Source organism: Coregonus lavaretus (genome assembly GCF_964263955.1).
Source record: "Coregonus lavaretus genome assembly, contig: HAP1_SCAFFOLD_1965, whole genome shotgun sequence".
Classification (NCBI taxonomy): Eukaryota; Metazoa; Chordata; class Actinopteri; order Salmoniformes; family Salmonidae; genus Coregonus; species Coregonus lavaretus.
This window is the reverse complement of record NW_028165388.1, coordinates 1-72089: the sequence shown is the minus strand read 5'-3', so window position 1 is coordinate 72089 and position 72089 is coordinate 1. Positions and strand designations below refer to the sequence as shown.

Genomic DNA, 72089 nt, shown 5'->3' with positions numbered 1-72089 from the left:
GACAGCAGCTGATATTTTTACCGCACTCGTCGGCGCGCTGGACAGGGTCGGAGTGGACTGGTCCCGCGCTGTCAGCCTGGCTACAGATGGTGCGCCCTCAATGATCGGGAAAAAAGCAGGCGTTGTGACAAAGTTCAGAGAGAAAGTGCAATCTGCAAATGGAGGACGTGATTTTTTGACTTTTCACTGTATTTTGCACCAGGAGGCTTTGTGTTGCAAGTCATTAAAGATGGATAACGTCATGAAGGTGGTCATCCAAACTGTTAATTTCATCCGATCCAGAAGCCTGAATCACCGTCAGTTTGACAGCCTTCTCAGAGAGAAAGACCACATCTATGGCCTGCCATACCACACTGAGGTAAGATGGTTAAGCCGAGGTGCTGTGCTGAGGCGTTTCTTTGATTTACGAGAAGAAATTGAACAGTTCATGGAAGAAAAGGGCAAACCAGTGTTAGAATTTCATTCCGCAGAATGGATGCAGGACCTTGCATTTATGGTGGATGTTACAGAGCACCTGAATAACTTGAACAAACAGCTGCAAGGGCGCAACAAAGTTGTCACGCAGTATTATGACAGCATACGTTCTTTCAAGTTGAAGCTGTCATTGTGGGAGACGCAACTTGCCGGTGGTGATGCAGCTCACTTCCACTGTCTGAAAAATGTGTGCGCGACCCAACATGTGGCAGACATGAAGCGGTTCAAAGATAAAATAACGGGACTGTTAAGGGAGTTTGAGCAACGCTTTCAGATTTATGTTTATGTTTTTATGTTGATGTGCTATTGTTTTTAATTGATTTTATTTGTATATTTAACCTATTCTTGACTCTGTGGTTCTTGCACTTGTTTGGGGAACAGGATTTCATTATTTTTATCTACATTTCTGCCTGAGAAATGACACCCTGATATAGTTCTGTGATCTGTGATATACTTCTGTGAATCACTGAGGCATTGTGTGTTTGTGTGTTCTTTTTCTTTAGAATTTTCAAATAAACTTGACGTGTTTTATTAATAATAGTGATGTTGTGCTTGTACTATTTTGGACACACTGTCCTCAGGCTCCAGCTTTATGTTGTATGTTGATCGTATTAAAACAAAGAAAACAATCTGAAGTTGTTGTTTTTAAGTTATATATACCATGATTTCTCCGGTCCGGCCCACTTGGGAATAGATTTTCCTCCATGTGGCCCCTGAGCTAAAATGAGTTTGACACCCCTGCTTTACACGGATCAGTCGTCCTGGTCCCTTTGCAGAAAAACAGCCCCAAAGCATGATGTTTCCACCCCCATGCTTCACAGTAGGTATGGTGTTCTTTGGATGCAACTCAGCATTCTTTGTCCTCCAAACACGACAAGTTGAGTTTTTACCAAAAAGTTATATTTTGGTTTCATCTGACCATATGACATTCTCCCAATCCTCTTCTGGATCATCCAAATGCACTCCATCAAACTTCAGACGGGCCTGGACATGTACTGGCTTAAGCAGGGGGACACGTCTGGCACTGCAGGATTTGAGTCCCTGGCGGCGTAGTGTGTTACTGATGGTAGGCTTTGATACTTTGGTCCCAGCTCTCTGCAGGTCATTCACTAGGTCCCCCCGTGTGGTTCTGGGATTTTTGCTCACCGTTCTTGTGATCATTTTGACCCCACGGGGTGAGATCTTGCGTGGAGCCCCAGATCGAGGGAGATTATCAGTGGTCTTGTATGTCTTCCATTTCCTAATAATTGCTCCCACAGTTGATTTCCTCAAACCAAGCTGCTTACCTATTGCAGATTCAGTCTTCCCAGCCTGGTGCAGGTCTACAATTTTGTTTCTGGTGTCCTTTGACAGCTCTTTGGTCTTGGCCATAGTTGAGTTTGGAGTGTGACTGTTTGAGGTTGTGGACAGGTGTCTTTTATACTGATAACAAGTTCAAACAGGTGCCATTAATACAGGTAACGAGTGGAGGACAGAGGAGCCTCATAATGAAGAAGTTACAGGTCTGTGAGAGACAGAAATCTTGCTTGTTTGTAGGTGACCAAATACTTATTTTCCACCATCATTTGCAAAGAAATTCATTAAAAATCCTACAATGTGATTTTCAGGATTTTTTCCCCTCAATTTGTCTGTCATAGTCATAGTTGTCATCTTTTTAAGTGGGAGAACTTGCTCAATTGGTGGCTGACTAAATAATTTTTTCCCCCACATATATATATATATATATATATATATATATATATATATATATATATATATATATATATATATATATATATATATATATATATATATATACACACACACACACACACACACACACTACCGTTCAAAAGTTTGGGGTCACTTAGAAATGTCCTTGACCATTAAAAGCAATTTTGTTGTCCATTAAAATAACATCAAATTGATCAGAAATACAGTGTAGACATTGTTAATGTTGTAAATGGCTATTGTAGCTGGAAACGGCTGATCTTTAATGGAATATCTACATAGGCGTACAGAGGCCCATTATCAGCAACCATCAGTCCTGTGTTCCAATGGCACGTTGTGTTTACTAATCCAAGTTCATCATTTTAAACGGCTAATTGATCATTAGAAAACCCTTTTGCAATTATGTTAGCACAGCTGAAAACAGTTGTTGACTAGTTGAGTATCTGGGTTCGATTACAGGCTCAAAATGGCCATAAACAAATAACTTTCTTCTGAAACTCGTCAGTCTATTCTTGTTCTGAGAAATGAAGGCTATGCCATGCGAGAAATTGCCAAGAAACTGAAGCTCTCAAACAACGCTGTGTACTACTCCCTTCACTATTTAATGAAACTGCCAGTTGAGGACCTGTTAGGCGTCTGTTTCTCAAACTAGACACTAATGTATTTGTCCTCTGCTCAGTTGTGCACCGGGGCCTCCCACTCTTCTTTCTATTCTGGTTAGAGCCAGTTTGCGCTGTTCTGTGAAGGGAGTAGTACACAGCATTGTACGAGACCTTCAGTTTCTTGGCAATTTCTCGCATGGAATATCCTTCATTTCTCAGAACAAGAATAGACTGACGAGTTTCAGAAGAAAGTTATTTGTTTCTGGCCATCTTGATCCTGTAATCGAACCCACAATTGCTGATGCTCCAGATACTCAACTAGTCTCAAGATGTCAGTTTTATTGCTTCTTTAATCAGCACAACAGTTTTCAGCTGTGCTTACATAATTGCAAAGGGGTTTTCTAATGATCAATTAGCCGTTTAAAATGATAAACTTGGATTAGCAAACACAACGTGCCATTGGAACACAGGACTGATGGTTGCTGATAATGGGGCTCTCTACACCTATGTAGATATTTCATAAAAAATCAGCCATTTCCAGCTACAGTAGCCATTTACAAAGTTAACAATGTCTACACTGTATTTCTGATCAATTTGATGTTATTTTAATGGACAACAAAATTGCTTTTCTTTCGAAAACAAGGACATTTCTAAGTGACCCCAAACTTTTGAATGGTAGTGTGTGTGTGTGTGTGTGTGTGTGTGTGTGTGTACACACACTCACTCACTCTACCGGTCAAAAGTTTTAGAACACCTACTCATTCAAGGGTTTTTCTTTATTTTTACTATTTTTTACATTGTAGAATAGTAGTGAAGACATCAAAACTGTGAAATAACACATGGAATCATGTAGTAACCAAAAAAGTGTTAAACAAATCAAAATATATTTGATATTCTTCAAATAGCCACCCTTTGCCTTGATAACTGCTTTGCACACTCTTTGCATTCTCTCAACCAGCTTTTTTATATTTTTTTTATTTAACCTTTATTTAACCAGGTAAGCGAGTTGAGAACAAGTTCTCATTTACAACTGCGACCTGGCCAAGATAAAGCAAAGCAGTGCGATTTAAAAACAACAACACAGAGTTACATATGGAATAAACAAAATGTACAATCAATAACACAATAGAAAATCTATATACATTGTGTGCAAATGTAGTAGGTTATGGAGGTAAGGCAATAAATAGGCCATAGTGCAAAATAATTACAATTTAGTATTAACACTGGAGTGATAGATGTGCAGAAGATGATGTGCAAATAGAGATACTGGGGTGCAAATGAGCAAAATAAATAACAATGTAAATAACAACATTTACATTTTAGTCATTTAGCAGACGCTCTTATCCAGAGCGACTTACAGTTAGTGAGTGCATACATTATTTTTTATATATATTTTTTAGTTATATATATATATATATATATATATATATATATATTTTTATATATATATATATATATATATATATATTTTTTTATACTGGCCCCCCGTGGGAATCGAACCCACAACCCTGGCGTTGCAAACGCCATGCTCTAACTGAGTTACATCCCTGTATGGGATCCCAATATGGGGATGAGGTAGTTGGGTGGGCTAATTACAGATGGGCTATGTACAGGTGCAGTGATCGGTAAGCTGCTCTGACAACTGTTGCTTAAAGTTAGTGAGGGAGAAAAGTGTCTCCAGCTTCAGAGATTTTTGCAGTTTGTTCCAGTCATTTGCAGCAGAGAACTTGAAGGAATGGCGGCCAAAGGAGGTGTTGGCTTTGGGGATGACCAGTGAGATATACCTGCTGGAACGCATACTACGGGGTGGGTGTTGCTATGGTGACCAATGAGCTAAGATAAGGTGGGGATTTGCCTAGAAGTGATTTATAGATGACCTGGAGCCAGTGGGTTTGGCAACAAATATGTAGTGAAGGCCAGCCAACGAGAGCGTACATGTCACAATGGTGGGTAGTATATGGGGCTTTGGTGACAAAACGGATGGCACTGTGATAGACTACATCCAATTTGCTGAGTAGAGTGTTGGAAGCTATTTTGTAAATGACATCGCCGAAGTCAAGGATCAGTAGGATAGTCAGTTTTACGAGGGCATGTTTAGCAGCATGAGTGAAGGAGGCTTTGTTGCGAAATAGGATGCCGGTTCTAGATTTCACTTTGGATTGGAGATGCTTAATGTGATTCTGGAAGGAGAGTTTACGGTCTAACCAGACACGTAGGTATTTGTAGTTGTCCACATATTCTAAATCAGATCCGCCGAGAGTGCAAGCAGCGTTCGATTGAAGAGCATGCATTTAGTTTTACTAGCGTTTAAGAGTAGTTGGAGGTCACGGAAGGAGTGTTGTATGGCATTGAAGCTCGTTTGGAGGTTTGTTAACAGTGTCCAATGAAGGGCCAGATGTAATACAAAATGGTGTCGTCTGCATAGAGGGGGATCTGAGAGTCAACAGCAGCAAGAGCGACATCATTGATATACACAGAGAATAGAGTCGGCCCGAGAATTGAACCCTGTGGAACCCCCATAGAGACTGCCAGAGGTCCAGACAACAGGCCCTCCGATTTGACACATTGAACTCCATCTGAGAAGTAGTTGGTGAACCAGGCGAGGCAGTCATTTGAGAAACCAAGGCTATTTAGTCTGCCAATAAGAATGCGGTGATTGACAGAGTCAAAAGCCTTGGCCAGGTCGATGAAGACGGCTGTGCAGTACTGTCTTTTATCGATCGCGGTTATTATATCGTTTAGGACATTGAGCGTGGCTGAGGTGCACCCATGACCAGCTCGGAAACCGGATTGCATAGCGGAGAAGGTACGGTGGGATTCGAAATGGTCGGTGATCTGTTTATTAACTTGGCTTTCAAATACTTTCGAAAGGCAGGGCAGGATGGATATAGGTCTGTAACAGTTTGGATCTAGAGTGTCACCCCCTTTGAAGAGGGGGATGACCGCGGCAGCTTTCCAATCTCCGGGGATCTCAGACGTTACGAAAGAGAGATTGAACAGGCTAGTAATAGGGGTTGCGACAATTCCGGCTGCTAATTTTAGAAAGAAAGGGTCCAGATTGTCTAGCCCAGCTGATTTGTAGGGGTCCAGATTTAGCAGCTCTTTCAGGACATCAGCTATCTGAATTTGGGTGAAGGAGAAGCGGGGGGGAGGGCATGGGCAAGTTGCAGCGGAGGGTGCCGAGCTGGTGGCCGGGGTAGGGTTAGCCAGGTGGAAAGCATGGCCAGTCATGGCAAAATGCTTATTGAAATTCTCGATTATCATAGATTTATCATAAATTTATCGGTGGTGACAGTGTTTCCTAGCCTCAGTGCAGTTGGTAGCTGGGAGGAGGTGCTCTTATTCTCCATGGACGGTATAGTGTCCCAAAACGTTTTGGAGTTAGTGCTACAGGATGCACATTTCTGTTTAAAAAGCTAGCCTTTGCTTTCCTAACTGATTGTGTATATTGGTTCCTGACTTCCCTGAAAAATTGCATATCGCGGGGGCTGTTCGATGCTAATGCAGTACGCCACGGGATGTTTTTGTGCTGGTCAAGGGCAGTCAAGTCTAGGGTGAACCAGGGGCTATATCTGTTCTTAGTTCTGCATTTTTTGAATGGGGAATGCTTATTTAAGATGGAGAGGAAAGCACTTTTGAAGAAAATCCAGGCATCCTCTACTGACGGAATGTGGTCAATATCCATCCAGGATACCCGGGCCAGGTCAATTAGAAAGGCCTGCTCGCTGAAGTGTTTTAGGGAGCGTTTGACAGTGATGAGGGGTGTTCGTTTGACTGTGGACCAATTACGGACGCAGGCAATGAGGCAGTGATCGCTGAGATCCTGGTTGAAGACAGCGGAGGTGTATTTAGAGGGTAAATTAGTCAGGATGATATCTATGAGGGTGCCCATGTTTACGGATTTAGGGTTGTACCTGGTAGGTTCCTTGATAATTTGTGGGAGATTGAGGGCATCTAGTTTAGATTTTTGGACGGCCGGGGAGTTAAGCATATCCCAGTTTAAGTCACCAAGCAGTACGAACTCTGAGGATAGATGGGGGGCAAGCAATTCACATATGGTGTCCAGGGCGTAACTGGGGGCTGAGGGGGGTCTGTAGCAAGCGGCAACAGTGAGAGACTTATTTCTGGAAGGTGGATTTTTAGAAGTAGAAGCTCAAACTGTTTGGGCACAGACCTGGATAGTATGATAGAGCTCTGCAGGCTAGCTGTACAGTAGATTGCAACTCCGCCCCCTTTGGCAGTTCTATCTAGACGGAAAATGTTTTAGTTCGGGATGGACATTTCTGAATTTTTGGTGGCCTTCCTAAGCCAGGATTCAGACACTGCTAGAACATCAGGGATGGCAGAGTGTGCTAACGCAGTGAATAACTCAAACTTGGGGAGGAGGCTTCTGATGTTAACATGCAAGAAACCAAGGCTTTTATGGTTACAGAAGTCAACAAATGATAGCGCCTGGGGAGTAGGAGTGATACTGGGGGCTACAGGGCCTGGGTTAACCTCTACATCACCAGAGGAACAGAGGATGACTAGAATAAGGATACGGCTAAAGGCTTTAAGAACTGGTCTTCTAGTGTTTTGGGTACAGAGAATAAACAGGGCAGATTTCCGGTTATTGTAGAATAGATTCAGGGCATTATGTACAGACAAGGATATGAGTACAGTGGAGGTACACCTAAGCATTGGGTAACGATGAAAGAGATGGCATCACTGGAAGTACCGATTGAGCCGGTCTCCGCGTGTATGGGGGGTGGGACAAAGAAGCTATAATAATATAATAATATAATAATATGCCATTTAGCAGACGCTTTTATCCAAAGCGACTTACAGTCGTGCGTGCATACATTTTTGTGTATGGGTGGTCCCGGGGATCGAACCCACTACCTTGGCGTTACAAGCGCCGTGCTCTACCAGCTGAGCTACAGAGGACCACTATCTGAGGCAGGTTGAGCGGGACTAGGGGCTCTACAGTGAAATAGTACAATAAGAACTAACCCAAACAGCAATAGGCTAGGCATATTGACATGGGAGAGAGGCATAACGCAATCACAGGAGTTATTCGAGAGGGCTAAGACAACAACTGGTAATGGCGACGGAAGTTTGGGCTGAGGCTAAACAGATAAACAGGATGGGGTACCGTGGAAAGGAACAGTCCAGCAGGCATCAGCTATGTAGCTGAGTGATCATAAGGTCCAGTGAACAGCAATAGGTAAGTCCGGGAGCAGTTCGTAGGCTGCTACAGCACAGGCGAGCAGGAGGCACGGCTGTTGATTGCGCGTGCTAGCGGGCCGGGGCTAGCAGATGGATATTCGTGGTCGTCGCAACGGGAAGCCTGTTGAAACCACATCAGACGATTACGTCGGCAGACCAGTCGCAATGAATCGGCGGGGCTCCGTGTCGACACTAGGAGGTCCCGTCCAGTTGACAGAGAGGTAGATAGCCGGGAGATGGGCCTGGCTCGAGGCTAACTGGTGCGTCTGGACAGTGGTGATTAGCCAACAACAGCCATTCGGTTGCAGCTAGCTAGTTGCGATGATCCGGTATTAAGGTCCAGTGATTCCGTCAGAAAATCCTATATGCTCTGGGTCGATAGCACGCTGTTCAGACTGGCCGATAATTGTCCAGGCTAGAGCTGGCTGGTAGGTAGTGCAGGCCACGGACAGTGGTGAAGAACGCTAACGGTGGCTAATAGCAAGTAGCTAGTTAGCTGGCTAGTTTCAGCCGTAGGTTCTTGATAAAAATAAATAAATAATAGAATCCATTCCACATTGGGTGAGGCGGGTTGCAGGAAAGTATATTTAGTTAAAGGATGGAAAGTGATGGAGAAATATATACGAAAAAAGACAAAAAAAACAGGCTATTTACCAAATTGAGATGGTTCGGGATGAGTCGGACCGCAGAGTGAAGGAAAAGCAGCCAACAAGTGCTCAGCATATGTGGGAACTCCTTCAAGACTGTTGGAAAATCATTCCAGGGAAGCTGGTTGAGACAATGCCAAGAGTGTACAAAGCTTTCATCAAGACAAAGGGTGGCTACTTCGAAGAATCTCAAATATAAAATACACTGCTCAAAAAAATAAAGGGAACACTAAAATAACACATCCTAGATCTGAATGAATGAAATAATCTTATTAAATACTTTTTTCTTTACATAGTTGAATGTGCTGACAACAAAATCACACAAAAATGATCAATGGAAATCAAATGTATCATCCCATGGAGGTCTGGATTTGGAGTCACCCTCAAAATTAAAGTGGAAAACCACACTATAGGCTGATCCAACTTTGATGTAATGTCCTTAAAACAAGTCAAAATGAGGCTCAGTAGTGTGTGTGGCCTCCACATGCCTGTATGACATCCCTACAACGCCTGGGCATACTCCTGATGAGGTGGCGGATGGTCTCCTGAGGGATCTCCTCCCAGACCTGGACTAAAGCATCCGCCAACTCCTGGACAGTCTGTGGTACAACGTGGCGTTGGTGGATGGAGCGAGACATGATGTCCCAGATGTGCTCAATTGGATTCAGGTCTGGGGAACGGGCGGGCCAGTCCATAGCATCAATGCCTTCCTCTTGCAGGAACTGCTGACACACTTCGGCCACATGAGGTCTAGCATTGTCTTGCATTAGAGGAACCCAGGTTCAACCGCACCAGCATATGGTCTCAAGGGGTCTGAGGATCTCATCTCGGTACCTAATGGCAATCAAGCTATCTCTGGCGAGCACATGGAGGTGCGGCCCCCCAAAGAAATGCCACCCCACACCATGACTGACCCACCGCCAAACCGGTCATGCTGGAGGATGTTGCAGGCAGCAGAACGTTCTCCACGGCGTCTCCAGACTCTGTCACGTCTGTCACATGTGCTCAGTGTGAACCTGCTTTCATCTGTGAAGAGCACAGGGCGCCAGTGGTGAATTTGCCAATCTTGGTGTTCTCTGGCAAATGCCAAACGTCCTGCACGGTGTTGGGCTGTAATCACAACCCCCACCTGTGGACGTCGGGCCCTCATACCACCCTCATGGAGTCTGTTTCTGACCGTTTGAGCAGACACATGCACATTTGTGGCCTGCTGGAGGTCATTTTGCAGGGCTCTGGCAGTGCTCCTCCTGCTCCTCCTTGCACAAAGGCAGAGGTAGCAGTCCTGCTGCTGGGTTGTTGCCCTCCTACGGCCTCCTCCACGTCTCCTGATGTACTGGCCTGTCTCCTGGTAGCGCCTCCATGCTCTGGACACTACGCTGACAGACACAGCAAACCTTCTTGCCACAGCTCGCATTGATGTGCCATCCTGGATGAGCTGCACTACCTGAGCCACTTGTGTGGGTTGTAGACTCCGTCTCATGCTACCACTAAAGTGAAAGCACCGCCAGCATTCAAAAGTGACCAAAACATCAGCCAGGAAGCATAGGAACTGAGAAGTGGTCTGTGGTCACCACCTGCAAAACCAGTCCTTTATTGGGGGTGTCTTGCAAATTGCCTATAATTTCCACCTGTTGTCTATTCCATTTGCACAACAGCATGTGAAATTTGTCAATCAGTGTTGCTTCCTAAGTGGACAGTTTGATTTCACAGAAGTGTGATTGACTTGGAGTTACATTGTGTTATTTAAGTGTTCCCCTTTATTTTTAAGAGCAGTGTATATTTTGATTTGTTTAACACTTTTTTGGTTACTACATGATTCCATATGTGTTATTTCATAGTTTTGATGCCTTCACTATTATTCTACAATGTAGAAAATAGTAAAAATTAAGAAAAACCCTTGAATGAGTACGTGTTCTAAAACGTTTGACCGGTAGTGTGTATGTGTGTGTATATAATATATAAATATATATATATATATATATATATAAATATAAATATATATATATATATATATATATACATATATAGATTGAGGGGAAAAAAGTATTTGATCCCCTGCTGATTTTGTACGTTTGTCCACTGACAAAGACATGATCAGTCTATAATTTTTATGGTAGGTTTATTTGAACAGAGAGAGACAGAATAACAACAAAGAAATCCAGAAAAACCCATGTCAAAAATGTTATAAATTGATTTGCATTTTAATGAGGGAAATAAGTATTTGACCCCTCTGCAAAACATTACTTAGTACTTGGTGGCAAAACCCTTGTTGGCAATCACAGAGGTCAGACGTTTCTTGTAGTTGGCCACCAGGTTTGCACACATCTCAGGAGGGATTTTGTTCCACTCCTCTTTGCAGATCTTCTCCAAGTCATTAAGGTTTCGAGGCTGACGTTTGGCAACTCGAACCTTCACCTCCCTCCACAGATTTTCTATGGGATTAATGTCTGGAGACTGGCTAGGCCACTCCAGGACCTTAATGTGCTTCTTCTTGAGCCACTCCGTTGTTGCCTTGGCCGTGTGTTTTGGGTCATTGTCATGCTGGAATACCCATCCACGACCCATTTTCAATGCCCTGGCTGAGGGAAGGAGGTTCTCACCCAAGATTTGACGGTACATGGCCCCGTCCATCGTCCCTTTGATGCTGTGAAGTTGTCCTGTCCCCTTAGCAGAAAAACACCCCCAAAGCATAATGTTTCCACCTCCATGTTTGATGGTGGGGATGGTGTTCTTGGGGTCATAGGCAGCATTCCTCCTCCTCCAAACACGGCGAGTTGAGTTGATGCCAAAGAGCTCGATTTTGGTCTCATCTGACCACAACACTTTCACCCAGTTCTCCTTCTGAATCATTTAGATGTTCATTGGCAAACTTCAGACGGCCCTGTATATGTGCTTTCTTGAGCAGGGGGACCTTGCAGGCGCTGCAGGATTTCAGTCCTTCACAGCGTAGTGTGTTACCAATTGTTTTCTTGGTGACTGTGGTCCCAGCCGCCTTGAGATCCTCGACAAGATCCTCCCGTGTAGTTCTGGGCTGATTCCTCACCGTTCTCATGATCATTGCAACTCCACGAGGTGAGATCTTGCATGGATAATCGCACCAACTGTTGTCACCTTCTCACCAAGCTGCTTGGCGATGGTCTTGTAGCCCATTCCAGCCTTGTGTAGGTCTACAATCTTGTCCCTGACATCCTTGGAGAGCTCTTTGGTCTTGATTGAGAGGGGGTCAAATACTTATTTCCCTCATTAAAATGCAAATCAATTTATTTAAAAAAAATCATGTGTTTTTCTGGATTTTTTTGTTGTTATTCTATCTCTCACTGTTCAAATAAACCTACCATTAAAATTATAGACTGATCATTTCTTTGTCAGTGGGCAAATGTACAAAATCAGCAGGGGATCAATACTTTTTTCCCTCACTGTGTGTATATATATATATATATATATATATATATATATATACAGGCAGGCAGGCCAGGGCAGGCAGACTTAACTATTTTAGCCTTGCCCTCCAGCAGACCTGGGTACAAGTATTATTTGAAATCATTTAAAATACTTTAGCTGGAGTTGATTGAGCTTGCCTGTTGCAATGGAACCAATAGAAAAATCCCAAAAGTGCTAACCCTGCCCACCTAGCACTACTAAAGGTGGTTCCCAAACCTTTTCACACGTGGCCCCCCTTCCAGCATTGGGGAATATCTGACATTTCTGACAAGTTATAAATAGATATCTAAGGTATGCAATGACTAACATGACAAGAGGAACTGATAATGCACTACCCTATTTCGAAATGGCACCTTGTGCATTCTACTATTACAAGTTTAAAGCCGGCCTGAGTTCCCTCCCGCCGCCCATGCCAACCCCTCGCGGCCCCACAGTTTGCGAACTACTAGGCTAAAACAAACGCTCAAGTATTTCAAAGACATAAAATAGTGTTTTAACCCAGGTACTCACTGCTACGAACTCCCCCCAACGCTTTTATCTCCACAAGATTCATAAAGGAAGATGCTCCAAAAGACTGTGTAGTGTGTGTGTGTGTGTGTGTGTGTGTGTGTGTGTGTGTGTGTGAGACAGAACCTGGGTGGGGGTCAGGGGAGCTAATGCCTCCATTGATTTCAATATGGATTTCAAATCCAATCCAAATAAAAGTTTATTGTTCGCGTACACAGTTTAGCAGATGTTATACCGGGTTCATTGAAATGCTTGTGTTACTAGCGCCTAACAGTGCAGTAAAATGTCAAACAAGTGCACAAATAATAAATAATCAAAAACTAGAAACAAGAAATCAAGAATGTCAGAACTAATCCAATTAACAACTAATTTCCTTGTTCTCTGAGGCTGACTAATGGTGTTAACATGGCATCCTGGGACAAGGAAATGTTCTCTTCCCCATCAGCAGACGGACAGAGAGTAGCGGCCCTCTGCTCTACTCGCCTATGTGTTTATAGAGGAAGGGAATGGAGAGAGATGTGGTCCGAGGACATGCGCACACACACGAAACCTTGCATTTCCCCTTTTTAATATCTGTGTATGCTATACAGTGGGGAGAACAAGTATTTGATACACTGCCGATGTTGCAGGTTTTCCTACTTACAAAGCATGTAGAGGTCTGTACTTTTTATCATAGGTACACTTCAACTGTGAGTGCAAAAATCCAGAAAATCACATTGTATGATTTTTAAGTAATTAATTTGCATTTTATTGCATGACATACGTATTTGATACATCAGAAAAGCAGAACTTTATATTTGGTACAGAAACCTTTGTTTGCAATTACAGAGATCATACGTTTCCTGTAGGTCTTGACCAGGTTTGCACACACTGCAGCAGGGATTTTGGCCCACTCCTCCATACAGACCTTCTCCAGATCCTTCAGGTTTCGGGGCTGTCGCTGGGCAATACGGACTTTCAGCTCCCTCCAAAGATGTTCTATTGGGTTCAGGTCTGGAGACTGGCTAGGCCACTCAAGGACCTTGAGATGCTTCTTACGGAGCCACTCCTTAGTTGCCCTGGCTGTGTGTTTCGGGTCGTTGTCATGCTGGAAGACCCAGCCACGACCCATCTTCAATGCTCTTACTGAGGGAAGGAGGTTGTTGGTCAAGATCTCGCGATACATGGCCCCATCCATCCTCCCCTCAATACGGTGCAGTCGTCCTGTCCCCTTTACAGAAAAGCATCCCCAAAGAATGATGTTTCCACCTCCATGCTTCACGGTTGGGATGGTGTTCTTGGGGTTGTACTCATCCTTCTTCTTCCTCCAAACACGGCGAGTGGAGTTTAGACCAAAAAGCTCTATTTTTGTCTCATCAGACCACATGACCTTCTCCCATTCCTCCTCTGGATCATCCAGATGGTCATTGGCAAACTGACCAGGGCCCATAGGGCACTCATCCAAAGTAGTGCAGTATATAGGGAATAGGGTGCCATTTGGGACTTACTCATTTGTAATCGTCTGGGTGAGATGGAGAGGCTGGCAAGGACAGGGAGATGAATGAATTGGTCATTGGCATTAATTGGGTACGCTGCGGGCGCTGGGTGTCCACCTGTGCCCACTTCAAAATCTGGGACAGAGTGTTCACTGTAGACAGAGTGGCATGACCTTATATGGCCTGATGAAGATGCTAATGGTAAGGATCGCAAGCCTTTCAAAAAATTTAAAATGATCATAAGTATCTAATGCTATACATCATCATCCGTTTCTGAGAATAGACTCTTTCAATGACACTTGCTAATGGAACTGATATTAAAACAGTACTCTTACCCTTTAGTGGGTATGTTACAGAATATTATGGCAGCCCTTCTGTAACACTAACAGATAACATCCTTCAGTTGCCAACCTCAGGGTTGAAGTTTTCATAATAGTACATAGTAACACTGTGGTATCAGACAGACGGTGCCCCAGCTCCGTTATCTATCTGGGAAAGGTTCTGTAGTTTGATTAAAGTCTCGGTTCGCCCACTCTTCTCCCACCGACCGAACGCACGGACAACCGAGCTGGCAGAATGCCGCCGATGGCCTTGGTTGCCGTGGCAATGAGCCGTGTCTCGCCGTACCACATGACATGGCAAACGAGCACAGTGTGTGTGCGTTACAGTGATTGACACATGGACCCATCTTAAGTATGCTGCCTCTTAATGTCTGATTGCTCTCCAACTTCCTGCAGGAGAAGGGAAAGACAAAAGAGGGAGAGAGATGGATGGATTCGGGTCTGGGTCTGCTGAGCATTAATAGAGAGAGAGAGATGGATGGAGTCATGTCTGGGTCTGCTGAGCTGGATGGAGTTGGGTCTGGGTCTGCTGAGCATTAATAGAGAGAGAGAGATGGATGGAGTCATGTCTGGGTCTGCTGAGCTGGATGGAGTTGGGTCTGGGTCTGCTGAGCATTAATAGAGAGAGAGAGATGGATGGAGTCAGGTCTGGGTCTGCTGAGCTAGATGGAGTTGGGTCTGGGTCTGCTGAGCATTAATAGAGAGAGAGAGATGGATTGAGTCGGGTCTGGGTCTGCTGAGCATTAATAGAGAGAGAGAGATGGATGGAGTCAGGTCTGGGTCTGCTGAGCTGGATGGAGTTGGGTCTGGGTCTGCTGAGCATTAATAGAGAGAGAGAGATGGATGGAGTCAGGTCTGGGTCTGCTGAGCTAGATGGAGTTGGGTCTGGGTCTGCTGAGCATTAATAGAGAGAGAGAGATGGATTGAGTCGGGTCTGGGTCTGCTGAGCATTAATAGAGAGAGAGAGATGGATGGAGTCAGGTCTGGGTCTGCTGAGCTGGATGGAGTTGGGTCTGGGTCTGCTGAGCATTAATAGAGAGTGAGATGGATGGAGTCGGGTCTGGGTCTGCTGAGCATTAATATAGAGAGAGAGATGGATGGAGTCTGGTCTGGGTCTGCTGAGCATTAATAGAGAGAGATGGATGGAGTCGGGTCTGGGTCTGCTGAGCATTAATAGAGAGAGAGAGATGGATGGATTCGGGTCTGGGTCTGCTGAGCATTAATGACCAGAACAGATGTTGCCCAGATGCGGCCCGTGGGGGGGAGAGGAACAAAAAGACTCCCTTATTCACACACTGACAGCTTTGTTCACCTCCAGTCAGGACCAAGTCTCCCCCCCAGACTCTTTGATGTAAGTGCACAGGAAACAAGGCAGGAATCGATTCCTCCATGCGTTAAGCCCCCACTCACCTTCTCCTTCCTCTTCTCTTGTCTCATTCCTTCTCTCCTCACCCCTGTGCCTCCCTTACCCTGCCCAGGAAGCTCGCTAGCACATTGTTTTTGTCCGTGTCTGTGTACTGTATGGGGCAGTTGGAGCACAGGGATACATCTTGTCTGTGTACTAGCTCTGTGTACTAGCTCTGTGTACTAGCTCTGATCTGAAGTCGGTGTGTTGGAGCAACATTGTAGATTGTGTTGATCCTTGTCTGTCTGCATGGTCTTGGGTTGTGTTTCCAAAGCAGGAACACTTGAGCCTGCTTTGAATAATGAAATTCCTTTTGAATAAAATTAATCAAATTCAATGATTTACTGTCTAAGGACGGGCTGCAGCTAGTTTCTATTGTCTATCTTGCTTTAGGAGTTATGGATTTGGTCTCCGCATATGTAGGAAAGTTCTCCAACTTGTTGACCCTGTTTTTTAACTGTTTGCCTGTTTTTTAGGAACAGGCCAATACGTTGAGTCCTATACCCCAAGTCTCTCAGATCATAACCGCCCAAGTTATCAAATAAAATGTAATTTGTCACATGCTTGGTAAACAACAGGTGTAGACTAACAGCAAAATGCTTACTTACAGTCCCTTACCAACAATGCAGAGAAAAAGATAGAAAAAGAATAACACGAGGAATAAATCCACAATGAGTAACGATAACATGGCTATATACACGGTGTACCAGTACCAAGTCCATGTGCAGGGGTACGAGGGAATTGAGGGCGTGCCCAGCCCTCCATTTCCTGTAGTCCACAATCAGCTCCTTTGTCTTGCTGATGTTGAGGGAGAGGTTGTTGTCCTGGCACCACACTGCCAGGTCACTGACCTCTTTATCTCTATAGGCTGTCTCATCATCGTCTGTGATCAGGCCTACCACAGTCGTGTCGTCGTCAAACTTAATAATGGTGTTGGAGTCGTGCGCGGCCACGCAGTAGTGGGTGAACAGAGAGTACAGGATGGGACTAAGCACGCACCCCTGAGGGGCCCCGTGTTGAAGGTCAGAGTGGCGGATGTGTTGTTACTGACCTTTACCACCTGGGGTCGGTGTTCAGAACCAGGGCTCTGAGCTTAGTGATGAGCTTGGAGGGCACTATGGTGTTGAACGCTGAGCTGTAATCAATGAACAGCATTCTTACATAGGTGTTCCTTTTGTCCAGGTGGAAGAGAGAAGTGTGGAGTGCAATAAAGATTATGTCATCTGTGGATCTGTTGGGGCGGTATGCGAATTGGAGTGGGTCCAGGGTGTCTGGGATGATGGTGTTGATGTGAGACATGACCAGCCTTTCAAAGCATTTCATGGCTACAGATGTGAGTGCTACGGGGGGGGTGATAGTCATTTAGACAGGTTACCTTGGAATCCTTAGCCAGTCTCTATCCTGTCATCTTCTCCTTTCCTCTTTACTGTAAAAACATTATTGGCCATAGAGAGGGAGGGAGGAAGAGTGAGGTAGGGAGGTAGGGAGGGAGGGAGGTAGAGAGGTAGGGAGGTAGAGAGAGGTAGGGAGGTAGAGAGAGGTAGAGGGAGGTAGAGAGAGGTAGAGAGAGGTAGGGAGGTAGAGAGAGGTAGGGAGGTAGAGAGAGGTAGAGGGAGGTAGAGAGAGGTAGAGAGAGGTAGGGAGGTAGAGAGAGGTAGAGAGGTAGAGAGGGAGAGAGGGAGGTAGAGAGGGAGAGAGAGGGAGGTAGGGAGGTAGAGAGAGTTAGAGAGAGAGTTAGGGAGGTAGAGAGAGGTAGGGAGGTAGAGAGAGGTAGGGAGGTAGAGAGAGGAAGGGAGGTAGAGAGAGGAAGGGAGGTAGAGCGAGGTAGAGAGGGAGACAGGAAGAGAGAGGTAGAGCGGAAGAGAGCGGTAGGGAGGTAGAGAGGGAGGGAGGTAGAGAGAGGTAGGGAGGTAGAGTGGGAGGGAGGAAGAGAGAGGTAGGGAGGTAGAGAGAGGAAGGGAGGTAGAGAGAGGAAGGGAGGTAGAGCGAGGTAGAGAGGGAGACAGGAAGAGAGAGGTAGAGCGGAAGAGAGCGGTAGGGAGGTAGAGAGGGAGGGAGGTAGAGAGAGGTAGGGAGGTAGAGTGGGAGGGAGGAAGAGAGAGGTAGGGAGGTAGAGAGAGGTAGAGAGGGAGGGAGGTAGAGAGGGAGAGCGGAAGAGAGAGGTAGGGAGACTGGCTAGGCTTACAGCTTATAGCATTCATGAACAAATACATTTGCCATATTTTGTCATTAGCATTATGGTTGTAACCACTTCCTCTATGTCAGGGCTTCCCAACTGGCAGCCCGTCAGGGCCTCCCAACTGGCAACCCACGGGTGATTTTATTTGGCCCCCCAAGTTTTCTGAGCAAAGAGTTACGTTGTAATCGTTTGTATTTTAAAATTTTTTGTTGGAAATAATAGACTGTAAAAACACCAGCAAATCCGTTCCAAGTTATTTTTATTTTGGAAATCTGTTCCAATGTATTCCCTGCATAAAATATATATATATATATATAAACCCAGCAGTGATGCAGTTCTTGACACACTCAAACTGGGCGCCTGGCACCTACTACCAAACCCTGTTCAAAGGCACTTCAATCTTTTGTCTTGCTCATTCACCCATTCACCCCCTTCATCTACACTGATTGAAGTGGATTTAACAAGTGACATCAATAAGGGATCGTAGCTTTCACCTGGATTCACCTGGTCAGTCTGTCACGGAAAGACCAGGTGTTCCTAATGTATATGATCGTATACAAATGTAAGCAAGGTTTGAAATGGTTATGTTTTATTCAAATAATATGTATGTTTGAGCTTCTTGCAGTAGATTTGCAGTCTACAAATTATTAGTAATTATTTTCCGGCCCCCTGACCATCCACTCACGAAGGAAACCGGCCCGCGGCTGAATCTCTAGTTGATGATCCCTGCTCTACGTGTTGTCAATGGGTTGTTGATTAAGACAGCTAGATTCAGTGGTCTCATAAAACTAGTCTCTACCTGGTTAAAATCCCCCTCAAATGACGTCTACGGAACCACAGACCTTCAGTTAAACACAATAATATCAAAGCCAAAGGATTGCCAATTGTGAGGACCTATTCAGGTCAGGAGTCCCCGCACCAAGTAAAACATTAAGATAGTTAGTTAGAAGTTGCCATGCTTACACATAAACTTCAGTTGTGAGGTCCTTAAAGTTAGCGTTCACTCCAAAATCAATCAAACTTGGTCAGCTGTTCCATTCCCCCTCCCCTCTTTCTTTCAAGGCTGTCAACGGCCATGCAAACGGGTTGCCAGCACGGCAGGTTGCCAGTACCAGCCTCAACCCCAATGAAGACTGCCACGGTAGTGGACAGGGTTCGACATCAGGGTCCCAGTCTGGGCGGATAGGAGGAAGGAGGGAAGTGGAGGAGGAGGGGGAACAGGAGATGACGTCCCCTCTGGAGGTGCGCTCAGGTCTCCCCATGAACTTCAGCAGCACCCTGCAATGCATCGTCCAGCAGCTTAACGTCCTCACTCAGGTCAGTCCCCCTTTAATTCTTAATCCAAATCTGGCAGCCCTGGCTAAAACACTACCTCTTAACCCAATCTGGCAACCGTAAAATACTTCCCCTTCCATCCCAATCTGGCAACTCAATTTTAATGTTTATGATAGAACAGCAGATGATGCACAGAGTTAGACGTAGACAGAAGTTGTAAGTGATGTTGACATTGTTGTGAAAGCGTTTTAGACTAAAACTGGTGTGTGTGTGTGATCCCCTCCCGCCCCATAGACTGTGTCTGTGTTGGAAGAACGTCTCACCCTGACGGAGGACAAACTGAAGGAGTGTTTATTCAACCAGAGTCAGATCCTGCTGCAGGTGCGAGGGGAGGAGAAGGACAGAAGAAGAGAAAGTGTGGAGGAAGAGAGGGAGGGGCAGAGCGGATCCCCTGTCGCCTCAGCCTAAGGTCACCCACCTCCCTCTCCACAGACACACACACACACACACACACTCCCCCCTTTGACTTGTAACTTGGTCCAGTGTGTGTGTGTGTGTTTGGGGAGGGGCAGGGAATCTGGGGGTCCTTAACCTCCACCTTGGTGGTCTTTCTCAGTGGTCATTGACTTAATCAAATCCTCCCTCTATCTCTCCACTCCTTTAAAGACTAAAGATTATTCAATCCTACAGCACAGTGTGTCTGGGACACTTAAATGGACTGGGGTGAGTTTGTGTACATATACCGGTGTGCGCGTATGTTCATCTGTTTGTGTGTGTGTGCGTTTGGAAAATCTTTGTGAGGCCCCTCCGTAATGAAAGGTTGATGAAGTGGAGTGGAGGACAAGACAGCACAGCTGCAGCTATGAAAACAGCCTGTCTGTCTGTCTGTCTGCTGTTTGGACAGTGAAGGGAGCAGAGTGGGCCAGGCAGGGCATTCCTCTGGTCTCCTGAGCCCTGCTCCTGGACAGGCCACCTCACGCCTCTCTCCCTCTCGCTATGTGTGCTTGTACTAGCTTTTATTAGTAGAATCTATGCATTATGTCATGTGTTGATTAAGCGCCTGTGTGCGTGTGACCATGTAACCCCACTGTTGTATGTGTACGGCATATTTTCTCATGCGTTCCCTTTCATACTATGAACTACGTTTATGAAAATAAATTGAGCATATTGCACTGGCATGTCTCCATATGTGTCATTTACGTCATTTTTACATCAGCAGTTGCTCTATAAAAGCCCACAAGTATCCAAGACTCGCTCTGTTTCATGGTCCTTTGAGCCGGAATATGGGCTTTTCCAGTGCTTTACCGTAACCTTGCCTAGACCTCAAATAGCAAGCAGTAGCAGCAGAATCTACAAGTATACATTCCGTGTCAGTTCCTCTGTGAAGCAAGAGACATCTTGTTGACGTTTCCAGTGACAGTCAAAGATGTGGATAGCACTGGGGCGGACCTCGCTTTATAAATACATATACAATAAATGTGTGTTCATCTCCATATCTATCTACAGGGCATTCATTATGTATTCAGACCCCTTCACTTTTTCCACATTTTGTTACATTACAGCCATATTTTAAACCTGATTAAAAAAAAAAAAACATCCCTCATCAATTTACACACAATACACCACAATGACAAAGCAAAAACAGCTTTTTAGACATTTTTGCAAATGTATTAAAAATAAAAAACTGAAATATTATGTTGTCCTGTTGGAAGGTGAACCTTCGCCCCAGTCTGAGGTCCTGAGAGCTCCGGAGCAGGTTTTCATCAAGGATCTCGCTGTACTTTGCTCCGTTCATCTTTCCCTCGATCCTGACTAGTCTCCCAGTACCTGCCGCTGAGAAACATCCCCACAGCATGATGCTGCCACCACCATGCTTCACCGTAGAGATGGTGCCAGGTTTCCTCCGGACGTGAAGCTTGGCATTCAGACCAAAGAGTTCAATCTTGGTTTCATCAGACCAGAAAAACTTGTTTCTCATGGTTTGAGAGTCCTTCAGGTGCCTTTAGGCAAACTCCAAGTGGGCTGTCATGTGCCTTTTACTGAGGCGTGGCTTCCGTCTGGCCACTCTACCATAAAGGCCTGATTGGTGGAGTGCTGCAGAGATGGTTGTCTTTCTGGAAGGTTCTCCCATCTCCACAGAGGAACTCTGGAGCTCTGTCAGAGTGACCATCGGGTTCTTGGTCACCTCCCTGACCAAGGCCCTTCTCCCCCGATTGCTCAGTTTGGCTGGGCAGCCAGCTCTAGGAAGAGTCTTGGTGGTTCCAAACTTCTTCCATTTAGGAATGATGGAGGCCACTGGTACCCTTCCCCAGATCTGTGCCTCGACACAATCCTGTCTTGGAGCTCTACGGACAATTCCTTCGACCTCATGGCTTGGTTTTTGCTCTGACATGCCAACTGTGGGACCTTATATAGACAGGTGTGTGCCTTTCCAAATCATGTCCAATCAATGAATTTACCACAGGTGGACTCCAATCAAGTTGTAGAAACATCTAAAGGATGATCGATGGAAACGGGATGCACCGGAGCTCAATTTTGCGTCTCATAGCAAAGGGTCTGTATACTTATGTAAATAAGGTATTTCTATATTAGTATTGTATTTTTAGTGAGCAAAAAGTTCTAACAACCTTTGTCATTATGGGGTATTGTGTGTAGATTGATGAGAAATGTTTTATTTAATCAATTTTAGAATACGTTTGTAACGTAACAAAATGTGGAAAAAGTGAAGGGGTGTATGTTTTTAATGTCAGTTCCTATGTGAAGACGGAGTCGTCTTGTTGACGTTTCCAGTGTGACCGAGGCCGGCGGGTGCGGAAGCTGTAAAAAGCCACACAAAGGGGTGCTCTGGGCTGGGTCCTGTTTGCTCTCCGTACCACATCCTTCCTCGTTTCTCTGGTTCCCCCTCCCTTTTACATAAAGTGGTGCAGCCCTTAGAGAGAGGACTGGGGACATGTTTTGGGGTTTTGGGGAGGATTTGGGGTTTCATGCAACGTTTAGTCAGGAAGCTACTACATGCTTTCCCTCTTTCTTTCTTTCTTTCTCTCTTTCTCTCTCTCACTCACTCACTCACTCACACACACACACACACACACACACACACACACACACACACATACACACACACACACACACACACACTGGTGCTTTGTCCCACTTCCACCTCAGCATGTGCACCGATTTGGCTGCATTTCAGTTGGAGAACTTTATAGAGAATTTCTGCCAATCCTTACTTCCCCTCAACATTTTACTGTAGCCAAAAAAACACACTCCCACCCGTGTGTGTGTGTGTGTGTGTGTGTTATTAGCAGTGTAAGCCCATAACTTCCCATTAATGACTTCCTGTTGGCGGGGCTTTGTGGTGTTGATGGTGAGGGTTCTCTTTGAGACAGATGTTCTTGTTGACTATTAGAATGCATGTTACAAGGGTGTGTGTGTGTGTGTGTGTGTGTGTGTGTGTGTGTGTGTGTGTAACATGCAGGTACGTGTGTGTGTGGTCTAGCTCTTCTATTCTCGTGGGGACCTGAAGTCCCCACAAGGATAGTAAAACAAGGAAAATTCTAAATTTTAAGCTTAAGGTTTAGAGTTAGGGAAAATAGTATTTTGAATGAAAATCAGTTTTAGGTCCCCACAAGGATAGAAAAACAAGTGTGTGTGTGGCGCAAGCCAGGCAGAAAGGATCACTTGGGGTCACACATGGTAAAGACATTCCCTCTCAGACACACAGAGACAGGAGAGGAGAATGGTTATCATTACCTCCTCCTCCTTTCCGTCTCCTGATTGGCAGGCGCAAAAAAGCAGAGGGATTATCTTTTAGGAAATTCCCTCTAACCTCCTTCAGGGGATGAGCAGATAAACATGGACCGGTACAAAGGAGGGAGTGGAACGACAGAGGAGTGGAGGTATAGAAGAGGAGAGGAGGGGCACCCACGCTTATCAGATTACAACAAGGGAAGGCCTCTGTCCTATACTCCGTAGGAGCCGTTCATATCCCCAGTTACTCTTACTACACATTAAAGCACACACACACACACTCAGAGTGACACCTGTTCAAATAGGCAGAAAGGATAGGTTAACCGTGACACACCTGCATACTGTTAGCTTACTGTTTGTTCCGGTTTTTTTACATTCTGTAAAAAATAAAAAATGCTCTACCTTCTGCCCTGCACAGACACATACAGTATAGTGGTCAGAGGGTGCGTCCCAAATATGGACAGCTCTTTGTCTTCTACTATAGACGTTGAGCTGTGTAGCTACTACACAGGTTCTAAAATAGTTATTTGGCTGTCCCCATAGGAGAACCGTTATTGGTTCCAGGTAGAACCGTTTTTGGTTCCAGGTAGAACTCTTTTGGGTTACATGTAGAACCCTCTGGGGAAAGGGTTCTACATGGAACCCAATACGGTTCTACCTGGAACCAAAATGATTCTACCTGGAACCAAAAGGTATTCTCCTGTGGGGACAGCCGAAGAACCCTTTTAGGTTCTAGATAACCTTCTTTTTTTTCTAAGAGTGTAGCTAAGTAAGCAAAATAATACTTATGATCCAGTATCTCAGTTGTTCAGGGAAGAAGATGAGGGAGGGAAGGAAGGTTGTTGGATGCAGAGTTTGTTGATCACAGCACAACATAACTCCCAGAGATTCACAACTACATAAGAAAGTATTGCTTGAAATAGTTAAACTGACTATACACGCTCAGTAACTTACATTCAATTTCAGCTTTCTGTGAATGAGTGTGGGCATGATCAATGATCAACGTTTGCTGGCTAATCTTATTGATGCAACCCTGTTAGTACAGAGACCTGGGATAGGCTCAGAGAGACAGTGACTGCCTGGTGTAGACAGGATCCACAAAGTGTCGTGACACCTCTGCTCTACAGACAAGGCCAGGGCTCAGGCACTCATTGCCTGTTTTTCCAGGGCTTTGTGTGTTGAAAGCCCATCTCCGGTTCAGGGAGGGAGGGAAGGGGGGATAAGAGATGGAGAGAGAGGGGGAAAAAGCTGACTTCCGCAGAGAGAGGTTCAAAGGGACCTCCGCTCTTGCATGATCTGTTTGTCATTTGATCCCTGAGTTGTTTTTCTTGTTCCTTTTTTTCTATTTGAGGGGATATAGAGAGAGGAGCGAGGGAGATGAACATGAAGCCATAGCCTACTTCCTCTTGATCAGGTTGCATGAACCAATCCGAGGGTCTTTGTTCAAGCTTCTCTCAACAAGTTCTGTGTGACTAAACTTTACATTACATACATGTAGGCCATTGACACATACTGGTAGATTCCAGAATAATGACTGCAATTGCCCTGAAATAGGCTTAAAAGCATGTTTAGCTATGCAGTGCTTATCACATATGACCTACATTTAGTCAGTGTTTTCTTAGAAAACCGAATTGTGGTAAATACTACATGAATGCCTGTCGTTTCTTACATACAGATCACTCTGTTGTCGCAGAGAATTTCCCTGCGTAGCAGGAAATACAAATTGTAATATTTGAAAAGGATTCTAAAGTTTGTAATTTCCACTTTAAAATGTCTGATTTTGATTTGCCCTGATGAAAAATATATCAACCCACATTAATTATAATACACATAATAATTCACATTTCCTGTTGCTGCAGGATTATTTTCATGCTTTGAGAAGCTGGGTCAAATTAAGATGGTGCATTTGTAGGCCTACTTGGTAAGGTTGCATAAGGTTTGCTCTTTACTGACCCTGCCTGGAATAATGTCCATGTAATGTGAAGTCAAGTGTCTACTGTTAACATTTCTGTAACAGTCGAGGATCTTGTAGAGGTCCATTTGCGCCAGCAGGAACTGAAAAGGAATGTTATTTAGTATGTCCAAAATTGTACCCTATTCCCTATATAGTGCACTAGTTTTGACCAGAGCCCTGCTCAAAAGTAGTGCACTATATAGTGAATTGGGTGCCATTTTGGACAGAACAATTGTAAAGTGTTTCCTTCCTGTTTTACAGGGAAAGTAAGGTCATGTCCTTAGTTTTTGAATTCTGTAATTACCTTGAACAGTACGAGACAGAGCAAAGAGCTATTTAGGCCCACTGAAACCATGGGGGTTGTTTGAGTCAGTAGGAAAATAGAATAAGCCAATCTACAGTATGTTCAAAACAGCATTACTTACAGATGTAGGATCATAATTTAATCACTCTTTTGTTGCTGAGAATTTTCCTACGCCGCAGGAAATGCAGATGAGCTTCACGATTTACATAAAATCACTGAAATCCCACACTAACACACGGTATTAACAGTATTGCACTTTTCATGTAACCTACGACTTGTGATAGCACAGCATGTGTACATGTGTATTGTATTGCAATAATGTAGCATATTATTACTGGTATATTATTATTCAACCCTACCACCTTGTTTTTGTCCTAGTGACTATCATAACTATTACTACGGTCAACATCTGCACTTTTCCCCAGTTCCCAGAAATGCCCCACCTCCACAACAAACCCTTTTCTCATGAAGCCTCTTGGGCTTCCATCCTTATTGGTAGCATGGCTATCTGTGTTTTTTTGCTGTTTCCGTTTAGTGGAACACTCCGTCCCCAACCCTGTGATAAGGAAGCAGTAGACTTCCCACCTTCCTGGCATGTGATTGGTCCAGGGCCGTGGCCGCGCTCCATATGGGTCAGAGGTCAACTCTGGTGGACCACATATCCTGCCTGTCTCTGTCGCTCCACTCTGTTCCAGTACACTACTTTACCTGTTTAGAAGATCTGTTCTCTGTCTTTCTCTCACTCTGTGGCATGTATTCATGGATGCCAAGGGAAGCCAGGCTTTCCCAAAAAAGTAACAATATTTTAGGGATAGATCAGTCTTTAATATTGCAGATTGTGGCTTCTATAAGTGTAGTTGTCTGCATAATTTCCAATCCCCCATATATTTTGGTTGTATGTATGTATATATATATATATATATATATATATATACTCAGCAAAAAAAGAAACGTCCCTTTTTCAGGTCCCTGTCTTTCAAAGATAATTCGTAAAAATCCAAATAACTTCACAGATCTTCATTGTAAAGGGTTTAAACTGTTTCCCTTGCTTGTTCAATGAACCATAAACAATTAATGAACATGCACCTGTGGAACGGTCGTTAAGACACTAACAGCTTACAGACGGTAGGCAATTAAGGTCACAGTTGTGAAAACTTAGGACACTAAAGAGGCCTTTCTACTGACTCTGAAAAACACCAAAAGAAAGATGCCCAGGGTCCCTGCTCATCTGCGTGAACGTGCCTTTGGCATGCTGCAAGGAGGCATGAGGACTGCAGATGTGGCCAGGGCAATAAATTGCAATGTCCGTACTGTGAGATGCCTAAGACAGCGCTACAGGGAGACAGGACGGACAGCTGATTGTCCTCGCAGTGGCAGACCACGTGTAACAACACCTGCACAGGATCAGTACATCCAAACATCACACCTGCGGGACAGGTACAGGATGGCAACAACAACTGCCCGAGTTACACCAGGAACGCACAATCTCTCCATCAGTGCTCAGACTGTCTGCAGTAGGCTGAGAGAGGCTGGACTGAGGACTTGTAGGCCTGTTGTAAGGCAGGTCCTCACCAGACATCACCGGCAACAACGTCGCCTATGGGCACAAACCCACCGTCGCTGGACCAGACAGGACTGGCAAAAGGTGCTCTTCACTGACGAGTCGTGGTTTTGTCTCACCAGGGGTGATGGTCGGATTCGCGTTTATCGTCGAAGAAATGAGCGTTACACCGAGGCCTGTAATCTGGAGTGGGATCGATTTTGAGGTGGAGGGTCCGTCATGGTCTGGGGCGGTGTGTCACAGCATCATCGGACTGAGCTTGTTGTCATTGCAGGCAATCTCAACGCTGTGCGTTACAGGGAAGACATCCTCCTCCCTAATGTGGTACCCTTCCTGCAGGCTCATCCTGACATGACACTCCAGCATGACAATTCCACCAACCATACAGCTCGTTTTGTGCGTGATTTCCTGCAAGACAGGAATGTCAGTGTTCTGCCATAGCCAGCGAAGAGCCCGGATTTCAATCCCATTGAGCATGTCTGGGACCTTTTGGATCGGAGGGTGAGGGCTAGGCCCATTCCCCCCAGAAATGTCTGGGAACTTGCAGGTGCCTTGGTGGAAGGGTAACATCTCACAGCAAGAGCTGGCAAATCTGGTGCTGTCCATGAGGAGGAGATGCACTGCAGTACTTAATGCAGCTGGTGGCTACACCAGATACTGACTGTTACTTTTGATTTTGACCCCCCCTTTGTTCAGGGACACATTTTTCAATTTCTGTTAGTCACATGTCTGTGGAACTTGTTCAGTTTATTTCTCAGTTGTTGAATCTTGTTATGTTCATACAAATGTTTACACATGTTAAGTTTGCTGAAAATAAACGCAGTTGACAGTGAGAGGACGTTTCTTTTTATATATATACAGTGGGGAGAACAAGTATTTGATACACTGCCGATTTTGCAGGTTTTCCTACTTACAAAGCATGTAGAGGTCTGTAATTTTTATCATAGGTACACTTCAACTGTGAGAGACGGAATCTAAAATCCAGAAAATCACATGGTATGATTTTTAAGTAATTAATTTGCATTTTATTGCATGACATAAGTATTTGATCACCTACCAACCAGTAAGAATTCCGGCTCTCACAGACCTGTTCGTTTTTCTTTAAATAGCCCTCCTGTTCTCCACTGATTACCTGTATTACCTGCACCTGTTTGAACTCGTTACCTGTATAAAAGACACCTGTCCACACACTCAATCAAACAGACTCCAACCTCTCCACAATGGCCAAGACCAGAGAGCTGTGTAAGGACATCAGATATAAAATTGTAGACCTGCACAAGGCTGGGATGGGACAATAGGCAAGCAGGACAATAGGCAAGCAGCTTGGTGAGAAGGCAACAACTGTTGGCGCAATTATTAGAAAATGGAAGAAGTTCAAGATGACGGTCAATCACCCTCGGTCTGGGGCTCCATGCAAGATCTCACCTCGTGGGGCATCAATGATCATGAGGAAGGTGAGGGATCAGCCCAGAACTACACGGCAGGACCTGGTCAATGACCTGAAGAGAGCTGGGACCACAGTCTCAAAGAAAACCATTAGTAACACACTACGCCGTCATGGATTAAAATCCTGCAGCGCACGCAAGGTCCCCCTGCTCAAGCCAGCGCATGTCCAGGCCCGTCTGAAGTTTGCCAATGACCATCTGGATGATCCAGAGGAGGAATGGGAGAAGGTAATGTGGTCTGATGAGACAAAAATAGAGCTTTTTGGTCTAAACTCCACTCGCCGTGTTTGGAGGAAGAAGAAGGATGAGTACAACCCCAAGAACACCATCCCAACTGTGAAGCATGGAGGTGGAAACATCATTCTTTGGGGATGCTTTTCTGCAAAGGGGACAGGACGACTGCACCGTATTGAGGGGAGGATGGATGGGGCCATGTATCGCGAGATCTTGACCAACAACCTCCTTCCCTCAGTAAGAGCATTGAAGATGGGTCGTGGCTGGGTCTTCCAGCATGACAACGACCCGAAACACACAGCCAGGGCAACTAAAGAGTGGCTCCGTAAGAAGCATCTCATGGTCCTGGAGTGGCCTAGCCAGTCTCCAGACCTGAACCCAATTGAAAATCTTTGGAGGGAGCTGAAAGTCCGCCCAGCGACAGCCCCGAAACCTGAAGGATCTGGAGAAGGTCTGTATGGAGGAGTGGGCCAAAATCCCTGCTGCAGTGTGTGCAAACCTGGTCAAGACCTACAGGAAACGTATGATCTCTGTAATTGCAAACAAAGGTTTCTGTACCAAATATTAAGTTCTGCTTTTCTGATGTATCAAATACTTATGTCATGCAATAAAATGCAAATTAATTACTTAAAAATCATACAATGTGATTTTCTGGATTTTTTTAGATTCCGTCTCTCACAGTTGAAGTGTACCTATGATAAAAATTACAGACCTCTACATGCTTTGTAAGTAGGAAAACCTGCAACATCGGCAGTGTATCAAATACTTGTTCTCCCCACTGTATATATAATATATATATATACACACACACACAGTGCATTCGGAAAGTATTCAGACCCCTTCACTTTTTCCAGATTTTGTTAATTTAATATATATACACTATCGTTCAAAAGTTTGGGGTCACTTAGGAATTTTCTTTTTTTTTCAAAAGAAAAGCAATTTGTTTCTCCATTAAAATAACATCAAATTGATCAGAAATACAGTGTAGACATTGTTAATGTTGTAAATGGCTATTGTAGCTGGAAACGGCTGATTGTTAATAGAATATCTACATAGGTGTACAGAGGCCCATTATCAGCAACCATCAGTCCTGTGTTCCAATGGCACGTTACAGTGGGGGAAAAAAGTATTTAGTCAGCCACCAATTGTGCAAGTTCTCCCACTTAAAAAGATGAGAGAGGCCTGTAATTTTCATCATAGGTACACGTCAACTATGACAGACAAATTGAGAAAAAAAAATCCTGAAAATCACATTGTAGGATTTTTTATTAATTTATTTCTAATTTATGGTGGAAAATAAGTATTTGGTCACCTACAAACAAGCAAGATTTCTGGCTCTCACAGACCTGTAACTTCTTCTTTAAGAGGCTCCTCTGTCCTCCACTCATTACCTGTATTAATGGCACCTGTTTGAACTTGTTATCAGTATAAAAGACACCTGTCCACAACCTCAAACAGTCACACTCCAAACTCCACTATGGCCAAGACCAAAGAGCTGTCAAAGGACACCAGAAACAAAATTGTAGACCTGCACCAGGCTGGGAAGACTGAATCTGCAATAGGTAAGCAGCTTGGTTTGAAGAAATCAACTGTGGGAGCAATTATTAGGAAATGGAAGACATACAAGACCACTGATAATCTCCCTCGATCTGGGGCTCCACGCAAGATCTCACCCCGTGGGGTCAAAATGATCACAAGAACGGTGAGCAAAAATCCCAGAACCACACGGGGGGACCTAGTGAATGACATGCAGAGAGCTGGGACCAAAGTAACAAAGCCTACCATCAGTAACACACTACGCCGCCAGGGACTCAAATCCTGCAGTGCAAGACGTGTCCCCCTGCTTAAGCCAGTACATGTCCAGGCCCGTCTGAAGTTTGCTAGAGTGCATTTGGATGATCCAGAAGAGGACTGGGAGAATGTCATATGGTCAGATGAAACCAAAATAGAACTTTTTGGTAAAAACTCAACTCGTCGTGTTTGGAGGACAAAGAATGCTGAGTTGCATCCAAAGAACACCATACCTACTGTGAAGCATGGGGGTGGAAACATCATGCTTTGGGGCTGTTTTTCTGCAAAGGGACCAGGACGACTGATCCGTGTAAAGGAAAGAATGAATGGGGCCATGTATCGTGAGATTTTGAGTGAAAACCTCCTTCCATCAGCAAGGGCATTGAAGATGAAACGTGGCTGGGTCTTTCAGCATGACAATGATCCCAAACACACCGCCCGGGCAACGAAGGAGTGGCTTCGTAAGAAGCATTTCAAGGTCCTGGAGTGGCCTAGCCAGTCTCCAGATCTCAACCCCATAGAAAATCTTTGGAGGGAGTTGAAATTATGTGTTGCCCAGCGACAGCCCCAAAACATCACTGCTCTAGAGGAGATCTGCATGGAGGAATGGGCCAAAATACCAGCAACAGTGTGTGAAAACCTTGTGAAGACTTACAGAAAACGTTTGACCTGTGTCATTGCCAACAAAGGGTATATAACAAAGTATTGAGAAACTTTTGTTATTGACCAAATACTTATTTTCCACCATACTTTGCAAATAAATTCATTAAAAATCCTACAATGTGATTTTCTGGATTTTTTTTCCTCATTTTGTCTGTCATAGTTGACGTGTACCTATGATGAAAATTACAGGCCTCTCTCATCTTTTTAAGTGGGAGAAAATGCACAATTGGTGGCTGACTAAATACTTTTTTTCCCCACTGTATAACAAAGTATTGAGAAACTTTTGTTATTGACCAAATACTTATTTTCCACCATAATTTGCAAATAAATTCATAAAAAATCCTACAATGTGATTTTCTGGATTTTTTTTCTTCTCATTTAGCCTGTCATAGTTGACGTGAACCTATGATGAAAATTACAGGCCTCTCTCATCTTTTTAAGTGGGAGAACTTGCACAATTGGTGGCTGACTAAATACTTTTTTTCCCCACTGTATGTCTGACCTTCTAGGCAGAGTTGCAAAGAAAAAGCTATATCTCAGACTACCCATGTTAATCTTTTCTTTTTATTGGCCAGTCTGAGATATGGCTTTTTCTTTGCAACTCTGCCTGGAAGGTCAGCATCCCGGAGTCGCCTCTTCACTGTTGACGTTGAGACTGGTTTTTTGTGGGTACTATTTAATGAAGCTGCCAGTTGAGGACCTGTGAGGTGTCTGTTTCTCAAACTAGAGACACTAATGTATTTGTCCTCTTGCTCAGTTGTGCACCGGGGCCTCCCACTCCAATTTCTATTCTGGTTAGAGCCAGTTTGCGCAGTTCTGTGAAGGGAGTAGTACACAGCATTGTACGAGATCTTCAGTGTCTTGGCAATTTCTCGCATGGAATAGCCTTCATTTCTCAGAACAAGAATAGACTGACGAGTTTCAGAAGAAAGTTCTTTGTTTCTGGCCATTTTGAGCCTGTAATCGAACCCACAATTGCTGATGCTCCAGATACTCAACTAGTCTCAAGAAGGCCAGTTTTATTGCTTCTTTAATCAACACAACAGTTTTCAGCTGTGCTAACATAATTGCAAAAGGGTTTTCTAATGATCAATTAGCCTTTTAAAATGATCAACTTGGATTAGCAAACACAACGTGCCATTGGAACACAGGACTGATGGTTGCTGATAATGGGGCTCTCTACGCCTATGTAGATATTCCATAAAAAATCAGCCATTTCCAGTTACAACATTAACAATGTCTACACTGTATTTCTGATCAATTTGATATTTTAATGGACAAAAAATTGCTTTTCTTTTGAAAACAAGGACATTTCTAAGTGACCCCAAACTTTTAAACGATAGTGTATATCAACAACAGCCTTCTGTATGTTCTCTTTTCGACTCCTTCTGCATATTTGCAATCAAACGCCAGTATTTTCTCCATCTCCTTAGCTATCATACTCTAATTCCACCGGGCATTCCACTGATTTCAAAACTCTGTCCTACAGAAAGTGGAGAGCAACACTTTTTCAGTTCTACTACATGATATCTTTCAAAAAAGCGAGTTAGAAAGGATTACCTACACATACTGACCAGCTCATGTTATAGACAGAAGCATGATACATGGCAGACCAATCCGAACTCATCTCTCGACATGTCCAGTCCATCCATTATCTCAGCCAATCATGGCTCACTGAAAAGTTCCTGACTTTTTCCTTGCCTAAACCAACTAGGCTTGTAATTTAACAATTGTATTCGCATTTACAGATGGCATACAAGTTAGTTATTAAGACACATGAAAGTTCACATGTACTGCCAAAAAACGCATTTTGATAAAATTACTTCCTGTGAAGTAGTGATGCGCGACGTATGCCTAGTTTCCTGAAACGAGTCATAAATATAGTATATCTGAAGAATGCGTGGATAGAATAGTATATGTACAGCAATAGTTGAATAGGATGGACTTGACTAGAATACAGTATATACATTTGAAATGGGTAAAACATTATGTAAACATGATTAAAGTGAATTAGCTGCGACTAATTAAAGCACTAATTGTCCTCCAATATTCCACCCGCTAAAACCTCACACAGCTAATGGGGATCCTAATAAAATACCATATATCACAAGTTGGGTGGTGGTCCCAGTGACTCGCTGACCATCCCTGTACACATGGATCCTAGGGCCTTTAAGAGATATGGGCCTGTGTGTACTGTATGACAGAGTGATAGACCGTTTCGTCAACATGAAAGAGAGGAGGATGGCATTGGCGTTTCTCTACAAGTAGGTTGAGTCAACATGTTTTTTCTACCTGCACATACACAGAGAGAAATCAGAACCATGGACAGCCACATCATATTTAGCTTGGACTAAATTGTTTTTGGTCTCTTTTAGTCACTGTATGAGGTGATTTGATGTTGAAGTTGAAATCGTGCTGTAATAGTGGAGACAGCTCCTGTTTTCTTTGCGACTTGTGTTAACTCTCCGTGGTTCTAATCAATAGTTGTTTAGTAGTCTTAAAATGTCGGAAACAATAACTTGCTTGACCATCCTGTTGGTCATTTAACTGTTTGTTAAATGCAATCTGCTTTGTGTGACTTCACCGGACAGAGATTGCTCTCCGGTTTTGTGATGAAACAAAGGTGTGGTTCAATTTATTCTGCCACTGTGTCTTCTTATTGTCTCGACCTTAGGCCTATATATCACGGTCGCAAGGCATATGAACTAACAGGTTATAGAGCAAACAATGCAATTATCACACACATACAGTGGGGGAAAAAAGTATTTAGTCAGCCACCAATTGTGCAAGTTCTCTCACTTAAAAAGATGAGAGAGGCCTGTAATTTTCATCATAGTCAACTATGACAGACAAATTGAGGAAAAAAAATCCAGAAAATCACATTGTAGGATTTTTAATTAATTTATTTGCAAATTATGGTGGAAAATAAGTATTTGGTCAATAACAAAAGTTTCTCAATACTTTGTTATATACCCTTTGTTGGTAATGACACAGGTCAAACGTTTTCTGTAAGTCTTCACAAGGTTTTCACACACTGTTGCTGGTATTTTGGCCCATTCCTCCATGCAGATCTCCTCTAGAGCAGTGATGTTTTGGGGCTGTCGCTGGGCAACACAGACTTTCAACTCCCTCCAAAGATTTTCTATGGGGTTGAGATCTGGAGACTGGCTAGGCCACTCCAGGACCTTGAAATGCTTCTTACGAAGCCACTCCTTCGTTGCTGGGGACTCAGACTTCCGGGAAGTGCCAGCTGGGTGGAAGCTGGCGTTTCCTGTTCTGCTTCCCTCAACTCTTATCCCCTTCCCAACCCAAACCATCTCACTCAGCCCCCCACAACTCTCCACGTGTCCCCAAATCACATTTCTAGGCCATGTAATTAATGTTTGGCCATCTTTAACATATTGTATGGTCTTCTTAGCTTAGGGTGTTTCAATTGGTTAAAATCACTTCTAGACTATAGAGCATACTTATGATTTAAGATGAGAGAGCAAGAGGTACTGGTCGCCTTGTTAAAGTTATCACAGCTCCTGATGTTAACAGTCATCGGATTATGTGCCAGTCCTGGTTTGTGTGGACTCAAGCAGAATGAGCTTTGACAGCTTGGGAACCTCAATGACCTTCACGTGACTTGGTAACTGTGTCATTCACTCTCACTCAATCATTCACTCTCTCTGTCTCTCTCTCTTGCACTCTCTCTCTCTCTCCCTTTCTCTCCCTCTATCTCACTCATTCTGTCAATCTCCTCGTAGCCATGTCTCCTCAGTCATGTTTCTGGCTGCAGACTTCTTGGCTAATGATTTTTCCCTGAGACCCACTTTCAGATCCACTCTCCTCTCAGTCTGTTCTCCTGTCCCCTACTGGTCCTGACTGCTCTGTTCTCCTGTCCCCTACTGGTCCGGACTGCTCTGTCCTCCTGTCCCCTACTAGTCCTGACTGCTCTGTTCTCCTGTCCCCTACTGGTCCTCACTGCTCTGTCCTCCTGTCCCCTACTGGTCCTGACTGCTCTGTTTTCCTGTCCCCTACTGGTCCTAACTGCTCTGTCCTCCTGTCCCCTACTGGTCCTTACTGCTCTGTTCTCCTGTCCCCTACTGGTCCTCACTGCTCTGTCCTCCTGTCCCCTACTGGTCCTTACTGCTCTGTCCTCCTGTCCCCTACTGGCCCCTACTGGTCCTCACTATTCTGTCCTCCTGTCCCCTACTGGTCTTCATTGTTCTGCCCTCCTGTCCCTTACTGCTCTGTCCTCCTGTCCCCTACTGGTCCTTACTGCTCTGTCCTCCTGTCCCCTACTGGTCCTCACTGCTCTGTTCTCCTGTCTCCTACTGGTCCTGACTGCTCTGTCCTCCTGTCCCCTACTGGTCCTGACTTCTCTGTCCTCCTGTCCCCTACTGGTCCTTACTGCTCTGTCCTCCTGTCCCCTACTGGTCCTCACTGCTCTGTCCTCCTGTCCCCTACTGGTCCTGACTTCTCTGTCCTCCTGTCCTCTACTGTCCCTTACTGCTCTGTCCTCCTGTCCCCTACTGTCCCTTACTGCTCTGTCCTCCTGTCCCCTACTGGTCCTCACTGCTCTGTCCTCCTGTCCCCTACTGTCCCTTACTGCTCTGTCCTCCTGTCCCCTACTGGTCCTTACTGCTCTGTTCTCCTGTCCTCTACTGGTCCTTACTGCTCTGTTCTCCTGTCCCCTACTTGTCCTCACTGCTCTGTCCTCCTGTCCCCTACTGGTCCTGACTGCTCTGTCGTCCTGTCCCCTACTGGTCCTTACTGCTCTGTCCTCCTGTCCCCTACTGGTCCTTACTGCTCTGTCCTCCTGTCCCCTACTGGTCCTTACTGCTCTGTTCTCCTGTCCCCTACTGGCCCTTACTGCTCTGTCCTCCTGTCCCCTACTGGTCCTGGCTGCTCTGTCCTCCTGTCCTCTACTGTCCCTTACTGCTCTGTCCTCTTGTCCCCTAATGGTCCTCTCTGTTCTCCTGTCCCCTACTGGTCCTGACTGCTCTGTTCACATGCCCCCTACTGGTCCTCACTGCTCTGTCCTCCTGTCCCCTACTGGTCCTGACTGCTCTGTTCTCCTGTCCCCTACTGGTCCTCACTGCTCTGTCCTCCTGTCCCCTACTGGTCCTGACTGCTCTGTCCTCCTGTCCCCTACTGGTCCTGACTGCTCTGTTCTCCTGTCCCCTACTGGTCCTCACTCCTCTGTTCTCCTGTCCCCTACTGGTCCTCACTGCTCTGTCCTCCTGTCCCCTACTGGTCCTGACTGCTCTGTCCTCCTGTCCCCTACTGGTCCTTACTGCTCTGTTCTCCTGTCCCCTACTGGTCCTTACTGCTCTGTCCTCCTGTCCCCTGGCCCTTACTGCTCGGTTCTCCTGTCCCCTACTGCTCTGGGTGGGGCCAGGCAGGGTCAGCATGAGACCAGATGGAATACCACAGATAGTCATAACAGACCAGGTAAACACTTACAATACCGTTCAAAAGTTTGGGGTCACTTAGAAATGTCCTTGTTTTCAAAAGAAACGCAATTTTTTGTCCATTAAAATATAAAATTGATCAGAAATACAGTGTAGACATTGTTAAGTTTGGAAATGGCTATTGTAACTGGAAATGGCTGATTTTTTTTTAATGGAATATCTACATAGGCGTACAGAGCCCCATTATCAGCAGCCATCAGTCCTGTGTTCCAATGGCACATTGTGTTTGCTAATCCAAGTTGATCATTTTAAAAGGCTAATTGATCATTAGAAAACCCTTTTGCAATTATGTTAGCACAGTTGAATACTGTTGTGCTGATTTAAAGAACCAATAAAACTGGCCTTCTTGAGACTAGTTGAGTATCTGGAGTATCAGCAATTGTGGGTTCGATTACAGGCTCAAAATGGCCAGAAACAAAGAACTTTCTTCTGAAACTCGTCAGTCTATTGTTCTGAGAAATGAAGGCTATTCCATGCGAGAAATTGCCAAGAAACTGAAGAACTCGTACAACGCTGTGTACTTCGCCCTTCACAGAACAGAGCAAACTGGCTCTAACAAGAATAGAAAGAGGAGTAGGAGGCCCCGGTGCACAACTGAGCAAGAGGACAAATACATTAGAGTGTCTAGTTTGAGAAACAGATGCCTCACAGGTCCTCAACTGGCAGCTTCATTAAATAGTACCCGCAAAACACCAGTCTCAACGTCAACAGTGAAGAGGCAACTACGGGATGCTGACCTTCTAGGCAGAGTTGCAAAGAAAAGCCATATCTCAGACTGCCCATCTTAATCTTTAATTTTTTTGGCCAGTCTGAGATATGGCTTTTTCTTTGCAACTCTGCCTAGAAGGTCAGCATCCCGGAGTCGCCTCTTCACTGTTGACGTTGAGACTGGTGTTTCTTGGCAATTTCTCGCATGGAATAGCCTTCATTTCTCAGAACAAGAATAGACTGACGAGTTTCAGAAGAAAGTTCTTTTTTTCTGGCCATTTTGAGCCTGTAATCGAACCCACAATTGCTGATGCTCCAGATACTCAATTAGTCTCAAGAAGGCCAGTTTTATTGCTTCTTTAATCAGCACAACAGTTTTCAGCTGTGCTAACATAATTGCAAAAGGGTTTTCTAATGATCAATTAGCCTTTTAAAATGATCAACTTGGATTAGCAAACACAATGTGTCATTGGAACACAGGACTGATGGTTGCTGATAATGGGCCTCTGTACGCCTATGTAGATATTCCATTAAAAAATCTGCCGTTTCCAGCTACAATAGCCATTTACAATATTAACAATGTCTACACTGTATTTCTGATCAGTTTGATGTTATTTTAATGGACAAAAAAATTGCTTTTCTTTTGAAAACAAGGACATTTCTAAGTGACCCCAAACTTTTGAAAGGTAGTGTATATGGTTCGGAGTTACGCTATTTCTGTCTTAGATCCGGTAATATGATGTGTCAATTACATTTTTAATGGAAAATACAGGTGGTTAGAAAGCATGCATACTGTAGGCCACAGCAAATTGTTGATAAGCACTAAGAATAACTCATTAGAAATCAGCAAACTTTTGATATTATCTTTTAATTGGAGTGTCTACTCTACAATGTCTGAGACACTCATTTTATTCACTAGTTTATTTCATCACAACCATCACCACCCCCCGCCATTCGTCCTCTCCAGGTCAGCTCCCATAATTCACTACTCTGCGGTCCCCCTTCTTGCTCGTGGCAGCAAGTCACCGCTATTCCTTTCCTTTTATCTCATTCCTCTATTCTCTTCTCAGACACTGATTGGATTGGCATACACACCTCTGCCTTTCACTCAACTGTTTGTTTACCGCTCTCTCCATTCTCATCCTCAGTCTATTCGGGTCAGAGGCGCCTTCTGTCGCTTTTCTATTATTATTGTGTGTGGTGTGTGGTTTTTGTGTGTGTGTCTCACTCAGAGCTGACTGTTTGATGAAGCACAGACAAACTTGTCCATCCCTGGCCTCTCTCTAATAGTTTTGGTAGTTAGCCACTCATCTCCTGTAGCCCTCATACCACTTACCTACTGGCCAATAGGACATCACCTGAGTGGTCGACTTAAGTGATTCTTTTAATGGGACATTTATTTCTGTCTCGTTGTTTTATTTACCAATGAGAAAACACTTTGTAATAGGCATCTGTAAAATGGCAAGCTTAGGTAACTGTGCTTTTTGGGAAAGGGCAAGCTGAAGGTTGTGTGTGTGTGTGCGCGCATGCGTGTGTGTATGGGAAGCCCCAGTCCACACACACACACACACACACACACACACACACACACACACACACTGTGTCTCAAGTCTAATCCACAGAAGTGCCAATAAAGCACTAGAGAACTCAAGAGCTCTGGGTTTATCCCCCCCTCCCCCCTTATCCTCCCTCCATCCTCCCTACACCCCTCTATAATCCTCACCAGGTGCTCTCTCTGCCAAACCTCAAACTGCCCCCCTCCCATCTCCTCTACCCTCTCTTCCCCGCCGCCCATCCTTTCCCACCTCTCACCTCTCCTCCCCTGTCCACCCCTCCGTTATCCCTTCATCCCTCAATCTCTGTAATCAGACCGGAAGGAGGATTTTGTACCTGTCATCTAGCAATGTTGTTTTAGCTAAGCGTCTTCCCTCTCTCTCTCTTCCTCCCTCCCTCCCTCCTCTAAGTTCCCACACCCGGATAGTTTATCCCAACCAGAGGGAGGGAGGGGTAGAAAGGGAAAGATGACAGACGAAAGAAAGGGAGGATGATAGCTAATAGTCGTGCATAGATGTCACTTGCTTCCTGAATTGATAGTGTAATTATTGTTGTCTCTAGTATGTCTAGAGACTGAATGTTCATCATGTGGAATGAGGGAATCCCCTTAATACCTCTAGTTCCTATTGACTGTCCCTCGGTTTGACTTGGATTGGTGTTGGATTTCCACGCATCATCAATCCTAGACCGTGTAACCAAATCAGAGCTCTTTGTTCCCCACATCAAAGAGCTTTCATTGGACTAGTGATCAATCAACGATTGATAGTGAATGGGGAACCCGCCCACTATGGGGGTTTGTTTTGAAACTATTTCCCTCATCAATACTCTGACTAAAGTGAGGATATCCCCCACTTTGAATGAGTTGATTGACAAGCAGTTTAGTCTACTTATGATAAATACAATGTTATCCCTTTCCCTCATTGCCTTTCTGATTTTGCTTATTTTTCATGCTACTCGTAGTCTTAGGTTTTTTGCTCATCTCTGCCCCCAAACTGCATTAATGGAAATGATTTCAATGGACTGTTGGTGTAACATGTCAATTTCAGTCAACTGCGTAGACCCTACTGCAGTCACTGGTTTCCATGTTTTGTTTTACCTTTTGAACTGTTAGTCATGGAGTCATTGAGTTGCTGTCGCCTGAGGTCCTGGCAGCCTGTCATGCAGAGAATATTCACCCAAACACTCAGTGATCTCATGCCCTCTCAGCCTCTCTTCCTGACTGGTGACATGGGAACGTAGCATTCTGTTGTGACTATGTCATAATCAGGCGCCAGGAAGTCAGGAATCAGATTTTCACATAAACACAACGTTTCATTACCCTTCTGTTTTCTGTATTATATACAGTGCCTTCGGAAAGTATTCAGACCCCTTGACTTTTCCACATTTTGTTACGTTACAGCCTTATTCTAAAATGGATTAAATAAATAAATAATCCTCAGCAATCTACACACAATACCCCATAAAGCGGAAACAGGTTTTTAGAAATGTTTGCAAAAACAGAAATACCTTATTTACATAAGTATTCAGACCCTTTGCTATGAGAACGAAATGTAGCATAGGTGCATCCTGTTTCCATTGATCATCCTTGAGATGTTTCTACAACTTGATTGGAGTCCACCTGTGGTAAATTCAATTGATTGGACATGATTTGGAAAGGCACTCACCTGTCTATATAAGGTCCCACAGTTGACATTGCATGTCAGAGCAAAAACCAAGCCATGAGGTCGAAGGAATTGTCCGTAGATCTCCGAGACAGGATTGTGTCGAGGCACAGATCTGGGGAAAGGTACCAAAACATTTCTGCAGCATTGAAGGTCCCCAAGAACACAGTGGCCTCCATCATTCTTAAATGGAAGAAGTTTGGAACCACCAAGACTCTTCCTAGAGCTTACGAATAAAATGGTCTGATGTTGATGTGGATATACTCGGAATACATATCCCAAATGAAATAAATGATCTCACTCCAATACATTTTAATAGAAAGTTAGCAAAAATAGAAAATTGTGATAAATAAAAAAGTATACCCGTTTCATTTACAGACCAAAGGATTGACAGCCGTCCCATATAGATTGCAAAATAGTTGGGAAGAGATTTTTGACGTACCGATTCCATGGCATAGTGTTTATGAACTGATACGCAAAACGACGCCGGATTCAAAACTTAGAATTTTTCAATTTAAATTATTATATAAATTCTTGCTACCAATAGAATGTTATTTATGTGGGGGATACAATCTTCCTAGCTCTGCAGATTTTGCTGCGAAGAGACAGAATCATTAGATCATTTGTTTTGGGACTGTCCATTTGTAGCTTGTTTTTGGACACTGGTCCAGGAATGGCTAAAGGATTGCAATATTTACCTGGAGCTAACCCTGCAGATAGCACTACTGGGTGATCTGAAAAGTCATAGTCAATCGATCAATAATATAATAATACTTTTAGCAAAAATGTTTATTTTCCATTTACGATCTGTAGAAACAATGAGAATAGAAAGGTTCAGATATTTTGTAAAACATCACAGTACAGTTGAAAAATATATGGCAAATAGAAATCCAATATGGATGGTGTTAAGAGATAGATGGGAGGTGTTGAATGGAGCTGAAGGATGGGACTAATAATAACAACAAGATAACTAATGTAAGGCATACTGTGTCCATAATAAGTATATAGGTTATAGGTTGAGAGCTTTTGTGAAAGAGCACAGTTAGAAAAATATGGCATATAGAAGCAAACCAGATAGACATCATGAAAATGATCGGAGGAAGTTCAGGAGTAAAAACAAACAAAATATAATTATTGTCAAATTTGACTGTGTCCATAAAATGTATATAGTATGTATAAGCTGGAAGTAGAGGCCTAAACATTGTTGTTCACTAGTTTACTCCAATTAGGGAAGGGGTGGTGGGGTTGGAAAGTAATGAAGGGAAATATAATTTAAAAAAGGATATGTATGTATGTATGTATATGTATGTATGTATGTATGTATGTATGTATGTATGTATGTATGTATGTATGTGTGTGTGTGTGTGTGTGTGTGTGTGTGTGTGTGTGTGTGTATGTGTGTTCTCATGTATGTATGTGTGTGTGTGTGTGTGTGTATGTATGTGTGTGTGTGTGTGTGTATATATATATATATATATATATATACACAGTGAGGGAAAAAAGTATTTGATCCCCTGCTGATTTTGTACGTTTGCCCACTGACAAAGAAATTATCAGTCTATAATTTTAATGGTAGGTTTATTTGAACAGTGAGAGACAGAATAACAACAAACAAATCCAGAAAAACGCTTGCCAAAAATGTTATATATTGATTTGCATTTTAATGAGGGAAATAAGTATTTGACCCCCTCTCAATCAGAAAGATTTCTGGCTCCCATGTGTCTTTTATACAGGTAACGAGCTGAGATTAGGAGCACACTCTTAAAGGGAGTGCTCCTAATCTAAGTTTGTTACCTGTATAAAAGACACCTGTCCACAGAAGCAATCAATCAATCAGATTCCAAACTCTCCACCATGGCCAAGACCAAAGAGCTCTCCAAGGATGTCAGGGATAAGATTGTAGACCTACACAAGGCTGGAATGGGCTACAAGACCATCGCCAAGCAGCTTGGTGAGAAGGTGACAACAGTTGGTGCGATTATTTGCAAATGGAAGAAACACAAAAGAACTGTCAATCTCCCTCGGCCTGGGGCTCCATGCAAGATCTCACCTCGTGGAGTTGCAATGATCATGAGAACGGTGAGGAATCAGCCCAGAACTACACGGGAGGATCTTGTCAATGATCTCAAGGCAGCTGGGACCATAGTCACCAAGAAAACAGTTGGTAACACACTACGCCGTGAAGGACTGAAATCCTGCAGCGCCCGCAATGTCCTCCTGCTCAAGAAAGCACATATACAGGCCCGTCTGAAGTTTGGCAATGAACATCTGAATGATTCAGAGGAGAACTGGGTGAAAGTGTTGTGGTCAGATGATACCAAAGTCGAGCTCTTTGGCATCAACTCAACTCGCCGTGTTTGGAGGAGGAGGAATGCTGCCTATGACCCCAAGAACACCATCCCCACCGTCAAACATGGAGGTGGAAACATTATGCTTTGGGGGTCTTTGTCTGCTAAGAGGACAGGACAACTTCACCGCATCAAAGGGACGATGGACGGGGCTATGTACCGTCAAATATTGGGTGAGAACATCCTTCCCTCAGCCAGGGCATTGAAAATGGGTCGTGGATGGGTATTCCAGCATGACAATGACCCAAAACACACGGCCAAGGCAACAAAGGAGTGGCTCAAGAAGAAGCACATTAAGGTCCTGGAGTGGCCTAGCCAGTCTCCAGACCTTAATCCCATAGAAAATCTGTGGAGGGAGCTGAAGGTTCGAGTTGCCAAACGTCAGCCTCGAAACCTTAATGACTTGGAGAAGATCTGCAAAGAGGAGTGGGACAAAATCCCTCCTGAGATGTGTGCAAACCTGGTGGCCAACTACAAGAAACGTCTGACCTCTGTGATTGCCAACAAGGGTTTTGCCACCAAGTACTAAGTCATGTTTTGCAGAGGGGTCAAATACTTATTTCCCTCATTAAAATGCAAATCAATTTATAACATATTTGCAAAAAAAATAAAAAAAAGACTATTCCTAGAGCAGGCCAACCGGCCAAACTGAGCAATTGGGGGTGAAGGGCCTTGGTCAGGGAGGTGACCAAGTATCTTATGGTCACTCTGACAGAGCTCTAGAGTTCCTCTGTGAAGATGGGAGAACCTTCCAGAAGGACAACCATCTCTGCAGCACTCCACCAATCAGGCTTTTATGGTAGAGTGGCCAGACGGAAGACACTCCTCAGTAAAAGGCACATGACAGCCCGCTTGGAGTTTGCCAAAAGGCACCTAAAGACTCTCAGACCATGAGAAACAAGATTCTCTGGTCTGATGAAACCAAGATTGAACTCTTTCGCCTGAATGCCAAGCGTCACGTCTGGAGGAAACCTTGCACCATCCCTACGGTGAAGCATGGTGGTGGCAGCATCATGTTGTGGGGATGTTTTTCAGCGGCAGGGACTGGGAGACCAGTCAGGATCTAAAAACCTGTTTTTGCTTTGTCATAATTTAATCAATTTTAGAATATGGCTGTAACCTAACAAAATGTGGATAATGTCAAGGGGTCTGAATACTTTCCGAAGTCACTGTAACTCTGGCTTGGATTATTAAGCAAATAAATGCTCTGTTTCTACATAGAGCACAAGCAAAACACACATGTACAAACAAATACACACAATAACCACACAAATATATTTGGTGAAACATTGTATCCAAGAACGCCAAAGCACAGTGGAGGTTACACCCACACATGACTGCATCCACTCTAGGCTACGCCTTATTTCTCTTGGCGTGTGTGTGTGTGCGCGCACATACGTGTGCGTGTATTAGAAAAGCATGGTACACAGCCATACAAATGACGATATAGACAGACAGATCAATAGACAGCATAATTGCTTCAAAATGGCGCCCTCCCTGGTCTCCATCTCCTAAACTCTCAAGACTAGGCCACATAGCTGTAGTAAGACACTCATTCCTACAAGGCTGTGTGGTGAGAGCTTAGCTGTAGTTAGTGGCCCAGTGACTTAGATGTAGTCGGGTGAGGACTGAGACGTTTAATCTAAGGCCTTCTGCTCTCTCCAAAGCGCTTCAGTGGCTTTACAGCCTTTAGGGCCAAGGAGATCCTTTAAGATGATACTGCTGCTGCGCACGAGACCTGCTGGCAGCTGGCCCTATCGACGACCGTCGCAGATGGGAGGGAGGGAGGGTGGGTGGGTGGGCGGGCAGCCTGTCTCACTCCTCCAAAGCCTTGACGTCAGTCACCCCGGTGGTACAGGAGAACACCAAGCAGCATAGAGGATTAGTGATGTTTGGCTTTCCAGTCCAGTGGGAATGGAAATAAGGGTGTGTGGTGTAATGGGTTTGTGGTGGGGGTGGCAGGTTGATGTGTGTGTGTGTGTCTGTGTGTGGGGAGAGGGTGGGTGGTGGGGGGGGGGGGGTGTTATTTCAACCTTTTTATTTGATATTTTACAGTAACAACCTGGTCAAATGTGTGTGTGCGCGTGTATGTTCTGTGTGTGTGTGTGTGTGCGCGCCATCTTGACAGAGAGTCCATGACAGTTGGTCCATAATTGGTGCATGTGAAGCCTGGGTTAAGAGTAGCATCATTGTCACAAAGCTGAGAGGTTAATGGGCAAAAAGCTGTCTCCTTAACCTCTTCACCATATACTGTATATGCATATGGTTGTTTTCACAATGTCTACCCTAAATTGATGTGCTTCTTGTGAGTGGAATGTGTTCCTAATCTCGTGCTGCACCAGAATCCCAGTCAGTGACAATCACACAAAATAATGACTATAGCTTTTATTGTGAATTCAGTAAGGCATTTGGTGAATAAACCACTCTTTTTAAGGAAAGACATGAAAAGGTCTTTATTGTTAAGTCCTTGGTGCAAGTAGCCCATTGATTAACTTCCAGAAGTCCTGAATGGGCACTGCATGATGTTGCCTTTGTGCCATCCAGAGAAAGGCATGTTACTACTGAAAAAATATATAAATGCAACATGCAACAATCTCAAAGATTTTACTGAGTTACAGTTCATAGAAGGAAATCAGTCAATTGAAATAAATTCATTTGGCCCTAATCTATGGATTTTACTTGACTGGGCAGGGGCACTATGCCCTCCCAGGCCTACCCACTTGGGAGCCAGGTCCACCCACTGAGGAGCCAGGCCCAGCCAATCAGAATGAGTTTTTCCCCTCAAAAGAGCTTTATTAAATACAGAAATACTCCTCAGTACCCACTCACTGTGGTGGCGGTCAGCGTTGGCCTTCTGATGATGCACGGCGCGTTGGAGGTGGACATGAGCAGCGTTCCACATCTCCTCCGCACGCCGAAACCAGTCATCCACCGCAGGAGCCTCGGTCTGGCTCTGATGCCACGGTGCCAGAACCGGTTGATAACCTAAAACACATTGGAATGGCGTTAGGTTAGTGGAGGAGTGACGGAGAGAGTTCTGGGCATATTCGGTCCATGGCAAGAACACCGACCACTCCCCCGGCCGTTCCTGGCAGTAGGATCGCAGGAACCTACCCACATCCTGATTCACCCGTTCCACCTGCCCATTAGACTCTGGGTGAAAACCAGAGGTCAGGCTGACCGAGACCCGCAGATGTTCCATGAACGCCTTCCAGACCTTGGATGTGAACTTGGGACCCCGGTCAGACACTATATCCTCTGGTACCCCGTAGTGCCGGAAGACGTGTGTAAACAGGGCCTCCGCAGTCTGCAGGGCTGTGGGGAGAACAGGCAGAGGAAGGAGGCGGCAGGACTTGGAAAAGCGGTCCACAACGACCAGGATGGTGGTGTTACATTGAGAGAGGGGAAGATCAGTAAGGAAATCAATACTCAAGTGGGACCATGGCCGTTGTGGAACTGGTAAAGGCTTTAACTTACCCGCTGGGAGGTGCCTAGGTGCCTTACTCTGGGCGCACACCGAGCAGTAGGAGACATACACCCTCACATCCTTAGCCAAGGTAGGCCACCAGTACTTTCCGGTCAGGCAGCGCACTGTACGACCGATACCTGGGTGACCAGAGGAGGGGGACGTGTGTGCCCAATAGATCAGATGGTCAAGGACAAGAGCAGGCACGTACTGCAGCCCAGCTGAACACTGAGGTGGAGATGGCTCTGTGCGTAACGCCTGCTCTATATCCGCGTCCATCGCCAATACTACCGGCGCCACAATGCAGGAGGCCAGGAGTATGGGGGTGTTGTCTCTGTGCCTCTCCTCTGTGTCATACAGCCGTAACAGTGCGTCTGCCTTCACGTTCTTCGTACCGGGGATGTATGATAGTGTAAAATCAAACTGGGTGAAGAATAGGGCCCACTTGGCCTGGCGAGGGTTCAGCCTCCTCGTTGCCCGGATGTACTCCAGGTTACGGTGGTCCGTCCAGATGAGGAAAGGGTGTTTCGCCCCCTCGAGCCAGTGCCTCCACATGGTCAGGGCTTGGACAACAGCCAACAGCTCCCGATCACCAACATCGTAGTTCTGCTCCGCCGGGCTGAGCTTCTTGTAGAAGAAGGCACAGGGGTGGAGCTCGGGTGGCATGCCCGAGCGTTGAGACAGGACCGCGCCTATCCCTACCTCGGACGCATCCACCTCCACTACGAACGGTAGTGATGGATTGGGGTGGGCCAGTACCGGGGATGAGGTGAACAGACCCCTCAGGTTACTGATGGCCCTGTCAGCCTCAGCAGACCAGCGGAGTCGGGACGGCCCACCCTTCAACAGAGATGTGATGGGAGCTGCGACCTTGCCAAAGCCCCGGATAAACCTCCGATAGTAGTTGGCAAAGCCAATAAAGCACTGCACCTCCTTTACCGTAGTTGGAGTCGGCCAATTATGCACGGCTGAAATGCGATCTCCCTCCATCTCCACACCTGAGGTGGTAATGTGGTATCCGAGGAAGGAGACGGACTGTTGGAAAAACAGACACTTTTCTGCCTTGGCATAAAGGTCATGTTCCAACAGTCGGGCCAGCACTTTGCGAACCAGGGACACATGCTTGGCGCGCGTAGCGGAATACACCAGAATGTCATCGATGTAGACCATTACATCACGACCAAGCATGTCCCGAAACACCTCGTTCACAAAGGACTGGAAGACGGATGGAGCATTCATCAAACCGTAGGGCATCACCAGGTATTCATAATGCCCCGTGGTTGTGCTGAATGCTGTCTTCCACTCGTCCCCCTCTCGGACACGCACCAGGTTGTACGCACTCCGGAGATCTAGTTTTGTGAAGAAGCGCGCCCCATGCATTGACTCCATCACAGATGGAATGAGGCGTAGAGGATAACTAAATCGTATCGTCCCCTTGTTCAGTGATTGGTAATCAATGCAAGTGCGCAGACCTCCGTCTTTCTTCTTCACAAAAAATAAACTTGAGGAGGCGGGCTAAGTGGAGGGATGTATAAACCCCTGGCGCAGGGACTCAGAGACGTATGTCTCCATAGCTTCCATTTCAGCCTGTGACAGGGGATACGCATGACTCCTGGGAGGCACAGCATCTAAAAGGAGGTTTATCGCGCAATCCCCCGCCCGATGAGGTGGTAATTTGGTCACCTGCGTTTTGGAAAACTTGTGCGCCAAATCGAGGTATTCGGGGGGAATGCGCACGGTGGAAGTACGGTCTGGACTTTCCACTGTGGTTGCACCAACGGAAACACCTAGACACCTACACTGACACTCTCGCGACCACCCCGTGAGAACCCTCTGCGGCCATGAAAAGGTGGGGTTGTGGAGTGCTAACCAGGGAAGACCTAACACAACAGGGAAATCAGGAGACTCAATCATTTAAAAAATGACTTGCTCTCGATGAGTCTCGTGTATAACCATAGTGACTGGTGCTGTAACCTCCCTAACGAACCGGGACCCTAATGGTTGACTGTCAAGTGCTCTGATGGGGAGTGGAATGGATAGGGGAACCAATGTAATGCCTAGACTATGTGAAAATGACCTGTCCATAAAGTTCCCACCTGTGCCTGAATCAACCAGTGCCTTACACTGGGGAACTACAATGTAATCAGGAAAGTGGATGGGTAGGGTACAGTGCGCAGCAGAGGGCTCTGAACGAGTGTGGGTGTTCAATACCTGGGGTGACGCGAGAGTGCCCTGCCTGCCGCCTCCAGACCCAAAAGAACACTGACGAAATCGTGCAGTGAAATGTCCTTTCGTGCCACCGGAGTGACACTGGCGCTGTCATCCTCCGCTCTCCTGGATCGCCGCTCCACCCAGCTCCATCAGCTCGTGATCCGGGTTGGGGGGTTGGGTTCAGGCTAGCTCCCTTCGGACGTCCTCCCGTAGATGGCACCGGAAGTGGTCAATCAGCTGCTAGAGTCCGGAACTCCAGGGTGAAGTCCTGCGCGGTACTCGTCCCCTGCCTCAGGTGGACCAGCCGCTCGCCCGCCTCTCTACCCTCGGGTGCGTGATCGAAGACAGCCCAAAAGAGGCGAGCGAACTCCCCGTAGTTGTCCAACGCGGCTCCTCCTTCATTCCATACCGCATTGGCCCACTCCAGGGCTTTCCCCGGGAGGCAGGAGACGATGGCGGACACCTTCTCCCGCTCCGATGGGGCCGGGCTGATGCTTGAATAGTATAGCTCCAGTTGGAGGAGGAAACCCTGGCAGAGAGCAGCTGTCCCATCGAAATCCTGTGGTCGGGATATATGGATCCCTCTGGAGGCTGGGGTGTGGGTGGCTGGATCCGGTCGCCCAGCTGGTCCCGACAGATCGGGTCCTCTCCTCTCCAGGCCTTGGACGACCTGGAGAACCCGATACATCGCTTCTCCCAAGCTGGCTAGCATCGTCGAATGCTCCCGGACCCGTGCCACGACTCCAGGCATGTGCTCCTCTCCTGCTGAAGGAGTCAAGCGCAGGAGGGTAAATCACAGAATAGCAGGATTTATTCCGGAATACAGAGTTACGCAGTAATGCGTCAAAACAGTTCTGTGCACAAAACGGACGCACTGGAACCAACAAGGCACACGGGGGAAATAACCCGGCAATACAAAATACAAGGAGCTCAACCGAGCTTCACTATCCTCACAATAAACAATCACACACAAAGACAAGGGGGCAGACGGAACACTTATACAGGTACTGATGAGGGGATATGAACCAGGTGTGTGTAATAAACAAGACAAAACAAATGGAATGATGAGATGAGGAGCGGCAGTGGCTAGAAGGCCGGTAACGACAAACGCCGAAGCCTGCCCGAACCAGGAGAGGAGGAAGCTTCGGAGGAAGTCATGACACTGGCATTGTGTTGTGACAAAACTGCACCTTTTAGAGTGGCCTTTTATTGTCCCCAGCTTAAGGTGCACCTGTGTAATGATCATGCTGTTAAATCAGCTCCTTGATATGCAACACCTGTCAGGTGGATGGATTATCTTGGCAAAGGATAAATGCTCACTAACAGGGATGTAAACAAATTTGTGCACAACATTTTAGAGAAATAAGCTTTTTGTGCGTATGGAACATTTCTGGGATCTTTTATTTCAGTTCATGAGAAATGTGACCAACATGTTGCGTTTATATTTTGGTTCAGTATATATGACATAAACACTGAGTCAAATGATAACAAAGTGAAGTCATACGGTCATACGAAGGTGTCATGAACAACATAAAAACCACATATAACAGCTGCACAGCTTCTTTGGAGCTGTCAACTGTAGCCTACTATAGGGAAACACCCTTCACCAATAACACCTAGCAGTCATACAAGGAAGTCAAAATATATATATTGTTTAAATAAAACACTATACAGTTGTTACCACACCTCAGATGGTCACTACTGACCGAAAACTTAGCAAATTGACTTAGCATCTGTAGTGACTCCTTCATTCCAAGTTACCACAACTCCCCCATCTTTTAGACTACAGTCTGTTCATTTCCCTTCCATAGACTCTGAGGGGGTCAAAGGTCATTCTCATAGGAATCGTTTCAAGAGGACGTAATGAGATTAGAACTGCTGATCCTGGACCTGTTCAAAGGAATCAGAAAGGAGAACAATGGAGGCTGTGGGTGGTGGTCTGTGCTGGGGTCTGGGATGGTCCATATCTCTGCCTGAAGCCCCCCCCCCCCCCCCCCCCCCCGGGAACTTCAATGGAAAGACATTCAGTGCTCAAATGCACTTGAATATGAATGTCCTGATTTTCACACAGTCGTATTAACAGTGCTGTTTTCACTGGTATCTATTTAAGAAATGGCATGGTAAAATAGTAAAGAAGTCGTTATAATTCATTAATGATGTTTGTTTTTGGGATTCATTTAATACCTGCTAATTTCTGTACCACAAAGTAAAGAGATACATATATCAGCCTGGTAACTTGTGAGGCCAGTCATAAAGAAACTAGACCACAGCGTTGTCTGTGTGGGATGTGATGTTATGTGAAAGAAAGGAGGCTAGGAGGTGTTTTTAGCTCTTTGTAGCTGAAGTTAGCATTTTTTGTCCTATTGAGTAAAATGTGTTTTTTATAAGTTAAGTGAGTGGGTGTTCTAGTAAAACATGTTGTCCTAAAGCAAGCAGAAGTGGTCATAGTGAAGTGTTTTGTCTTGTTCCTCAAAAACGTGTTGTGTCAAGCAGATTTTGATGTGAAATATGCTGCTGAAATAAACCCCCCATGGCCCTACACACACACTCTCTCTCTCTCTCTCTCTCTCTCTCTCTCTTTCAGACATGTTCAGGCTTGCCGTAGGGGAGGATGTGGCAAGGCGAGGGGGAGGCCTCGTCAGAGTGGTGTTTAGATCTGCCGGTTTGGCTGGCCGCTCATAATAACACTACAGTTTAATTACAGGGTTCACTGTATGGCAAAGTCACACAACAACTACCTAACAACCACAACCATCTAACAACAATCTAACAACCATCTAACAACAATCTAACAACCACCTAATGGCCCTCATCCTGCTCTCATCTAATCACGAGCTCCGTTCCGGGGGTCATTACACACAATGCTCTAGGGCCGCCCACGCCCCCGTCTCGCTCAGTGTTTACTAAATTCCTCCCATACTTCTCCCATTCCGGGAGCTGTGGAGGAGTGGAGAGAGCGATGCATGGGGAGACGGAGGCAGGGCGAGGGGGATGAAAACAGCTGTCGAGGAGTGAAGGAGGTCATGTCGGAGCTTGTACAAAATGTGCGTCTTGATTAGTTTCCTGGCATGCGCTAACTGCTTCGATAGAGACAGAGCGGCCGTCATGGATGTTCTAACACGCGGCGTCGGAATGCGACGTATGCAGAGACTTCATCATCCATCATCATAAGGATATGCTGTTATGTTGAGGAAGCCCAATTGTTTTGTTTTTAAAAAGTGGAGGCCCATTTGTTATAAGAAGCTATTTCCTTAATAGAGAGAGGTTGGGTTGGGTTGGATTGCGAGGTAAATGGAGTGTTGGGGTTCTTGTGGTGACATTGGTGTTTAATGCCACCTTTGTGTGTGTGTGAAACACTTAGACTAGACACAACCTATTGGGTGATAATAGTCCAGAACACTGGACAGTGCTTTCCATATTACAAACAACGAGAACGTTGCACAGCACTACTGGGTGGGGTGGAAATAGTGGACAACACTATGAGAATAGCGAGGTGTGTTTGTTTACATTGGATGAGTCTAGTTCGCATTAGGTTGCTTCCCTGTGTATTGTGTGAGAGTAGAAAGGACACATGCCATAACAACTCCATTGACCGCACATCCTTTAAAGCAGTGGTATTTAATGTCGGGGTCGGGACCCCTAGTGGGGTCGCAGGGGAACTGCAGTGGGCATACATGTTATTGAATGTCCAATATACAAACGCTTTTGAGAAAGATCATTTGAAAAATAGAATGTTATTGAGTAAATGTATTTATTGGTTTCTTTTCAATTTGATAAGAGATTAAAAATGCTATGTATTGAAGGTTATTTGTTGATGTAAAAATCGAAATGTACCCATTTTAAGGTTGTGACATTAGGTTTGGGATAAAAATGAGGTCCCAAGAAATTCTGGTGAAAAGAATTGTCCCCACTGAATAAGTCACCATAGTAACAACACAGTGTGGTCAAAGATTTAGTAACCATCTGGTTACCTATAACGTTTTTACATATTTTGTAATTATTTATTTTTTTGTCATTTAGCAGACGCTCTTATCCAGAGCGACTTACAGTTAGTGAGTGCATACATTTTTTTATATATTTTTTTATACTGGCCCCCCGTGGGAATCGAACCCACAACCCTGGCGTTGCAAGCGCCATGCTCTACCAACTGAGCTACACAGGGCCCGGCTTATTTCCAGATATCTTCTAAACTACCCACAATGCACTATTTCTCAATGCCATATGAAGAATATACTCTGCTTTAGCTGGCTAACATTAGCCAGACCGAGTGTTGGCAGTGGTAAGCTACAATCCACCAATCACGAGGAGGAGTGATGTAAACAGCCAATCAGATTCCCCACATGTGGGGGCCGCATGATCTTCCTCGGCTGCTCCAGTCTGCTCCAGGAAGCTCCGACTTCTCGTGCACCTGCAGGCTTGCGTCTGGCTCAAAAGGAAAGTGGAAAATCATTCCTGCCTCATTTAATTATTTAGTCCCTCATCTGTTCTTATTTTGTTTTTCGTCCTCCACTTTTAGTCAACTTTTCTACGTGAAGCAGGTTTAGTCAACTTTTCTACGTGAAGCAGGTTTAGTCAACTTTTCTATGTAAAGCAGGTTTAGTCAACTTTTCTACGTGAAGCAGGTTTAATCAACTTTTCTACATGAAGCAGGTTTAGTCAACTTTTCTACGTGAAGCAGGTTTAGTCTACTTTTCTACGTGAAGCAGGTTTAATCAACTTTTCTACATGAAGCAGGTTTAGTCAACTTTTCTACGTGAAGCAGGTTTAGTCAACTTTTCTATGTGAAGCAGGCTACCAGTTTTTCAACCTTTGCTTAAAACTAGCGCGCTACAGTAGCTGACTGACTGTGCTGTTGTGATCATTTCCATCTGCCTGGAGCCTTCCTCCGATGGCTGTCTTATTGTTGACTCTTTTCCTTGTCTACTGTGCCCAATGCCTCTAGATTGGGAATCTATCTACTTTGAATTTAGCTCACTATATCGCTATTGGATTAGCTGACTCTCCCTCTGAAGCACCTCTGTCCTTCGCTCTTCTTTGGTAGCTAACTCAGCCTTCAATCGGTAAAGACGTCCGCATGCTTCCCAGCTGAAACAGTTTGGTAGAGTTTATGTATATATTATGACGACATTTTGTTTGTTTTTGTTCATTTTGGATTTTTCGGCTGTTCGGTCACACAAAAAATAATTCTGGAGGCAAGCTGAAGTTCGGAGCCGAAGTATATGGCCCTTCGTCGGTGATTAGTCAACAGTAAGGATTCTTCAATAAAGTATTTTTTGTCATTGAACAAGAGATGACTCGTTTTCATGCACAGTTTTTCATTGAATAATACTGCACCAAACATCTTAGATGTAAAATTGCACGACTAAGATCTTCTTGGCAAAAACGTACAAATGTATGACAGATTTATTTTGTTATCTTAGATTAATTCGGATTATTTTGAGGACGTGTATACTTGCTAAGGCGTCTCAAAATGGACGAACAGTACCATTGTGCTTTTTTCTAATTTTTCAAGCAAAGGTCTTTGGTTCGGCTAGCCGCCAGCCAAATTGAAGCATGCTGACGCCTTAAATCTCTGCTCTCTCTACTTTATATCTGCTGGCTTTTTTGTGTTCTATGGGTTCCTGCTTGTGCTAGACTAGTTGGTGTTGTTCTCTGGCTTAGCTATGTTGACCGTTGTTGTTGGCTAGCTAGCCTAGTTAGTTAGCTGGCTAGGCTAGCTAGCAGGCTAAAATAACTAACTTTAGCTTGCTGGCTAAGATAACTGAATATACAGGTAACATTATTTGTGTATTTCCAAAATGTTGGTTTACTTTAATGTAGCTGTAAGCTAGGTGTTGATAGCAACTGGCTGACTCATGCAGTGCTAACGGCAGGGCGGCAGGTAGCCTAGCGGTTAAGGGCGTTGGGCCTGTGACTAGGTGAAAAATCTGTCTGTGTCCTTGAGTAAGGCACTTAACCCTAATTGCTCCTGTAAGTCGCTCTGGATAAGAGTGTCTACTAAATGACTCAAATGTAGGGCTAACATTAGCAGGCGGGGATAACGTTAGCAGGCTAGTTGGCTAGCAACCTTGCAAGCTGATTTGTAACAATGAATTCATAAAGTATTTGCTTGTAAATTGGCTGAAAATTTAATTGGAACCAGTAGTCATGCTAACGATTTGGTTTAATTTGAAGTTATTTCTGTTGGAGTTTATGTTATAGGGTATAGGCTGGCTTGCCGGGTCCTCCATATTACGTCACACCCCGCAAAAACATTTTCCGGCATGACTTCGGGAATTCTTTGGAATTCTGATCGGTTTTATGTAATAACTAGAAAAAGAGAAAAGGGAGGTGTAACTTTGCAATGGGACTTTTGATTCGTATACAAATAATATGGCTACGTTTATGCTACTTATCCTTTAACTTCCTGTAATGGGCCCAAAGAGGAAGGTTGATGGGGCTTAGGGAACTACTTACACCACCATCATACATGCACATGCACATGCTTACACACACACACTACTCCTAGACGTCAGTCCTATGGTGCGCGCCTCACTGTGGCAGGTCTCACTTCCTGTTTTCTCTGCATGGTGCTGTGCTGTAGAATGTTCCAGCGGGCTTGTTTGTTTACGGCTGCTCTCAGGGGAGGCCTTTCAACACAACACCACTTCCTGTTTTTATTAAGCCAGTGAGAGCGAGAGAGTGCTGGGTAGCAATGTTTCCCCCTGCAGTGCCCTGATGGTCCAAAACATATCTTTTAACTGCTATATTGCTGTATTAAAATATGCACACACACACACCTTGACATGTATTCTTGCATGGTTCTTTGTTTACTGCAGTGCCAATAGTTCCAGCATTACATTGCCACCTGCTCAGGCTGTTTGTTTTCATATATATCTTTTCCATTCTACCATTCCATTCTAGGATTATTGTGTAACAAAATGGCCCCAAACGGGAAATGGGGACCACACCACACAGTACATTATATGGGTTTAAAACCAGAGTAAATACCTAGCAAGTACTGTAATTACAGTGTTACATACATCTTTAATTGGAAAACATAATAAGTTATGCATGTAACTGTTAGTACTTACTACTTGTTACATTGAAAGTTACACACTCCCCTATTAACCCATATTTACATGATTCCCCTCCAGTTACCCTGAAATAATGCCTATGCAATGGAAAGTGATGCTAAAATGTGTTGCAGACACAGAGGATGTTTCTCAACGCTGGAGTAAGGAGGTGAAGGTTAGAAACCGGAGAGGACAGTAAGACTAACAGAAGTGGATGAAAGGAAGAGGATGTGGACACCCAGCAAAGAGGAGATCCTGCTCTCTTTCTCCACACACACACACACACTCATACTGGCCCACCCCCACCGTGCATGACCTTTGACCTACTGGGTCTCTGTGAGAGCTATGCTCCTGTTTTACACACACACACACACACAAAAACACACACACAGGCGGAACAACAGAGGGCCCCGACGCAGTGCAGAGACAGGGTGATGGGGCCAACTGATAAGAGTGGAGCCGCCATTGTCTCCGGAGTGCCTAGACTAGGGTGTGTGTGTGTGTGGCCTCTCACGAAACCGCATTGGTCACCCCACCTCTGCCTTAGAGCTGCAGGAAAGCAGAGTTGTGTGTGTGTGTGTGAGAGAGAGTCAGGGTGACAGATCCCCATGCCATCCCTTTACAGGAAGTGTGTCTGGTGTGTGTGCTGCCCTGTGGTTCTCCAGACCCCATGTTGTTCCTGTTGTCAATATGAAGGCCCCTGTATTTCCATTTGAATAGATGTGGAGAGATAGCAGAGACGGGCCCTGTCACGCTATCAATCAGGGCCTTGATCTCAGGCCCATCACCAGCATCTCAGGCTCCAACTGGAGTATAATCTGCTGCTCATTTGGGCACATGGAAAAATTGTTTAATTTATTTTTTACATTTTTACATTTTTAGTCATTTAGCAGACGCTCTTATCCAGAGCAACTTACAGTTAGTGAGTGCATACATTTTCATACTGTAGTCCCCTGTGGGAAACGAACCCACAACCCTGGCGTTGCAAGCGCCATGCTCTACCAACTGAGCTACAGGGGATTACATTCAAATGGTGCCCTATTCACCTTGCTTGGGTTAAAGCTACTGTTATCTGAAATGTATGCGTTGTCACGGAATCAAAATCAAATCAAATGTTATTTGTCACATGCGCCGAATACAACAGGTGTAGACCTTACCGTGAAATGCTTACTTACAAGCCCTTAACCAACAATGCAGTTTTAAGAAAAATAAGAGTTAAGAAAAATATCGACTAAATAAACAAAAGTAAAAAATAAAAGAGCAACAATAAAATAACAATAACGAGGCTATATACAGGGGGTGCCGGTACCGAGTCAATGTGCGGGAGTACAGGTTAGTCGGGGTAATTGAGTTAATATGTACATGCATTGTAGGTAGGGGTAAAGTGACTATGCATAGATAATAAACAGTGAGTAGCAGCAGCGTAAAAGGGGGGGGGATCAATGCAAATAGTCTGGGTAGCCATTTGATTAGCTGTTCAGCAGTCTTATGGCTTGGGGGTAGAAGCTGTTAAGAAGCCTTTTGGACCTAGACTTGGCGCTCCGGTACCGCTTGCCGTGCGGTAGCAGAGAGAACAGTCCATGACTTGGGTGGCTGGAGTCTTTGGCAATTTTTAGGGCCTTCCTCTGACACCACCTGGTATAGAGGTCCTGGATGGCAGGAAGCTTGGCTCCAGTGATGTACTGGGCCGTATGCACTACCCTCTGTAGCGCCTTGCGGTCGATAGGCCGAGCAGTTGCCATACCAGGCAGTGATGCAACCAATCAGGATGCTCTCGATGGTGCAGCTGTATAAATTTTTAAGGATTTTTGTGTGTGTATGTGAGTAACATACATATTTGTGTGTATGTGTTTGCGCGCCTGTGTGTGTGTCTGTCTGTCTGTTTGGGTTGGCTACAGCAGGTTACATCATTGTTGTTATAACAGGAGGAAGACTACGGTTGTTATCAACCAGTGACAGTAGTTTGACAGGTCTCTGTTTTTATCAACCAGTGACAGTAGTTTGACAGGTCTCTGTTTTTATCAACCAGTGACAGTAGTTTGACAGGTCTCTGTTTTTATCAACCTGTGACAGTAGTCTGACAGGTCTCTGTGTTGTGTCTTTTCTGGGATGTCTGGAACTTTCTCTCCATTAGTGGCCCACCGAAGGAACTTACAAGAAGTTAAATATCGGGAACGGCTCATAGTTGGAGAAAGATAAGCTGCTACACTGTTTAGCCAACACACATTATCACACAAACAGACACACACACACCCTCCCTCCCCAACCCCATCTGTACAGCGGCGCAGCTCCAGTCCAGACCTCACGACTCCTAGATACAGGGAGCTTTTGTGAACGGACAAAGGATTTCCTGGTCAGTCAACAAGCACCCAGTGGCTGAGAAACAAGGAGGAGAGCAAGTAGATTAACAGGAGGGAGGGAGGGAGGGAGGTGAATGGAGAAAGGGAGGAAAATAGGGAGAGCGAGAGAAGGGAGAGAGAAAGCAGTTTAGGGGAGATTGAAAGATGGAGGCTATAGAGAAAGAGGGAAGGGGCAGGGGCGATGGAGAAAAGTGGGCAGGGGGCATTTGTTCCTGAAAGAGAGAATGTATTTGAACCTGAAAGGAAATAGCTTGGCTACATTCAGCCAGAGCACTGTCTACTAGGGGACTATTTGAATGTGACAGGGAGAAGGGCAAAAGCTCTGCTGCTTCACATTTCATATGTTAACTGCTCTGAAACTATACACACACATGTCTCGGCCTGAGAGGATCCGGTGTGTGTGTGTGTGTGTGTGTGTGTGTGCGTGTGTGTGAGGGGATAGCCCTCTGCACTATTTACTCTAAAAATAAGATTATTTTGTTAAGTTCAGTAAATCAGATACAGACAGCTAAGGCAAAAGATTATCACTATTGTCATCATGACATGGCATGTTATGTTTTCTTATGACAGTGATATGAAGGCTTTTTAACAACTTCAATCAGCCTCAACATTTAACTAGCCACATTTGTTTTATTTATGTTTGAATTGAGGAACTCTCCCTCTATTGTTCACTGACAAAAAAAATCTAATGTTGTATAGTTAATATAGAAACATTCTTAGATATTAGAATTCCCTCCCTGCATGTGGCATTTTTGGATTAGCTGGAAGGATTTTAGATTATCAAATGATCAGCAGCTGTGGTTAATTGGAGTAACCACATTAATTTGTGCAATGTTATTGACAATGTATTTAGGCCTACACAAACTTACATTTTACATTTTAGATTTTGGCATGGAAGTAAAAATTCCGTATTAAGGAAATATATATATTTACATTTTACATTTTAGTCATTTAGCAGACTCTCTTATCCAGAGCGACTTACAGTTAGTGAGTGCATACATTTTTATTTTTTTTCATACTTCATAATTCATTGAGGTACTCATGTGCAGGAAAGTACCACCGCTGATAGGCCTTCTAGTGTTTATTGGGACATAATTTAGATTTAGCACGGCAATTAGCGTCCAAAGGATCGAACAGTTGCTTTTGATGACACAATAAACGTTGGTTTCGTTATGACTGAGTCAAGTATGTGATAATGCTATAGATCCGGTTGACTGTAGTGAATATCTGTGGTTTTGATGTAGTCTTTTAATTGTAGGTCACCAATCAGGTGAAATGTTGTTTTATCAGAGAGAGAGCGAGAGAGATATATTTTAATGATAAAATGTAAATTGCACCCACACAAAGCTCTGGAGCCGAAGGACTAGTGTAATGAACGGAAAAAAAATAGACCCAGACGAGAGGTGCTATGGCATCCAACCCACGCACTTCTGTTTCAGAAAACCTGCATATTTATTAATCCTCTGTGGCTGCGTTTACACAGGCAGCCAAATTCTGATTTTGTTTTACTAATTGGTATTTTGACTAATCAGATCAGCTCTGAAAAAGAGCTTATGTGAAAAGATCTGATGTGATTGGTCAAAAGACGAATTAGTGGGAAAAAATATAGAATTGGGCTGCCTGTGTAAACGCAGCCTGTGTAGCCTAGGCTAGCATATAGGACTACATTTTTGACACGGAGACTGGAATTAAACATGCATTATGCTCAGCCATTCTCGCCCAATAGGCCTACATTGGAATCTACTTTACAAAGCATGTTAAATTAGAAGACCAAATTAATTGCAATATATAAATTCAATAATTACATCCTTTAACATTGTATGGAATCATAAAAATCGTTTATTTAATTGACAAAAATTACAACAATGAAAAATAAATACATTCACTGGGGTTCCAAAAAAGGTTCCAAAATTAAATCGTGCCTCCTGTTCCCAAGTAAATCGTTTCTAAAACTCACCGTGCAAAAAACTTGTCATAGCGCAACTTTGGCATTAAGAAATCTGAGCACAAGGTAGGATCCCCCTCTACGCACTAAAGTAATAGCCCCTCCTTCCTTCCCCTGCAGTGCCACTTCTGTTTGTTTGCACTCACTTTATCCGGAGCGGAAATTATTTTCAGTTTTTTTGTGAATGACAAACTTATTAACAATTCATCGCCACAGTCCGTTCCACCCGGCCCCGTTTCCAGGGCGCCCTCTGATTGGCTGGCCGATATAATGTATCCATTGAAACGCCTCGGGTTTGTAATCATTCACTAGTTTGGCGCTGCGGAGAGCACATCAACGAACCAGCGTCGACAACAACAAAATACGCTTATTCACAACGAGAACGTTGGGAATAGACGGCAATAGAATACATGATTTGAAATACAAATGCTTTGCATCTGTAACTGAACTGCAATCAATCCCTCTTATTTAGATTTTTACAGAAGAAGAATATTTTCTACTGCGAAAGCGAGAGTTATATAACACGAAGACAACGTCAGTGCTGGCCAGTGAGTCATTGATAAATACATGGACATTCTTCACGCATCTGCATGAATGAGTGCTACTGCTAGTGTAGGCCTATAGGCAATCTGCAGTCGGATATCTAAGAAGCATTCGTGTTTTGTTGATTTCGTTTGAAACTAGGCCTACAAAACAGCCAAGGTCGTGAGAAATACAATATATCAATTTTAATTTATGAAATTATTCCAGAATAGATTTAATCTCAACCAGTCTGCGCTGCCATTTCTTCAATGATCGAGTCCTCATAACGTTCTGTTGTTGTGGACGGCATTTTGCGGTAGCCTACAAGGATCGACCACATAATTTTACTGCAGCGAAGTGACACATTTTTTTTGTTGCTAAATGCTTGACAAACTCAAGCCCGTTCAGTTCGAATCGGTAATGGCGATCAGCAAGACCGTGGAGTGGCTGCGGGAGCACCTCGAGACGCGCAAAGACTGCCTATTGGTAATGGACTGCAGAGCGCAGGAGCTATACGAGTCCTCGCACGTTGAAACAGCGATAAACGTGGCCATCCCGAGCCTGATGCTCCGGCGTCTGAAGAAGGGCAATCTTTCCATCAAGTCCTTGCTCTCAAACGGCGAGGACCGGGAGAGATTTGCGCGGAGGTGCAAGACTGATACCATTGTGCTGTATGACGAGTACAGCAGGGAATGGAACGAAAATGTCGACGGGGGCTCGGTGCTCGGCTTGCTCCTGAAGAGGATGAAAGACGAGGGCTACAAGGCTTTTTACCTTGAGGGTGAGTTTGGTTATTTTTTCCAGAAGCACACATTTTCCACTAAGATGTAGGTCTAATTTGGTGAATAATAATGAATAAGTGGATATTTTGGATGCATTTTGCGCAAAAACGCATAGGATAATGCAAGTGTATTAGGTCACAACATCGTGTAGCCTAGGCCTGTTTTTATCAATGGATCTGTCTAACAATATTATTTAATTAATCTTACAGGTGGTTTCAGCAAATTCCAAGCCGAGTTCCCTGCCCAGTGCGAGACCAATCTGGACGGCTCTTTCAACAGTAGTTCTCCCACGGCCCAGGTGCTCGGCCTCGGGGGGCTGCGGATAAGCTCAGACTCCTCGGATATCGAGTCCGACATCGACCGAGATCCGAGCAGCGCCACAGACTCAGACGGAAGTCCACTCTCCAACCCTCAGCCCTCCTTCCCAGTGGAGATCCTCCCTCACCTATACCTGGGTTGCGCCAAGGATTCCACCAACCTGGACATTCTGGAAGAGTTTGGCATCAAGTACATTCTGAACGTGACTCCCAACCTGCCCAACATGTTCGAGAATGCAGGGGAATTCAAGTACAAGCAGATCCCCATCTCGGATCACTGGAGCCAGAATCTGTCACAGTTCTTCCCGGAGGCCATTGGCTTCATAGGTAAGCACAATAACTTCTATTCAAGCACACTGATGGCTCTCCTATTATATTTTACACACAACAGTTGTTTTTAAGGCACAGGGTTAATATATAAAGCAGGCTTATTTTACAGCACCACATGAATTGGGGGTAATAAATGTAGTTGTTGCATATTTACGCCTATATAACAATGATTGGCCTAACATTATAGTCATTTAGCAGACGGTCTTATCCAGAGCGACTTACAGTTAGTGAGTGCATACATTTTCATACTGGCCCCCCGTGGGAAACGAACCCACAACCCTGGCATTGCAAGCACCATGCTCTACCAACTGAGCTACAGGGGACTACAAGTGAAAGAAAGCCACAGGCCCACAGTACAGGCATTTTATTAGTAAGATATCTTCATATCACCAGGAAGTTATTTAGTTCTTATTGTGCAATTTGGATTATAGGTGTCCTGGGGTACTTTCTTATCAAGTCAGTCAAGAAGGGAAATACAGAGGGAACAAGATTAATGCCATTATGCCAAGCAGAGAAATACTACTTCTATGGTCCTAACTATAAACTACTCCTGATTACAATGATTCAACTTCAATGGAATACTTCCCATGTCTGCTTTCTTGTCTGCAGCCGGACCTAGCTTACCACAGGCTTGAGTAATTGTAATACAAAGGCCTGTGTGGAAATTGGAGAGGGGGCGAAAGAGTGGGGGGGGGTAATTTGAACACAACAGGAAGGAAACGGCCATTGAAAGTAATCTAGGACAGTGCATCGATGTTTTCCCTTCACAAAGAGAGCCATTTACAGGCTCTGTTGACATCCTGTTAGCCCTGACAGGGTGCCCTCATGACTCCTACGTTTACACGCCCAAATGGCACCATTGTCAAGTAACCCGGGCAGGCTGAAGAATGACTTGATAGATCGTTAATAGTCCATTTCCAAGTCGTGGTACTCCTGGCCAAATTAAAGAATGTCGGCTCTGTTTGTGCGCAGAGTACCAGACTGCAGCCGTTTGTTGATTGATGTGTGTGCGTCAATCAACATTTCAGACTTCTGCTGCTTAACTGTGGAACTGGTCCAGTCGATGTTGACTACAACCGATAGAGCATTAACTGTACTGTAGATACTACTACTTGAATGTGACTGTCGTTTTGTCACAACAGGCACTGTTTTGTCTGGTTGCCCTTACACTAATCCTTGCACAGTAGGCATGTCTCATTTTCAGAATATGTATATGTTCAGAGCAATTGTGTTTGTGTCCTGTGTTTTCAAATTATGAATATCTGACAAAAGTCTGTAACTTGTTCTTCCTCTTTGTTCCTGTCCTTCTCAGATGAGGCTCGCGGTCAAAAATGCGGTGTCCTGGTCCACTGTCTGGCCGGCATCAGCCGCTCGGTGACAGTCACCGTAGCCTACCTCATGCAGAAGCTCAACCTGTCCATGAACGACGCCTACGACATCGTCAAGATGAAGAAGTCCAACATCTCGCCCAACTTCAACTTCATGGGCCAGCTCCTGGACTTTGAGCGCACCCTGGGCCTGAAGAGCCCCTGCGATAACCGGGTGGTGACCCCCACACAACCTCTGTACTTCACCACCCCCACCAACCACAACGTCTTCCAGCTGGACCCTCTGGAGTCCACGTGAGGCAGCGCCACCATCACCCCCTTACTGGCTCGGAGGTGTAATGAAACCTCCTGAAACGCTGCAATGTTTCTCTACTTTATTTCCGTCACCTGTTGTGACACGGTGACATCATGCCGTTGTTGACACAGTTGGCTTGAGGTGACAGCTGCCAAGCATGGCCGTTGAAGGGGGCACGTGATCGGTCTGCCCGAAGGCTCACAAGCAGCTGCTGCAAAAATGGGGACAGACAGAGAAAGAAAGAAAAATAGAAAAGAGGGGGAAGCAAAAGAAAGACAAAGCACATGAACTTTCTAGAACCCTATATTGCTATTGGACTCGATGAGGTTTTTGCCTCCATTTTCTTTTCTGTCAACGCTTTGAAAGAGACTTTAAGTGATCTGATGGTCAAGTGTACATTTAGCTTCACGACGAAAGACTGGTGTGCCAAAGAGACATGATTGTTCTATCTGAATATATAGATGATTATAAATACTTTTTGTTTTTCGGGCTAGCACTTGCACCTTCATGACTTTTTTTCAGGTGCATATTACTTGTCTTCTGTGAAGACTTGCCTGTTTGGGGTTGAAACATCCCCGGTTTAGACAGCACAGTATATTGAACTCGATTTTACATGTGTGGAGTCATTTTAATCATTTATACAGTAAAGCCTTGTTCTATTCTAGTATATACCCTTTGCAACAAGTGGGTACTGATGATTCTTTTTTTTCATCTTATATTTTACGTAAGCAAACAAACTGTATATTGATCAGTATCTAAGTTTATTATGCCAAAAATGTAGTAGGTTTTCCAAGAATCGTAAAATTGTGTTTGTGTAATATATTTCATATTTGCTTTATATGTAAATTCAGCCGACAGGCCTTTTTTGCACCCACCCTCACACAAATCATTCACCTTGGTTGTATGCCTTAGTTCTGTACATAGATGTGTTATTGTGCATTAACCCTCAAAGGGCTTTCCCCGAGCTATGCTTTCACTTATCACAATTCTACCGAATTGAACCATAGCGAAATAATTCTACAACAAATCACTGAAACTGTCAGTGCATGCCTATGTTAAGAAACGTGAGTTGTAATTCAGTTAAGTTTGGTGGAAATAGCTTTATTGAAGCCAAGTTAAGATGGCTATTTTCTGTTGTTGTTTAGTGAGGAACAATGAGGGTTAATGCAAGTGAATGTTTATCTGTGTTTAAGGCTTACAAAGTCTGGGAGATGTTGACAAAGGAGGCCTCTCTCGCCTTGCCTCTTCAGGGAAATTCTGTGAAATGCAGTTTTTTGTTGTTTGAGAAAATAATCCAAATTATGGGTTGATTTGGTTGTCACTCGTTCCTGAGAGAAGGCCTGTCTATGGGAGAAGCCATCTTGGTTTTAACCCTCACTACCCCTCCAGTCCTCACTCCTGTCTTACGAATGTAAAGAAATGATAAGTTATTAATAAATTACTATTTTGTCTACTTCCTTCTACCAATGTCTTTCTTAATTCCTCAACAGTTTGTAGACGTTTTTCAGTGTTCACACAGTGGTCAGGTCACAGTGACATATTTACATAAGTGTACTTTCCAACTCCTCGGTTAGACCAGTTCCACTTTAACCATCGGACATACAGTGTGTGTGTTCATGACAATCATCAGCCAGATGACTAAGAAGGAGACATTCACAAACATATGGCTGTCCTTTAACCACAAAGGTTAGGACATCTAGTCCCTCAAATGCAGCAGTTGTCCAATACACTTAACACATTGTCACACCCCTAGAGTTGTATAACATGACATGTCTCTGTCTACCACATTGTTATTTTGGTTAACTTGTCCAAAATGTGACTGAACATGTACGTAGTTACTAGTACACTTAGTGATTCCTGGTCACACTGACTGATTGAATGACTGACTGACTCACTGAACGACTGGTTTTTCCAGCTATACCCAGGTTAGGGCTTTTGGGTTCACACACACACACAGTCCCTGAGGCACTTCCTGAAGGCGATGACCTTTGTTTGAGCAAAGCAGCCCATCAAAGGGACCAAATTCCCTAAACATAATGTTACCTGACACTAGATGGCATGGTGTGGTGCGTACCTGTCAAGACCTGGAGGTCACAGAGACGATCCTCACAGCTAAGCAGGAGATCATTTTCTCACACAACGCCAACTGCAGTTCACACCTTCAAATCCTGACATGTCGGTGGAGTGACTGTGTCACGCACAGACACACACGTACACACACCTATTAGCGGATATAGGATACTGGAGTGTATTAGTGTGTTAGTCCTGCTTCCACTTCACACCACAGCATTATCTATGCATAGCTATAGGTAGCTGATTAAACTCAACTCCAATATTTATGATGGAGTTGTGCAACAACTAGTGTGGGCGGACTGGCGCTCCGACATCACATGAAATTATGTTTTTATCAAAAACGACTGATTTCATCACCCAAAGAATAGCCCGCAATTACACAGAACAATGTTGTGTGTAATTGCGGGCTAGTCTTTGGTTGTTGAAATCAGTAGTAAAAAAAAAAAAAAACTACATTTCTAGTGACGTCGGAGCTCCAGTCCACCCACACTAGTCGCCACTCAACTCCATCGTAAATCGTTGAGTTTAGTCAGCTTAACTATAGACAACTGTGTAGATTAGCCAATTATTTTAAGATGGTGGACCTAGGATTTCCACATGCTATGATCTCAAGCAATGCATTTCCAAGATCACTAAAATATGAAACTACTAAAATATAATGGTTTAAGAATATTAAAGAGCTTTACAAAAATGTTTTTACTCCATACCATCACAAACTAAGCACATTCAAATAATTTCTCAATAATACTGCATCCAACAGCGTACCAGAGGGAATATAGTGGCGACACCATACCAGAGCGACTATACTATAGTTAGTATCACTCTGATGTCATGATGGGTTGGCCTGATGATTGACAGCTGGGGGGAATGTGTAGTACGCCAGGCTCTCTGGGCCTCATGCTGGCTCTTCCTGTCCACTGGCCTTTACTGTTTTAATGCCCTGCCTTACAGGGCACAGGAAACTACCTCTCTATATATAGAAGGGCATGCGGATGGGGACGGGGAATGGCAACCTCACCCCTCACCCTTGCTCTCACAGACGGCACCTCTGTTGTGACATGACAAGCCATACAGGGCTCTCGAGGGGGTGAGAGTGCAGGATGAGGGGCGGTTGATAGCTAAGTACAGTGCCTTCAGAAAGTATTCATCATACCCCTTGACTTACTCCACATTTTGTTCTGTTACAGCTCGAATTCAAAATGGATTTTAAAAAAATTCTACACACAATACCCCATAATGACAAAGTGATGTTTGCAAATTTATTGAAAATGAAATACAGAAAATGTACACCCCTGAGTCAAACCTCGTAGAAGCACCTTTGGCGGTGATTACATCTTTGAGTCGTCTTGGGTTTGTCTGTATCAGCTTTGCACATCTGGATTTGGGGAATTTATCCCATTCTTCCTTGCAGATTGTCTCAAGCTCTGCTAAGTTAGATGGGGAGCGGCGGTGAACGGCAATCATTAAGTCTTTCCACAGATTTTCGATGGGATTCAAGTCAGGGCTTTGACTAGGCCACTCAAGGACTTTCACATTCTTGTTCTGAAGCCATTCCAGTGTTGCTTTGGCTGAATGCTTGGGGTCATTGTCTTCAGAAAAGATGGCACCCACGGAGAAGGGCGACATCTTACGAGTTCCAACCCAACTTTGCTATATGGTGACTTTATCATGTTTATCTTGACTGTTTTGTACAGAAAGTTCATTCTATTATCACATATGACCGCCAAGCACTTCTGGACATCAGATCGACAGTTACTAACCTCGATTTCAACTTCAAATATGACTTAAACTCCGACTCAGCTGTTCCCCTGTTCATACCGGACCCTATTTCTTTGATCCATGGGCTACCAAAACGCTGCAGGCGTAAACGCAGGAGAGAAAAGCGTGGGAGAGAAAACCGAACGGCGCTCCCCTCCGTTCTCTTGGCAAATACACAGTCACTCAAGAATAAGATGGATGAGCTTCGTTTCAGAGTCTCCTATCATAGACACTTGAAAAGCTGAAATATTGTATGTCTTACTGAAATGTGGCTGGATGATGATGTTATGCACGTAGTACTCAGTCGATTCGCCATGCAGCGGCAGGATCGGACGGAGGCTTCGAGGAAATGTTTTTTCATAAATAAAAACTGGTGTGCTGCTTCAAGTGTGAAGGAAATCTAGAGCTTTTGCTCACCTGATATATAATACCTCATGGTAAGCTGCAGACCCTTTTATCTACCAAGAGAGTTCTCATCCATAATTATCACTACATTCCTCTACAAGCCAACACCACTCTGGCACTCAACGAACTGTTTGGGCCATAAACAAACAAGAAACCGCTCACCCAGAGGCAGCGTTTATGGTGGTCAGAGACTTTAACGCGGGGAGACTTAAAACTGTTCTACCTCACTTTTACCAACTCGTCTCCTGCGCCACTAAGGACGCTAAAACTCTAGACCACTTTTTATTCTACCCACAGAAACGCATACAAGGCCCTCCCTCGTCTTCCCTTTGGCAAATCTGACCATGACTCCATTCTCCTGCTTCCTGTTTACAAACAAAAGCTCAAACAGGAAGTACAAGTGATGCGCTCAATACAGAAGTGGACGTCTAAATGACTATCGCCCTGTAGCACTCACATCTGTAATTATGAAGTGCTTTGAAACGCTGCTCATGACACACATCAACACCATGCACCGCCCTTGACCCCAAAGCACTACAGAGGGTGGTGCGGACAGCCCAGTACATCACTGGGGCCGAGCTCCCTGCCATCCAGGAGCTTTATATCAGGCGGTGTCAGAGGAAGGCCTGAAAAATTGCCAAAGACTCCAGCCACCCAAGCCATAGACGGTTCACTCTGCTACCATCCGGCAAACGGTACCGAAGCATCAGCTCCCAGACCAACAGGCTCCGAGACAGCTTCTACCCCCAAGCCATAAGACTTCTAAATAGCCAGACTGCTAAATAGTCTGTTTATGGTACCCAAACCATCTGCATTGACTCTATCTTGCACTGACCCTACCAACACTCACCAGACTTTATACACTGAGTGTGCAAAACATTAGTAATACCTGCTCTTTCGAAGACATAGACTAACTAACCAGGTGAAAGCTATGATCCCTTATTAATGTCACTTGTTAAATCCACTTGAATCGGTGTAGATGAATGGGAGGAGACAGGTTAAATAAGGATTTTTAAGCCTTAAGACAATTGATACATACAGTGGGGGAAAAAAGTATTTAGTCAGCCACCAATTGTGCAAGTTCTCCCACTTAAAAAGATGAGAGAGGCCTGTAATTTTCATCATAGGTACACGTCAACTATGACAGACAAAATGAGAAAAAAACATCCAGAAAATCACATTGTAGGATTTTTAATGAATTTATTTGCAAATTATGGTGGAAAATAAGTATTTGGTCAATAACAAAAGTTTCTCAATACTTTGTTATATACCCTTTGTTGGCAATGACACAGGTCAAACGTTTTCTGTAAGTCTTCACAAGGTTTTCACACACTGTTGCTGGTATTTTGGCCCATTCCTCCATGCAGATCTCCTCTAGAGCAGTGATGTTTTGGGGCTGTCGCTGGGCAACACGGACTTTCAACTCCCTCCAAAGATTTTCTATGGGGTTGAGATCTGGAGACTGGCTAGGCCACTCCAGGACCTTGAAATGCTTCTTACGAAGCCACTCCTTCGTTGCCCGGGCGGTGTGTTTGGGATCATTGTCATGCTGAAAGACCCAGCCACGTTTCATCTTCAATGCCCTTGCTGATGGAAGGAGGTTTTCACTCAAAATCTCACGATACGTGGCCCCATTCATTCTTTCCTTTACACGGATCAGTCGTCCTGGTCCCTTTGCAGAAAAACAGCCCCAAAGCATGATGTTTCCACCCCCATGCTTCACAGTAGGTATGGTGTTCTTTGGATGCAACTCAGCATTCTTTGTCCTCCAAACACGACAAGTTGAGTTTTTACCAAAAAGTTCTATTTTGGTTTCATCTGACCATATGACATTCTCCCAATCCTCTTCTGGATCATCCAAATGCACTCTAGCAAACTTCAGACAGGCCTGGACATGTACTGGCTTAAGCAGGGGGACACGTCTGGCACTGCAGGATTTGAGTCCCTGGCGGCGTAGTGTGTTACTGATGGTAGGCTTTGTTACTTTGGTCCCAGCTCTCTGCAGGTCATTCACTAGGTCCCCCCGTGTGGTTCTGGGATTTTTGCTCACCGTTCTTGTGATCATTTTGACCCCACGGGGTGAGATCTTGCGTGGAGCCCCAGATCGAGGGAGATTATCAGTGGTCTTGTATGTCTTCCATTTCCTAATAATTGCTCCCACAGTTGATTTCTTCAAACCAAGCTGCTTACCTATTGCAGATTCAGTCTTCCCAGCCTGGTGCAGGTCTACAATTTTGTTTCTGGTGTCCTTTGACAGCTCTTTGGTTTTGGCCATAGTGGAGTTTGGAGTGTGACTGTTTGAGGTTGTGGACAGGTGTCTTTTATACTGATAACAAGTTCAAACAGGTGCCATTAATACAGGTAACGAGTGGAGGACAGAGGAGCCTCTTAAAGAAGAAGTTACAGGTCTGTGAGAGCCAGAAATCTTGCTTGTTTGTAGGTGACCAAATACTTATTTTCCACCATAATTTGCAAATAAATTCATTAAAAATCCTACAATGTGATCTTCTGGATATTTTTTTCTCATTTTGTCTGTCATAGTTGACGTGTACCTATGATGAACATTACAGGCCTCTCTCATCTTTTTAAGTGGGAGAACTTGCACAATTGGTGGCTGACTAAATACTTTTTCCCCCCACTGTATATTGTGTATGTGTGCCATTCAGAGGGGAATGGGCAAGACAAAATATTTAAGTTCTTTTGAACTGGGTATGGTAGTAAGTGCCAGACGCACCGGCTTGTGTCAAGAACTGCAATGCTGCTGTTTTTTTTTCTCACGCTCAACAGTTTCCCATGTGCATCAAGAATGGTCCATCACTCAAAGGACATTGTAGTCAACATGGGCCGGTATCCCTGTGGAACACTTTTGACACCTTGTAGAGTCCATGCCCCGATTAATTGAGGCTGTTCTGAGGGTAAAAGGGGGGAGGGGGGTGCAACTTAATTTTAGGAAGGTGTTTTTAATGTTTTGTACTCTCAGTCACAATATGTTAAAACACTTGTCACCTTGTATCATGAGTGCTACACACACGTCACAACTTATTATACTGCTCAGTTTATACACAGTACACACACACATATATACAATCATGCTACACACACATCACAACTTATTATACTGCTCAGTTTATACACTGCCCCCCATCCTCCCTTCCCCAAAACACGTGTAAATATTGGACTATAAATTGTACCTTCCTGTTTTATACTTATGAGTCATTTACTTTATGTTCATATTCTTATCTTTTATTATTTCTTTTTGTTGTTGCATTGTCCAGAAGGAACCTGCAGATAAGCATTTTGTTGGATGATGTATAACATGCATACCCCGTACATATGACTAATCAAACTTTAATCTATTTGAGGGTCAACCAACCATAGGCAAGGGAATGTGGACAGACACATACTGTATGGACCTAATCATAATCTAGGGTCTCTAGTTCTGGATCTGGTCATGGTCCTCCTGCTCCCTTGTGGGATTAGATGAAATAGAATATCTGACAGCCAGGATGACACCTCAACATTCCAAGGACTCAGCATTCCAGATCCAGACATGGATGCTTCCAGCCATAGCTGCCCCAGTTCCCACTGGCCCCGGTCTCCCTTTTAAAGGCTCTTTGAGCAGTGAAAATAAACCCAGCAGGTTGTGGCTAAACTTGGCCCCCAGTGCTAATCCTGCGCTAACGGTTCCTGTCCCTGTCACCCTCCAGTGATAGCACACCGACAGCTCCCCACACACCCCTTGCCCTCACCCCAGTCCCCGCCCTGCCATTCCATATCACTCCAGCAATATACTGTTCTAGTGTTCTAGTGCAGATCATGTTCCTCATCGGTTGCCTCCACATATATACTAACAAATGCACGGACACATATGCACACACACTGCCCTTGCACGCATGCCATGCTCTCCTGTCCACCCCCCACCCCCCTCTCTCTCTCTCCCCTCCCCCCCCCCCCCTCTCTCTCTCCTCCTCTCTCCCCCCTCTCTCCCCCCCTTTCTCTCTCTCTGTCTCTCTTACTCTCTCTCTCTCTTTCTCTCTCTCTCTCTCTCTCGCTCTCTCTCTCTCTCCTCTCTCTCTCTCTCTCTCTCTCTCTGTCTCTTTCTCTGTCTCTCTCTCTCTCTCCTCCTCCCCCCCCCCCCCCCCCCCCCCTCTCTGTCTCTCTCTCTCTCTCTCCCGCTCTCTCAATCTCTCTTTTTCTTTTCTCTTTTCTCTCTCTCTCTCTCTCTCTCTCTCTCTTCTCTCTCTCTCTCTCTCTCTCTCTCTCTCTCTCTCTCTCTGTCTCTCTCTCCCCCTCTCTCTCTCGCTGTCTCCTCCTCTCCCTCTCCTTTCTTTCTGTCTCTCGCTCCCTCTCGCCCCCTGCTTCCCTCACTCCCCTTGTGTACACAACAGACGGGTCGGATTCTACCCAGCGCACACACACACACACACACACACACACACACACACACACACACACACACACCTCCTCGTGTATGTATCCCCTCTTCTAATAGTGTCCTGGCCCCACTCCAGGGCTTGTTATCGTATAATGAGGTGGTGGTGATATG

General features: G+C 44.7%; 2 protein-coding genes across 2 annotated transcripts; both read left to right on the top strand.

The window, feature by feature from the left end:
- The first annotated feature begins 17055 nt into the window (after positions 1–17055).
- On the top strand, positions 17056–20393 carry LOC311115910 (POC1 centriolar protein homolog B-like). Its single transcript, XM_084191032.1, has 3 exons — positions 17056–17143; positions 19052–19306; positions 19559–20393. The coding sequence occupies exons 1-3, from the start codon at positions 17108–17110 to the stop codon at positions 19730–19732; spliced, it is 465 nt and encodes a 154-aa protein (XP_084047158.1). The 5' UTR covers positions 17056–17107; the 3' UTR covers positions 19733–20393.
- Positions 20394–59844: 39451 nt separating this feature from the next.
- LOC311115909 (dual specificity protein phosphatase 6-like) lies at positions 59845–64760 on the top strand. Its single transcript, XM_084191031.1, has 3 exons — positions 59845–61036; positions 61247–61681; positions 62997–64760. Exons 1-3 carry the CDS (start codon positions 60637–60639, stop codon positions 63308–63310), a joined length of 1149 nt encoding a protein of 382 aa, XP_084047157.1. The 5' UTR covers positions 59845–60636; the 3' UTR covers positions 63311–64760.
- The last annotated feature ends 7329 nt before the right edge of the window (positions 64761–72089 follow it).

What these genes read in the sequence shown, in the direction of transcription:
- LOC311115910 (XM_084191032.1), top strand. Translation starts at nt 17,108, where the DNA reads ATGACCAGCCTTTCAAAGCATTTCATGGCTACAGAT. An exon ending in AGCATTTCATGGCTACAGAT is followed by an intron (nt 17,144 to 19,051) that starts GTGAGTGCTACG and finishes CTTTCTTTCAAG; the next exon opens with GCTGTCAACGGCCATGCAAA. An exon ending in AGCTTAACGTCCTCACTCAG is followed by an intron (nt 19,307 to 19,558) that starts GTCAGTCCCCCT and finishes CCCGCCCCATAG; the next exon opens with ACTGTGTCTGTGTTGGAAGA.
- LOC311115909 (XM_084191031.1), top strand. Translation starts at nt 60,637, where the DNA reads ATGCTTGACAAACTCAAGCCCGTTCAGTTCGAATCGGTAATGGCGATC. An exon ending in CAAGGCTTTTTACCTTGAGG is followed by an intron (nt 61,037 to 61,246) that starts GTGAGTTTGGTT and finishes TTAATCTTACAG; the next exon opens with GTGGTTTCAGCAAATTCCAA. An exon ending in GGAGGCCATTGGCTTCATAG is followed by an intron (nt 61,682 to 62,996) that starts GTAAGCACAATA and finishes TGTCCTTCTCAG; the next exon opens with ATGAGGCTCGCGGTCAAAAA.